Consider the following 66109-nt stretch of genomic DNA (forward strand, 5'->3'; position numbering starts at 1 on the left):
TTTTTTGTGCATGTTGTTCTGTTTTTAGGATCCTTTACTAAAACGACCTAACCCTGCTCCTGTATCTGTACCCTATTTGAGCCCCTTGGTACTGCATAARGAGCTTGAATCACTGTTGGAGAATGAGGGAGAGCAAGTAGTTCATACATCCAAATTCATCAATCAGCACCCCATAATCTTCTGGAACCTAGTYTGGTACTTCCGAAGGTTGGATCTGCCTAGCAACCTACCTGGACTCATTTTAACATCTGAACACTGCAATGATGGAGTGCAGGTAAATGGCTTCCTCATGTTAGAACAGCAGGTATTGCTGTGAGTTAAATTGGAGTTCAAATAAACTGGGTAGGTAGTTTCTGAATAGCTGAATATAAGTTCTTGGGCTTTTATAATACAAGTAGATGGGTTTGTTTTCTACAAGGATTCTTGAAGGGGGATGAATGAAAACAACGTTCAAATGCTAGTCAAGGTGGTCTCTCTTAAAAAGCCAGAGAGTAACATTAATTGAAGAATAGGAAGGAAGGTGGTAAATTTTTCTTGCCTGGTAATTCTTATTGTATTAATGATTCCAGAGGCACTTAATTTTATRAATTAACTGTTTATAACTGTTAGAACTGTTGTTTTGTCTGCATGTATTTTTAAGGGAAATAAAYAGTTCATATTTGTATGCATATGAAAATCTTTTTTGCTTTTTGGGATGGGCAACACAAAGACATGCATACCAGAATGTTCACCAGGTCAGGAAATACCGTGGTGGGGTATGGTATGATAAGTAGTATAGCTCAAGTAAGGTGTTTGGTGCACGAAAAATATTTCCAGATAGATATTCATAAATATTTTCTKCAGATGCCTGTAGAAAGCTAAATGGTCTTAATGCATTAGGATAAAAGAGAAAACGTAATKAAATATTGCTGTACTTGTGACTGCTCTGGTTGAGTGCAGTTTACTGTAAAAGATATCATCTGCTTCTGTTTGTTAGATTCAAGTTAAGTAAATCAGCTTCATCTGCAAAATTTGTAAAAGAGCAGGGTTTTTAAAGAATGTTTACACTACTAGTGTTTTCAAAACTGTTTCATTTCCCTCATGTTTTTTAGCTTCCTTTGACATCTCTTGCTCAGGAYAGCAAGCTAGTATACATCCATCTTCTATGGGACAATATCAACCTCCACCAAGAACCRGGGGAGCCCCTGTATATATCTTGGAGAAATCTCAGTAAGTAAAACAAATACTGCAGAAAACAGAGGCAGCAGAGATGTGGAAAGAAACCAYTGTTTCATAGTGGCTGAAGTGTATGAAGCCCATCAATTTGAAATTTTTTTTAATATGTGAAGCATGTGCAATCTCTTAGGTACTTCTCATAGTCTAGGTATCAATTAGTTGTGAAAATAAGTTTAATCTATTCATCATATGTTATACATTTATAGATAGGGTGGGAGAAATTGCTGATTTCTCTAGATATACTRTCTAGAGGTACTAAATGAGCCTCCCCTGATTTGAAGGTTTCACTGCGTTATCTGGGGAAAGCCATGCAGGCATGTACAAGAAAGCTGTATTACAAAAGAGTATCTTTTTTTTCTGTAGATTAATGAARCATTACAAGTGCCATTAATAGGTACATTTGTCACCCCTCTTGTCAAAAAGTAAGGTCTAAGAAAGCCTTTGCATAGCATGAAAACTGGCAGACTGGTTATAAGAAATTCAGGATTTCATTGCTTCTGATCATGAAAAAACCTTTGTTGACCTAAACTTTTGAGTCTATGTTTTAATTCTTAAAAACTGCACTAAAAGCAGTTAGTGCAGACTGTAATGTAGTGTGATAATTTTAGTTTTAAGGCATTAAAAACAAATTAAATTATTGAAAAATGTCCTAAAAATGAAGACACTGATCAGAAAATCRCAGTCAAGATTACAGAACATATGGTATTTCCCTCAGATTCTACAAAGCGTATTGATTTAACCACAGTAGATGAAAAGCATTCCTACATCATCTAACGATGTRTGAAGATGCACAAATATATATATAGATGTAAAAAGAGGAGCAAAAGGCCTGTTTTTTATGGAAGAAACAGGCAAGGGGCCTGGTTTAAAYGTGGCTTTGTTGATAGGCCATATAGCAGTGTCAGAAAATATTTTGAAAACACAAAATTGCATTTGTATAACATCATGTATGTCAAGTTTTTGAAAACATCATGTTGATGTGATGAAGATTACTAGACTTGGTCTGCAATTCATTTACACACCATGTGCTTACTGCCTAATCTGTAGACTTACATMTTTGCCAGTACACAGACATACTATTTCCTCATTAATCACTGTTTTCCGGAAAACACTAGTTMAGTGTTATTCTGAACATGGCATTTTAAGTAACAAATCATAATGGTAAATGTCTTGATCATTTTCTTTCCTGTTTGATTCAATGGTGCTTTAACTATTTCAATATGTATCCAAAAGCTACCAGTTAATTGTAGGTGGCTTTTTAGGRGGGTTTTGATAAGAAAAGTTTCTTTGTTAAGAAAAGTGATACTTCTGTTTCTTCTCCGTTGTGTAAAAATTATTCCYAAGTGAACTTAAAAGTTGTCACAGTTAGCTTAATTTTTAAATACAGCAAGAAATSTGAGCTAACCAACCATCACAGGCAACATCTGATTCTGGGTATTCTTCTCRTATTTCTCTGTCATGGGGGATCTCTTGCCCATGGATACTTGATACATCTTGTTTCTTTTGGGTAAAGTTACTTTAGAGTGAAGACTGTAAGCAGACAAAGTCTTTCCATTATAACAAATTCCTGTAGATTGAGTAGAGGTTCTCTATGTATCTCGCTTAATAGTCTATATGGTTGCACTTCCCAGATTCTTCTGAAAAAAGACCCTCCACACTGGAAGAAGATCAGGAGGCAACAAACACTTTGTTAGACAACATTAAACTAAGTATTCAACACAATGATGTYATTAAGCCCATCAACCTCCTCCTACAGAAAGTTAAGCCAGATGTGAAACGACAGAGGTAAAGAGATAGTATCTTCTTTGTTTTTCTCTGCACTAAAAATTAGATCAGACCATATACCTTTCTAGTGTTGATTTCATAACGACCTCTGGAGAAGATTTGGTTTCATTTATGTCCACCAAAACCATGCATATTTTTATGCCCATGCTTACAAACAGATGCACTCTGTATCCAGATGCATAGTTCATCCAGATCAAATGGATGAAATATGATTCTTTAGTAAAAATGGATGTTTTACAGATGARTAAGGAAAATGCTGGTATTAATTTAATAGCTTTTTATGTTGTTCCAGATCTAGCAAATTGATAAATGCAAGTGTACTGCATCCTGTTGCAGTGAGTGTGAAATATTSTCCCTAGTTATGTCTTTTGAATCTCTAGCAGTAATTGGAGTGCTATCTATGTGGTATGCATAGTGGATGCAGCATGATCCACAAAGAGAGAAAGACATGTAAATAATTGTTGTAGGGTATATTTTGTAACCTGCACTGCAGTTCAAGCAAAGCTTTGTACAAAAGCACAGGCTCTGAAGTAAATTGTAGCAGAAAAAAGATATCTTTGAAGTCTGTTATGCTAAGTCATCTTTATTCTGTGTTTTGTAGTTACTAAAAAGAAACACAAACTGATCTGCCTAGAGAAGCATCTTCATGAGTTCCACAARGGAAACAAATAATATCTGATTATTTAGTGGTATCCATTTCTGTGATAGAAATGGCATTCTGAAACAAAAAATTATGAGTGATCTGAAAAAAAGCCATACCCACACAATGCTTCATGGTCAGGCCAGAATGAATTAATAATAAATAAGAAAGTGGTGTTTAATTTCATATTTCTTGTTTGTTTAGCATTTCTATAGCAGAGGAATTTTTCATAGAAAATGTAACTGCTAGGATCTGGCAATAATACAGCTTTCTTCATTAAGTAAAAGTATTCATGCATCAGAAAACCTTAAGCTAGTAGTCTTGTAGATTGATCACTTTCTTCACAAGCAAGGTTAACAGAACAGTTGCAGAAACTACACAATGGAAGTCTTCAATATTGACTTTGTAAACAGAATAGTCGGTGCTTTCATTAACTGACCCTTCAAAATATTCCCCTAGGAGTTTTTACAGGGAAATTCTTTTCCTGTCTCTGGTGTCTCTTGGAAGAGAAAATATTGACATTGGTAAGTAAAAAATACTGTGAAATGCGTAGTGCCTGTGGATATTTTTTATGAAAGCTAGTGTACAAAACTGACTTTTCATCTGTGAGTTTGTAAGATTCAGTTGTGTTGTAGTGAAAAGTACTGGGCTGTCAGTTTTTAGATGTTGCTTTTATGTAAATGCAATTCAGATGGGACCATTAATTTACACTTTGTTTGAAATAATGGGTTACTTTTAAACAAAGACTGTTGAAGAGCTTGAAGCTTTCATTCCTCATGTCTGAAAGCTTGTTTCTAGTCTTGTCTTTCTCCAACCCACATACTAGACCTTTGTTATCCAAACACCTGGTTTCCTACCCTCTCCTCTTCTCTCCTATCCTGGCTTCTATTTGATACTATGCAATCAAAGTGACTTCCTCATGKAATAGGGGAAATACATTAGGAGCATAAGGCAAATGGAACTGTGAAAGAAGCAATGTGTGTCTGCTGTGATGGGTTGTGGTGTCACACCATCTTATGGAGATGTTTTTCAGGTCCTCTGAGAAGGTGTCTTTTGAAAAAAAAAATCTGCATCTAGTTAGTGAAGATAATTTTGTTACTACATAAAAATAATCAAAAGCATTTTATAGGAATAGTAGTGTGTATTGTACACTGTTTCTTAARTAACCTCGACTGTGCTTTTTCTATTTCAGAGGTCTTTGATAGTGAATACAGACTTGCACTTGAAAAACTACCAAGTGAAGTTCTTGAAAAGATGCAGAAAATAGATGCTCCACCAAGCAGCAGGGTTGAGTGTTGCAGGAAGTGCTTTGGAGCACCTCTAATATAAAAACAAGAAAGGTGCACACTAAACTTTTGAGAGACAGAAGCAGAGGTGAACAAACCAGAAGCATGGCAATATATACACTTTTGAATCCCAAAAAGTGTTAATTGGGCAATTTGTCAAAGCAATTTCACTGAGCTGCAATGTATATTCTTCTCTTTCATCTCATAGGCACATTGTAAAGTATGTCAAAATGTTTTAAAGTTATGACTTCATTTCAGTGTTTGATCTGCTTTGTCCCCATATATATTCTTTAATTGGTTCAAAAAGGTGATGGCTAAACAGCAGTCTACAGTTGGAGACTTTCTTGAGGGCCAACATTATTTGTGTATTTKAATTAAATACTTTTCCAGTACTCAGATTCTTCACTGCTTCTTTAAAATAGTCTTTACCTAGAGAGGGATCCTTCGATTGGTGTGTGGCATGGTTGTATGAATGTAAATATTTGAAACCTTGGATTGGAAGCTGCAATGCAGTTGCTTTCATTGGATCATAGTACCTAAAATTGATACCCTTCTCCTGACTCTTGTCCCCKTCAGTATTCTGATTTATCTTTTTCTGACATTTTCATAATGTGTGTCTATGGGTGAGAGAAAACAGAAACTGACGCTGAACTTCCTTGTATTCTCTATCTGATAAATTGTAAGATCCTGTGAAAGTACAGGCTGCTTTCTGCAAAGGAGGATAGGCTTCTACACTAAGCAGCTCAGAATCGGATGGCTTTCTAAAAATTAGGTAGGAAGTTCAAATGGCATTAGAATACGCAAAAGGATTGTCAACAGATACTGCCTGAAAAAAATTATGCTTTATACCATTTGTACGTGTGCTTAAAACGTGTCTTCCTTGAATTCTTTATCACCCTCTCCCTTGGTTTCATACTAGCCTGTGGATTAATTGTTTTGCACTGATAGTCCAGATTCAATATTTCAATTAAAATGTATTTATAAATGTGGTCTTCAAGGTGTATATTAGCAGGAATGAAGTGCTTATATGTATGATCTGAAAAGAGGTATCCATCTTTAAGATTGTGTGCAGTAGATAAGACACTTCCTCACCTCACATTTTTAATTGACTACAGTAGTCATGTCATATTCTTGGCAAGGAGAGCCTGGACACTGGTCACCAGTTAAAATGTTTCTGTTACTTGAAGAATATGATAAGATTTATTCCAGGTTTTTGCTGAAATTTARTGGTGTGGCTTTCACAATGGAATAATTCCTAGAGACAAAAAGATATTTGTAGCATGTAAAAGGAGCATAGCTTAAAATATTACTTGCATCTGGGTATGAATGTATTTACTTGATAYTACTCTTAAAAATTTTCATTCTTCAAAATTATGAGGGATGAAGATCTGTCTGGAACAACTTTAACATGAAACAATAAAACCAACTTTCTGTTTTCATGAGGCGAAAACAAAGGATTTGCACTATTTTTTGACAAAATACATTTGCATCATACACTGATGCCTAGTATTTTATTTAAAAGTGCTGATTCTAAGTTAATATGGGGATATTACCTGGACAGATTCTCTCCTGATAAAACTATTGTGCTTTCTCAACAGCTAAAAGCAAGAAAGCACACAATGACTTTTTTTAAAATTCTGTATTCTTTGGGTTTATGCATAGTTGCTTGCAGATGTCTGACCTACATCACAATTAAAGAACAGTCCTTGATTCTTTCATCTTTTCCTCTCCAGTTACATAATTGACATTGTTCAATCTTTCTGAAGTTAAAACTTGTCTAAAGCATTGGTCCAAACAATTTAATATTTCTACAAATCAAAGCCAGCAAATTCTCCTGTGCAACTCTATATGTTAATTTTCAACAGACAGCTACACAAAGACATTTTTGAGTGTTAAGTGGAGAAACTTGTGATTATGTGATGCAACTTGCAAGGAATCAAGTCTTAGTTACCCTTAAATTCTTCCAGCTCACTAAATTACAAGRAAAATCTGTGTAGTGAGTGCTGTTTTAGGTATGTGACATCCAAATAGCTTAAAACATAGTAAATAATATTCTTATGAACTAATTTCTGTAAATACATCATCTTCATTTCCAAACAACTTTCTCATCTGTATTAGTGTTGTAAAKACAGCAAAGCAGATTGTGTCACAATGCCTAGTACTAAATGTTAAAATATTCCTACGTATTTACACTAAACAAACAAAAAAATCCAAACAAAACTAAAGCCAGAAAAGAAAAAGATAGCTGCAGGACTGAACTTGCTTTAATTTATTCTTGCCTATTGGCATTTTTATACACTACAAATTAACCTCTGTTCCTTGTGCAGTAGAAGTCCTGCATGTAGCTACTTGAAATCTTGAATCTGCATATTGGAATTGATTCCTTAATATAGAATTTAAAAAAAGGAAGACATTATCCTTTTTAATAGGGATTTTTTAATGCTAACTTTTTAGTAGCTAACTAATCAGTTGGTTCTTTAATGTAATCCTTAGCTCAGATGAAAAGGGAGATCTCTGAAAACAATTTGTTTTCATCTGAAAAGATGCTTTTATTGGGGAAAAGAAAGTAAAACTTTCAAAAATCTGGCCAAAAATAAATAGGGAAAGGTTTCAAAAGCTTTTTTGTGAGTGCATCGCAAACACTTTGTTCTGAAAATTGGATACTAAAGGCACGCTTCTCTGCAATTTACTTGACAGGATAAACTTCTTGGGCTACATGAGGATGACTTAGTTACCTACAAATGCTTCTAATTTCCTTGACATCCAACTCCTAGGAATACAAATTTATCTGAATCCATAACACATTACTGATCTGGGCAGTGTTGTGAAGGAGGGATGTGGATAAGCTTGATTTTCCTGTCAGTGTACACAGAAGAAGTAGCATTTTGCTCTCTTGCAAAATTCCTGCCTCCACATACTCTTTCTAGTAGCTCAATAGCCAGTGTTCAGGAGGAGATGGCTCCTCTGGCTGTGTTTTGTAATTCACTCTTACAACCTGAGCAGAACATTTGCAGATCAGCATTAACTTCAAAACATGCAATGTGTGTGCAGAGTGAGGGTGTAAAACAACCTGATAAAAACAGTGGATGTACACCTACGAACTTAGAAAGTTTGTATTGGAAGAACAATTATCAAGGAGAAACTTCCTTGAATTGTTGTCCTAAGGATGTTGAACTGCAGCCAGTTTTGCAAAGAAGATATTATCTTGCACCTTTCACCCAGCTACAAATTAGTTACATATATTTGTATGAAAATAGCTGTTTTTTTGTAGAATTAAAACAACAAATGAGATCTTAAATGTTTAAAATAATGATTCTTAAGTTATAAAGCTTTTCTTTATGAATTTTATTCTGGCACATCACCAAAATCTAACAACTCTGAAACCCTTTAGGCCTAGGAGACTGATGTGGCTGCAGTGTTGACTGCATATTATTAGGAGCATGTGTATGTTACTTAAGTCATGTCCTGTCTTCACATTTTATATAACTCAAGTTTAGACAATACAGTTAAAATGGAAAACATTTTATTTAGTATATGTGTTTTGAACTAAATTAATTTTGCAAGTAACTTATTCTTGTTCCTGGTGGAATTTCACATTGGTTAAGCTCAAGCTATATTGCACTTGTGAATGAGAAATTTTATTCTATTTTAACTGTGAATTAATGGCTTTTTGTATTGCTGCAGCTGAAAGAATATACCTTTCATTGAGTTTACTGCTTTCCTTGAATAACTGCAACATAGGGGATATTTTTCAACATGTATATTAAATTAGATCATAGAAATTATATTTTTAAATGAATTCTTAAAGGAACTGAAGAATCCGCTCAGTAGTTTTCTCTTTTTAAAACTTAATCCAACAGTTATTTCAATGCAGATAACTTCTATTTCATTAACAGTAMGCAGGTCATCTTATTCATATGACTACATTTTAAACAAAAGGGTTCTCTTTTCCTTTCAACTAATAAAAATCTTAAAAATGCATTCTGTATATCAGCTTTCATTACAGATATTTTTAAAAACAAGCACCGTTTTAAGTGTTGAAATGGAAGGGTTGGATTGGGCTCTGGTTCTGTAGTCTCCTGTGCTGTATATTGTGATGCRTTCATGAGAGAATTGGATGGTGTTTTTGTTTGTTCTTTCAGTCTGCATCAACCGATGGTGCAAATAAAAGGGATTGTTTGGTGTTGTTTAGAAGCACATTAAACTCCTGTTAGGAGCTTAAAATAAACTGTAATGTAACAAGGATGAAATTATGTAGTGTGAATAAATTATGAATTTATTAAATGAGCTGGAAAGCTTCATGCAATAAAATTTGCACTGGTTTAAAGACTGTTTTGAACTGTTGAAAAAATGGCATCCATTTACTGTGCTTTGATTAACAGTTGTTTCTCTGTAATGTTTTTGTACATTTGACAAAAAATTGAGTTTAAAAGGGCACTCTCTATATTCTGAAATCTGTATAGATATTCTAGACTAAGAAACAATTTTTAATGCTGTTCCCAAAATAAAATATATATGCATCCTGTGTAAAAATTTCCATTGTTCAGCTTTTCTCACCATTTAYATGACTGACAGAATTTAATCTTAAGTGTAAGCCTATAGTTGGGCAAAAGACTTTTGACTGCCTTTTTGGGTAATTTTTTCTCAATCCCTCAGTGGTTTCTGCATGGTGGGAAAGAGCAGAGGCAGGGGGAGGGGGWAATAAAAGATGGKATTCAGTGCTGGAGATGTGGCTCCTAGAGAGGATGGCTCTGTGGCCATCCTCAGCAAGCACTGGGCATCCATAGGGGGAAGAGCAGTTGAAAAAGGGGCTGAGGGAGACAGAATCCATGAGGCTCTTGTTTGTWGGAAAGGCATGGCCCCCGGCTTCCTGAGGACAGAGCTGCTGCTCTCTACGGCATATTGATGGCTTTACTTGGAAGAATGCTTTCCAGGAGTTCTATTTTCCCAATGGCTTTGTAATGGGGGCACAGAGTGATGCTTTTCAGTTAATGCATCCTTGCTTGAGAAAACAGCAGTGGCCCTCTTTCCTTGTAACATACTTGCAGGTTTATATGTAGTTTCCAGGATTTAGGTGGGGTAGTTTTTTGGTTTTGTTTTCATTTTTGGGTTTTCTTTTGCCTTTTAATGGAGCAGGGATACGAGTGAAGCTGAGATGAAATATGAGTAGTAGAAATTGCCAGTTACTTCCAAGTGCCTCAGGCTTTTACCTTCACAGCTGAGTATCTTTCAAAACCCCTCATGYATGGCTTCATTAATCTGACAATAACAGTAAAACTACCAGACCTTAAAGACCTGTCTTGGTTRTGAGACTGATATGCATAGCACACATTGGTTTCTTGTGAAGAAGATTCATAATAAACCCATCTTTCCCTATTTTTAGATAGGGAGCTGAGGAACATCTTCTGGAATTAAATGTYTGTAAGCATCACACTGACTTTCCTTGTTTTTCTATGACTGCTTTTGTCACTGCTGTCTTTTCAACAAAGCTGCTTGCTAAGAATGTTACCCTGTCTGTGTGTTTTCTACCCTTTCTGTGGCCTGTTGAGGGAGGAGGCAGAAAGAGGGAGAATGTTGCCCAAGGAACAAAAGCTTCCAGTTGAGGAATCCCAAAAGAAGAATGAACACAGGGTTTGGGTTTGCAGCTGTAGAGAGGAGGAGATGGCCGCTTCCTGTGCCAGAATCTGGAGGGAAATTTGAGGGAAGGTGCTTGCTTAAGGRAGCTCTGATCATGTGTTTAGAGCTTCTTTGAGTGGTAGCTCCTACTTGTTAGAGATAGTTCCCCCCATCTCTGCAGAGATAAACTTCCRTTGTCTACAAGGAAAAGTAGAGTCACTCACTTGCCAAGCTGGAGAACTGATGGGGTCCACAAGTAATCCAAAAGGTCCTGCCTCTGTGTAGGAATAATTGCACATGCCAGTGCAGGCTGAAGAGCAGCTGGGCAGGAAAGACCTCATGTTCCTGGTGGGCACCAAACTGGCCTTGGGACAGCAGAGTGTGCCCTCACAGCAACTCAAGCCAGTTGTCTGGAGRTGAGCTAGGCTGAGCTCATGCATGGATGGTGACCTCTCCTCAGTGCTGGTGAGACATGTCTGGTCCTATGGCTAAACGTCAGCTGACTGGTACAAGAGACACTTCAGCATCCTGGAATGATGCCAGGGAAGGCCACAAAGGTGATGAAGATCTTGTAGCATCTGTCACACAAGTGCAGGTTAGCAAAGATGGCACAGTCCAGGCTGGAGAAAACTAAGGGGCAGGGAGGGGGAGAATCTAATCCACGTGTCTCCATACCTGACGGGATGGGAAGTAGAGAAGACAGACTTAGTTGAGTGGTGCCAGAATAGGCAATGGGAAAAAACTTAAACACTGAGAGGATTTTCCTGTAGTTCAACTGTGAGGGTGATGGAACACTGGAACACATTGCCTGGGAATTTGTGAAGACTCTCCTTTAAAAAATACTCAGACTTGAGACCTGGTACTACCCTGCTTCAGCAGGTGTTTCCATTACAGTTTTCCAGGGTTGCCTGGAGGAGTCTCAGTGTTCTAGGGGATGGCARCTGGAAACTGCTGGGAGGAACAGAGACCCACTTTACCTAATTTTGAGTGTAGTTTATAGGGACATTCTGACATTTTAGTCTAGGTTTCCTCAAGATGCTTTCCTTTGGCATATTTTCTTCATTTCTTTTGTGTATCACACTCTCTAAATTCAGACCTTGCCTGCTAAAATTGATTATGACAGTATTATGTGTATTCTGTTTCCTTTGGTTGCGAGGAGTTGAAATGGCAACCTGTCAGGTTGTGGCCAGGGTCCCTATTACTTGCCCTGAAGCTTCAGGTGTCTCTGAGTTTGCAGCCAAGCTTCAGACTTGCAGAAAAACTTCACCCTAGAGAGCAGAAATCYTGCTAAAACTGCTGAAACATTCAAGAAAATGCTGCTGTTCCCAGGTAGTGCTTGGCATTGCATTTAGTATCCCASGTTTTGAACTGCTGTAAGGTGTTAAGGGACTTCAGCTGCTGGCCATGTGGTTTTATTGCAGTTCCTACTGCAAATAAAGCCAAAAGTGCACASGGTCAGAGACACTTAAAGCCATTGTGAAAGCAGGTGACTGGGAAAACTCAGTATGATTTCATGAAAGGCAAGTCAAGGGTAAATTGGTAACTGCTACAGAAAAAGAGCATGTCAAAACAGACCAGTATTATTTAGCTGCACCTTGGCAAAGCATTTGACCCTGTCTCCCCCAGCCTCCTCCTGGACAAAGGTCAACTAGAGACTGGATGGGTGGTCTGTGAAAGGGGCAGGAATCATCTCACAGGTGATCAATATGTTTTATTGAGGCTGGCAGTCTGTCACAAATGTGGTTCCCCCAGGATCAGTGCTGGGCTYCATGTTGTAACATGTCCATGAATGATCTTGACGATGGCACTGAAAGCACCCTCACAACTTTGCATGTTGAGGTGGACACATYRGCAGGGAGAGCCACTTTTCTCAGACCTGGACAGGCTGGACCAGGTATCTTTCAAGGTCTCTTCAAGCCAGGACTGTTCTTTTGAGTCTACAAGTCMTGATATGCCTGTTTTGCACTTAATGGCCTAAGACTGCAGAAGAAATCAGCAGATGAACCAGAAAGGCAGCTCCAGCAAATAAGTGAGGGAAAACAGTTTTGTTACTGGTGATAAGGATGTGTATTTCCTGGTTCTGGCAAAGTCACATATCCTCAAAGCTTGATAAAAACAACTAGCACCCCACTGACTTTTTTCACGTTAATACAACTGGGTGTTAGTTGCACTGCTTCAAAGACTTACTAGAAGCCTACACAGCAGTATAGCATAGGCCCTATAGAACAGCCTATACTACTCTTAGTAGCCTATTCAGAACAATYGTTCTCATCCAGGACACCTTCACCACAGTACTTGGTCACCCTAACCAGAATAACCTCTAACTGTGTGCAAGWACATTTCACAAGGATTAAGAGGCTAGACTGTATTATTTTGCTTCTGCGGACTGTGAAATTCTTGGCATTGTGAATTTAGTGTTACTCTCATACCTACATCTTCTCTGTAATTTTAGCAGCTGAGACTAAAGTGGATTAAAATGGGACTTCTTTGTTTCGTGAAGCTCAGGTTTAACAGAGCCTATGGATCTACACTAAAATGGTACTCTCTTAAAATTGGTACCATTTATTGGCATTATATACCATTAYGAGCACTCTTTCCCTCTTGGGATTAGTTAAAATTGATTTGTCACTCAAAAATAGTCTTGGTTAGGCTGTGAAAGATCGTTTTGAGTAACTGCTCTGGCCAAGTCTCTTGGTGCAAGGCTTCCACTGCAAACAACTGCTTCATGGCAAATTCTATCCTTGTCAGAGACTGTTATCCCTTCACCCTAAACACAAACCCTAAGTTTAATGGTAGCAGATGTGATCCTTCTGTGCCCATACTGTACTGTCAGCAGGTTTCRTCTTGCAACTCGTTTTTTGTATAGTTCAGATTTTTCACTTGCATAAAAAGGCAGGTGGGGCCCTGACTTAGAAGAGCCTTGCCATACACACAAGAATAAAAACTTTCCCAACTTTTAAGGTTGTGATGAAGCCTAATGTACTAGAAACAGAAGCACCTRTTTCCACAAAAACAGAAGTGGATCCCAATTACTAAAGAACTAAGCAATGTATTTAGTTGCAGACCGTTCTAACATCCAACACATGTAACTTTGAGCCACATTCCCCCTACTGAGCACAGACTGATTAAAGCTAGTTGTTTCTCAAGCCRATTTTCAAGCCAAACCTTTGAGGTGCCTTACTCATGCTCAATACCAATTTCAAGAGCAGAATGCTCCAATACTGAGAGAATCAGAGTATCTTGAGTTTGCAGTAATCCATAAGGATCAACACCAGTGCTCCTCACAGCACTCCCTACCAGTAAAACATTGGACAAAGAACATCATCCTGATGTTCCTGAACCCCGGCAGGCTCSGGGCTGTGTCAACTTCCCTGGGGAGCCTGTTCCAGTGAGTGTCTGAACTGCACTTAATTCTGCCAAGAATCAGCTGAAGGTTTAGTTTTACCAATGCTCAGTGTCAAAAGCAAGTAACACAATCTTCTCCTATGTAAACACTATCCTGCACTTCAGATTTAAAAAAAACCCATCAAAATACAAACAAGCCACTGAATGCTACTAAGTGAGTTGCGTTCTGCCCACTGCATTGCTCAACCATTGCACRCTGCAGATAAACCCTGCTCATAGCAACAATCAATAGTTTATAATAAAATGGAACTTCTCAATAAAGACATGGTAGGTACTAAAAATTCTCAAGAGACCTCCATCAAGATCCTGCTTGGTCTACATAACTCACTTGCTCTGAACTGTAAGAGACTGCCAATAACAACATACACTACAAGTCCCATACTGGAAGTTCACCATAAAAGGAGTTTATTGGTAATTAAATGTAGAATGTCTTTTAGAATCAAGTACAACATCTTTATTTCTGACTTGATTCAGACTTGGATGTAGAAGCTCTCAAAGAAGAAAGCCGGCGCCTCTTGGCAATCTGCTCCTGGCGTTTCTCCTTGGCCTCCTGAAAGACATGGAGTATGGAGATGTTAGGTATTACCAGCACTTGAAACATACATATAGTAACTAGGAAAAACACAACTTGAAGGAATGAATTCTGTAAGCCAATAAAGAAAAGTAATTCCCCTTCTTTGGGTCAGAAGAATTCTACATGTATCCAAACCAGCACAAATCAATGTCTTTCCACAGTATGCACCCAAAACTTCAGTAAAGAAACTGATGTAGATAGAGTTTACAGCATACTAAAGGTGCATGTGTTCTCAGTTCCTATCTGGAAGTCATGAAACCAACCCACTAAGTACTGTGCCACATATTCCAACTGTACTGCTAACAGTACTGCTTCAGCAGTCATTGCAATTTCTGAAGGGTCACAGTTTTAGGATGAAGAACAAATGTATACAAACAAGTATCTCCTTGCCATTTTATCCAAAACCAACATCAACTTCTTAACCCTATTCTTTCACATAATCACTAAAATGCTTAGCCATCTTGAGTTAAACCACATGTTCAAAAAACCCCAACTGGCCAGCCATGTTTATACTCACATTTGGGCACTCATATTCAATATGAGCTAGCACAGAGAACTGTAAACGTWCTGTCCAGTTTATCAGATCCTTGGATTTTGGGAGATGACCTATATTCCACATTGCTCAGCTAAAATGGCAAACATACCTTCATCCTCTTGGCCAAGAGCTTCGCATACTCTGCAGCTTCCTCCTTGTTCTTTTGAGTGCGCTGCTTCTTTAGGGCAATACGCCTGCGCTTATGCTGCAGCACACGAGGAGTCACCAGTCGCTGGATCTTGGGAGCCTTCGTTCTGGGTTTCTTGCCTAAAAATTATTACATATCAGCACAAATGGCAGAGAACTTCTGAAAAAGCCATAGGCCTCATCTAACAAACTTTGGAGTAGGTTTCATCTAGTGTTATGTAAACATTATTTAGTATACTGGGCATTACAGCRACTATACAGAGTTCAACATTTTGACATATTTTGAAGGAAAATTATCATTACCCACAGCATTAACAATATATGGTCTTAAGGCTCACGATTTGTTGTCAGCAATGAAGTGTAAATTCCTAGCTTCCCAGCAGGCCTCTCTCTACTAACTCCCCCTAGACTTGTGTTTCTTTAATCATACGGGTATTCATTACCCAGGTTCCAGATCAAACCACTGTATCTAACTACAGCTGTGCACATGTTTGACACAAGTCTATCCCAGAAAACAGATCTACAGTCCACAATGAGCAAACAAAACACTCYACTAACATCTATGAAATTTTACAAAGCAATCCTAACAGACTCTAGCAGTCACACGCAACAGTCTGATGTCCATCAGAATMATATTCTTCAATGGAAAAAAAATTTATGTGTTTTTTCCCCAACAAAATTTCACAGTACCCAAGTTTTATCATTCTAAAAATCCACTWTTTTCCACCAATCAAATGCAAAAAGAGAGAGGTAGTAAGCAAAGCAGTGCCCTTCCAATAAAAGCTCATTTCAGACTGCCATAAGCAAAAGGAAAAAACCTTAGCATTTTCTCTTTACACTGCCTTCCCCACCCTGCCACATCATAAAAAAGGAAGCTTTGTTTCAACATTCCACCTCGTATTTAACTTTTGACTTATTATCAACTACTTTTGGRTTATTCTTATAGTAATATTTACCTCAGATTTTATCAAACATATAAGAAAAAACTGTGATAGAACAGACAGGAAAGAGGAGTGAGAGAAATGCTGCTACYTATATTCCAAAAGTTACAGCTGACAAAACCTAAGTATAGTGAGGGTCAGCTTCTGAATGTATGACTGTGCTTCATTCACTGCAGTAGGCATGACACTTTATCAGCAACTACAGGAACCCCAAGAGCTGTGCTATATGAGTTCTTACCCTCTTTGTTCAGAGGCTTCCTCACAACGTACTGGCGCACATCATCTTCCTTAGAGAGGTTGAACAGCTTGCGGATCCTGCTGGCTCTCTTGGGACCGAGACGACGGGGCACAGTGGTGTCCGTCAGCCCAGGAATCTCCTTCTCACCTTTGGGAATGTAAGTTTAAACAAGTCAACYACTACATCTACTGGGCACCACCTACAGAGCAAAACACTGTTTAAAACATGTAAGAATTCAAGATAAAAATAGATAATTTTTGGGTTCAGCTGTCAATAGCACCACCCCAGCTACTTGGTTGGCCTAACATGATCAGATTGTTTGAAGCAGTTAAGTATTTTAATGACCATTTTTAGCATTACAAGAACRCAATGCTCAGAAAGAATCTTAAGGCATGTTGCACACTCAGAAACTGGGACTCCATTTCCATTCCATGCAACTTACTAACCACTATCAAGCAGGGTCCTTCCAGGTGCCTACTTCTACCTACTGCCTGTCTCATCCAGACTCTTACCCTTTTTCACAATAACCAAATTCAGGACACTCAAGTTGGCATCAACAATGCAGCCGCGGACGGACTTGCGTTTTCTTTCTCCAGTCCTTCTGGGACGGTAACAGGAGTGGCCCTTGCTGAGCAGAAGGCGAACACGTCCATGAGTCAGGACACCTTGCTTCATGGGGAAGCCCTGCTTGTCGTTGCCACCGCTTATCCGGACAACATAGCCCTGTGAAAACAAAACCACTTCTGAATTACTCATGTCTCTACTACCTCAAAAAATAGTAGATACCAGAGCACATTGCTTGGAACAAAGGAAGTAAGTACTATGTCTACGATTTAGCAAGTCACTGTTACTGCCGGTGCAAACAACTTTAACCAACACCTTCAGAACAATTCAGAAATTTTATTKAAGAAATTTAAAAATACCCCTGCATACCAGAATATGCATTTAGTGTGATTCATATCCCTTTGAAGTTTTGTTGTAAAGTTACACCATGTAAAATCTTCACCCATTATTGCTTTTTTGCAATCATAAACCTAACTGAAGCCTGTTACCACAAACTGGAAATCTGCACAGAACACCAGAGTCTCTAGAGCAGGTACACATAGGTACAAACTGCACGGTTCTATCACCTTCCTTGTAGAGGYAGCAGCAGAGAACATCAACTTCTTCAAATTTAACTGCACTGTCCATGTTAACACTATCTGAAGCCCATCCACCAGGCACAACATGTTTTTTTCCCAGGCATTAGCTGCAGTTTAAACATAACAGACAGTTTTGAGCAGACCTGCAGTTTTATACTGCAGATTTAACTCACCCTGAATACCAAGACAGCACTCAAATGAACAATAAGCTACTCTGAAGGGGAGCAAAAAAAACTCTTAACAAGGCTTTCAAAGCCAAAACTTCCCCACACAAATAAATTCAAGTGCCAAGAGGCTAGCCTAACCAGTATGTTCAGTACATGTATAGCAAGAGAAACTTACAACATAATTTCCAAATGCACACCATACTAGCACTACAGCATGTATTTTAAGCTCCTTAAATACAACTCTGATATCCTTCTGCACTACTTACCTTCCACTCCTCTCCAAGGGAATCGGCCAGCACCTCCGTGGCCATTCGTTTTTCATAGAATGTCCTTAGCTTACGCTCATCGTCGACCTCAATTAGCTTTTGACAGCCAGTARSWGRAAARGARAWGTWAAGMWARMAAAAAAAAAAAAAAAAAAAGAAACAAAAATAAGAGATCGGTTTGTTACTTCTGCTGAAACATTTTACAAAAAAMCAGGATTTACCTGATGATCTGAACTCAGCATTTCAAAACTAAAATCTTTTATCTGCTTACACGAATGCTTATCAGCTAAAGCCTGTTACYATCCTACTCGGGGAGTCAAGGCTGGGAGTTGTGTACAGCCACACTGGGCTGTACAACTCGTTCAGTCGCACAGAAAACTGACTTCAACAGCCGGAGACTGATCACAGACGGCGAGCAGCAGAAACCTGTGCCCTCCTCYTCCTGCAAGCCCCTCACAGCACACGCCGCACTACAGAGATGCGCACATCACTGCAGGAGAACAGCACCKGCCGTAGAGGATCACTTGTGTCTTCTAGGGGCCGCTGCAGAACGCAGCGCTGCGGGCGCGCCTCCCGGCGCTGTCTCAGGAGCCGAGCACACGGCGCCCCTGTGCTGGCCTTACTAGAGAAAGCTGCACAAGCCTCTCCCTCGCAAAAGCCCTTCCGAGCCAAGCGGCCGCTCCGGAAGGCATGCGTTCTGCGGCCCTGCAACAGCAGAGCCCCGTCCGAGGGAGCAGGGCCCGCCAGCAATCCACTCCCATCGGCCCACCAGCTGCTCTCCAACCCCAAAGCCAGCGACCATCGGCCACCAGCGGCAGCTCTGCGGGCAGCGCCGTGGCCATTTACGGCGGGGGAGCCCAAGCCCCGCTCCCAGCGCGACCCCGGCCCAGCGTGGCCTCACCTTCATCTTGCTCTCCTCTCAACGCCGCGGGAAAAGGCCGCACTTCCGGCCACACTTGTTACATACACCCCGCAATTCTCGCGAGAGCAGCGCAGCCTGTGCCCACGTGACCGGGACTGCCCAATAGCGATACAGGCTCCCCTGGGCGTGGCCCGGCCAGACTCCGCCCAGCATGGCCCGGCCCCTCCGCCTGCCGGGGCTGCGCCGCTGTCTGGGGCCGGCTCGGGCACCAAACTGGCTCCCAGCGGTTCCGCTCGCCAGCGAGAAAATGTGCCTCCGGAACGGCAGCGGAACCGCACTCGGGAGCTCGCCCACCCCGGGGCTGGGARCACCGGCACCTGGAAAAAGAAGCGGCATTAATACGCGCCGCATCGGCTTTCAGGGGAGGGCGCCTTGTTTGCACGGCATGAGCGGCTTCCCGGTTCTTTGCCAGCGCTGTGTGTCCAGCACTTTCTGTGCACAGGCGCACGGCCTTGCGGGGAGCGGCCGCTCCTTCCACTCGGCTGGAGCTGACACAGTGTGTCCTGTGTCCAGTTCTGGCCTCCGCAGCACAAGAGAGACAAGGAGTTACTGGAGAGAACCCAGTGAAGGGCCACCGGGATGATCGGGKTCTGGAGCATCTCTCTCATGAAGAGAGACTGTGGGAGCTGCGTGTGTTTAGTGTGGAGAAGGCTGAGAGGGGTTATCTTCAATACATATAAATAGTTCAGAGTGGGTGCCAAGAGGATGGCGCCAGAGTAATGTCAGTGGTTCCCGGTGGCACAGCGTTAATGACTCTAGACTAAAACAGAGGAATTTTCACCTCAGTATAAGAAAGAATTTCTTTACACTGAGGGGCAGAGCACTAGAACAGGCTGCCCGGAGAGGTGGTGGAGTCTCCCTCCGGAGACATTCAAAAGCCACCTGGCCGCGTTCCTGTGCCACCTTCTCTCGGTGACCCTRCCCGGACAGGGGGGTTGGACTGGATGATCACCAGAGGTCTATTCCAAACTTAAAGAGTTCTGTGATTCTGTCTGAGATATTTCTAAGCGTACAAGGGAGGCAGGTGTGCTGCCCGCGCGTTTGGAGGAGCTGCCTTCTCAAAGCCTCCGGGGAGCGGGTAAGCGGCGCTTCCAGCTGCCGGCAATCTTGGCGGCAGGCGCAGGAGCCCCAAGCGGGGCGGGCCCCAAGACCTGTGTCCGGAGGGCTGGACCGGAGCCGCCCCGCCCCTTGAGCGGACCGCGGAGCAGGGGCGGGGGCGGTGTCGGTGTCGCGGTCACCGCCYCGCAGCGCCGCCGGGCCGGGATGGGCGCGATGCTGTGGTGGGACCCGCTGCGGGCCGGCAGCTCGGAGGTAGACTGGTGCGAGGACAACTACACCATCGTTCCCGCCATCGCCGAGTTCTACAATACGGTTGGTGGCGGTGCCCGGGGGGCGGCGGGTGGGTGAGGGTGCGGCGGCGGGCAGGTCCCGCTGCAGCCCGGGGGGCCCCTGCTGCCTGCCAGCTCCGTCTCCTGTGGGGTTTTCATGGSATTATACCATTCCTTTCTATGCTTGGCGACTTCTTTTCCTTCTTCAGTCGCTCGCATGCCTAAAATTTACGTAGTTATACCTAGTTATTTAGGTATAAAATGAGGAAATTTACTAGTCATACTACTACTGGTAAGTAGTGTGCAACAGGCCCCCTCCTCGTCTTTGTCGAGCCTTGTGGTGGCCAAGCACCAAAGTTTTGGTTCTAGATTGCCCTGGTCTGGTACCCGTTTGCACAGGTGTCAGCACCTTCATGGGCGTGCAAGGCAGTGACGGGTCAAGATAAAATACTGTGTGATTGGAGGCAAAACTGGATTTCTCCCAAATATGTTTAGATCCAGCAAGGCAAAGCTTTCACGGGTGGTTTGCAGGATGAAGTCAAGAGTGTATTTTTGAAGACGAAGAAATGTCTTTTTAAGAAAATAACTGAAGAATGGAAGGAGAGGGAATAATGTAATTGTTGCTTCCCTGCAGTTAGTCATGGTTTACCCCCAAGTCCTCTCGTACTTTTCCAATACCTTTCAGCAGATGCAGAGAACTTAAAAAAGCACTGCTACAGCAGCAGAGCCAGACCACCCTGTACCATTCATCTTGGAAAGGGAGCAATGCTCATGACATCCTGCTGATGTAAAGAATGGAAGTGACAGATCCATTMGAGTAAGATTATCGGGTTTTCAGGTAGTTTGCTTTTCCATGAAAAGTACATATCCGGCGGAAACCTGCAAATGCCAGGTCTGCTTTCTGTTCTACAGGAGGTGGTGCGTGCACAAATGAGAGGCTAGAGCTTCTACTTTGTCTCTTTTATACTTTAAAATGGGCAGGTTTTTTCTCCCGAAGTCTGTTATTGACTGAACTCTGCACTTACTTTTGCCTTTCAAGCCACGTTTCTTTGACTGCCAACATATAGTGGAATAAAGAAGWAGATATCTGGCTTCCCACACTGGAGTTTGTATAATGAGAGGTTCTGCACATATAGAGCAAGTAATTCTGTGATGCGCTGTATACATTGACAACTTATTTATTTCTTGTACTTCGCTGCCAAAGTCCTAAAGATGGTGGTTGTGCATTGGAGGTCTGTGCCATTGGAGAATTTTGAGGGTGTGTAAGGGAAACTGTTGGCTTTTTTTGTGTGTCTGATGTCACTGTGCAAGAACCAAAAACAAAGGGAGGAAAAGGTCAGGATAAACAAGTTGTTGAAGACAGCAGATGTGTTTTGGAGCCAGCTATGCAGGGGGATGGGTATCCTTCTACTGTGTGTGCTGGTTCAGTCTGGGGTGCAGTGAATTTTCCGCATAGGCRCTCATATTGTCATCGAAACTGCAGCAAAAAGAAAACCCTCTAACTCTATATTTGGAGTGATAAAGAGTCAGGCATTACTTYATTTACTGGCCAGGATGTAGTTCTGGCCAGGATGTGCCACAGAAATCATTCAATCCACACATAGCCCGGGTGTGCAGAGAAAATCATTCTAGGACACATGAATTTTACAAGATTTCCCCTTTATACAGTCAAAACCCATAGAACTCTATTAGTTTAATGTTCATTGGTCCGATGTTGCACAGTTCTCTGTATTTGGGTTCCTATTGGATCTGGATTTCTTCACCTCTGATAATCAGGTGCTCCTTATCTTTTTTTTTTATCCTAGACCAGGTGTTCTGACCACACCAGGGGTGATGTTCCATTGATAAGTTTTTGATGGCTATTGATTTCTTGATGGTTCTTGATGGCTCTCGATCCTTATTTTCCATGCCACTCCCAGGTCTGATGAGATGTTAACTTCATAGACCTTACCTGGTGGTGTGATGCTCTGGAAAGAAACCTTCCCCCAGGGCAAAGGCAAACAGGATCTCTGACTGAAACAAATTTTTAAACKGGTATAATTTCCAACAATATGGGTTGTTGTTTTGTGCTTGGTAACACTAGGATGTTTTCATTACTTCTGAGCAGGGCTTAACTCAGGTCAAGGCCTATTCTCCTCCTCACCTCACCCAACCAGCAAAGTGGGCTGCGATACAGAAGGCTTTTGGAGGGTATACAGCTGGGATTTCCCTGGCCATGTAGTGTCATGATCAGCATATAGAGCTGGAGGAAGGAGAAGGAAGTGGTTGGGACATGTGGGGTGATGGCATTTGTCTCCCCAAGTCACTGTTACTTGTTATGGGGCCCTGCTTTCCTGGTGATGGCAGAACACCTGCCTGCCCATGGGAAGTGCTGAATAAATTCCTTATTTCACTTATATGCACAGCTTTTGTTTTTCCTATTTAATTGTTACCTCAATCCACAMGTTTTCTCACATATTCCCTTCATTTTCTCCTGCATCCCTCAACCTGCTGTGAAGGGAGTGAGTGAGCAGCTGGGCAGTGCTTAGTTGCTGGTTGGGATTAAACCACAACACTGTACTGAGCTGATTAGCAGTGGTACAGAAGCTTGCAAAATGGTAGAAGCTRCACTTGTGTCCAGATGAGTAACTGAGGCTTCAAACAGGTGTACTGCCACAAAGTAAAGTTTGTCCCAAAGCCTGCCGTGTTCTGGCAGCTGTGTACAAATCAGCAAACTGTACACTGAAAGGGAAGGAAAAGCAGGCCTTGTTGAGGGTAGTCATGTTTAGTCTCTCTTCAGTAATACCAAGTAATTATTAGGGTTCAATTTCTGAAAATTAAAGCTCTGAAATTTCAAGCTCTGAAAATTAATACAGTGAGTTGCASTAGAGTGATGGGGTTGCGCAGCTGTGTCCTCAAAATAAACAGATGCACACTGGACAGTTGAGAAGTTTTTGCCCTACTCTGAAAAGTACCTTAGGTGGCATCTAAATTTTATGCTTCTAAGGAGGGTTCATTCTGACTGACTCAAACTTTTTTGAAGTTCCRGGAAACACCCTTCAGCAGACCTGAATCTGGCATCTGGGTCATTAATCTTTAGATTAAAACCTTTCTAATCCGCATTTTAAACTGTCATGGCAGGAGATCAGYGTTGTGGTGAGGTCTCACGCAATATTCATGTAAGCACAAAAGTGGAACAGCTTATCAAAAATGTGTTTTAGAAAAAAATATTTATTTTTCTRGTGGGACTTAAACAAAAGCACTCAAAAGGATTAAATCAGTAGAAGAAATCTGGTCAGAGATTTTGTACAAATTGATCAACCCAGTTTTTAAAAACTGCACAAGGTATGATTATGTGATTTTGTGTAGCTAAAGTGATATAGGTCTTGCACTTTTTCAAAAGGAGGCCACAAAACACTGTAGTTTAAGCTGAAGGAATAGTTATAGGAGAAGTATATTTTTTTCTTTTTGTTTTTCTCCTTCTGAAAGGAATAATATGTTCTAATGCAGTGTAACCCTATTCCAGAACAGTAAAAAATGCCTCCACATGACCAAAATAATGAACTCATGAAGATGTATTCACAAAAAAAGATAATGTTTTAAACATCTGAAAACAGTATCTTTTTTGTCCTGTTAATACTTTGTAGTTCCATGTGTTGCATTTAGTTGTGCTTGTAATTTCCATTTACAAAGGGAATTGCTAGGGTTTTATTCCTCTTCTTCTGTTCCCTAGTAGCATGGAAATAAAAGYTTTTAAAAGTTATGAGGTAATCTTAAGAGTGTGAGAGAATGATTGTACTCTCTGTAGCATCTTTTTTTACAACACAGCATTTTTACTGTTTGTGAATGGCATGCTCAGGAACTAGGATGTAGTTGCTGGGAAAACTAGCCCATTTTTGCTTTCTGCTCAGGAAGATATTGAGCAGTAACTTCTTGTGGTGGTTGAATGCTGCAGCTGCTCTCTGGGAGATGAAACAAATGTTGAAGTATACATGAGCTTTGGTAGGACTGTGGGAAGCATACTGTGTCAAGACAATGGCCAGGTGTAAGTGAAGTTGCACGATCATGAACTGAGCAAACCCGTGACATTCTCTCTGTCCTATAGGCTGATGTCCTGAATTCCTATAATATAATTAACTAGTTGAAAATTAAAACTAAAGGTCTAGAATTGCATGAAGCCAAAATTATTGAACAATTGGACAATTATTGAAATGCTGTTGAAAATTATTGGACAATTATTGAAATGCTGTTTGCCTGTTTTTCATTTAATTTAACTGTAACTTTTAATCATTGCCTTTGCAGATCCCAATGCAAATTTTCTGTGCTATTGATGTAAATTTTTACACTTACTGTAACTGTAAAAATATTTGAATTGTACATTATCAAATCATGGAGGCCATTTTGTATTAATATAAAAAATGCTCATACAACATACTTTCTGAAGCAATACTGTAGTATTTAAATTTTCAGTACTGAAATGATTTCAGCTTCTGAGATGTTAGGAAATCCTCCTGATGGCCACTACAAAGAGTACAAATCATGCTCAGGCTCCAGTTTGCAAGGTTTTCTTGCATTTGCAGGCAGGACCTTAGCATGAATGGGAGTTCAGTGCTAGAGGAGCACTACCACATCACAGGACTGCTCCTTTGTTGGTTAATCACTAGTATAAATCTTAATTGCTACAGCTGTGGTAAGGTCTTGTGCTTCCTTTGTCTCTTTTTCCTAGGTGAAATAAGGACTTTCTAGCCAAATATTTATAGACTGTAGTTGCCTGTTGTGATTTTCTTCGTTGGTCAGTTTCAGCTGTATAGATGGAAAGGTTTGCTTCCAAATCACTTAGTTTATAACCACCTATTTTCACCCCTTGACACTTCCCTTTGGCCTAACTGTCTAAAAGCCTAAAATGCATAGAGCACGTCTAGGCCCCCAGTGGACTTGTTCATATTCCATCATCTCTGCTGTCAGTGTGYCTGTTTCCTACCTGCTTTGGAGTGAGGGAAGTCTTCCCTCACTACATGTGTATGTATCAGCACACCATGCACTGCAATCCTGGTCCATCACTGTATTCCCAATGTTGCGGACAGGCTCTGCTGGATGGTGATGGGTGGGATTTTTGTGAATGAAGGTTGCTCAGGTGAACCTGTTTTGTGGAATGTGTAGGTTGGTTTACATGAGTTAAACTACTTGATCTACCACTTATAATCTATTTCCAGACTGTGTTGGGTGGTGGACAACTGTAGCTGAATGAAAAAAATTGTATATAGTTCTTGAATTATTTCTACACTAGATTTTCATTATTGTTAGTAAAAGTTTGAAGAGATGATCTGTCCCAAAGGAATGCTTTTGACCCAGAGTTGTTTTCTGCATCAGCTGCTTCTGGGGGTGTTTTTCTCTTGTGCTTAGGCAAAGCAGGCAAACATAAGAAAGCTGAGGCTGGGTACTCCTCCTGTCCTTTGGCCTGCTGTGAAGCAGCAAAAGTGTGTTTTCATAACTGCTCAGTTACAGTGCCATGACTGGCCCTCAGCACTGGCAGCTCCTAGGAGGAACCAAGTGACCGCTACTACAGTGACAGCTCCTGCTAATTGCAAGTGTTTTCAGTTTTTAGAGAATCCTGCTTTAGGCTTTTGGTTAGCAAGAGAAAACATAAAACATGTTTTCATTCGAATCATACATATTAAATGAAAAAAAAAACCCTAGCAGTGGTCTGAATGATCAGACATTCCACCTTCCTATAATTATTTTTCAGTCATATTCAGTTGTGTCTGTAGTGGAGAACTGAGGGAAAGAATTAAAGCGTGAAAGGACTTGAAGCTCCAGATTCTCTTTACCCTGTACAAAAAGGGTTGTAACTCTTATAGCTTAGCATTGTATTTCAGACCTTCCAGATAACAGCTATTGCTCAGCTGACTTTCACAAAAAAAACTTGTCCTTCTCTGTTTAGGGCCAGTACTTCTAGTGGTTTTTCAATACTAGGCTTGATAGCCATTGAGAAGACAGTCCCTGGTCCTCAGTAGCTTGGTCTTGTAGACTTGCTGAATTGCCACAGTCTTGAATATTTGTAGATTCCAAATAAAACTCTTTTGGGAATTGACTTGAACTGTGATTTAAAGATGACTAGCCACATTTTACATTGCCTAAAGTTTTTATGCTGTTACTAATTTAATGATGTGAAGCAAAAGGAATTGATGCTTTTGCAAAAACAGCTCAGTGTAGGCCGAAACAGGGACCCATAATTGGTTGAGCTGGGGCTTCACTGAATGACAAAATGTTATTATAGATGTATTAGAAAGCCTATAGATACTTAAGATTTGTTTATTTTCTGTCTTTGTGAGACTGTTGTTTCTTTTTTTCCTAGATAAGCAACGTCTTGTTTTTCGTTTTACCACCCATATGTATGTGCTTGTTCCGTCAATATGCAATCTGCTTCAACAGTGGAATATATTTAATATGGATTCTGCTAGTCGTGGTTGGTAAGTTGGTTAGTATGTGTTTGCCAACTGTATGAACTGAGAGAGGAAATTAGTTTTTCCYTCTTCCACCTGACTGTTTTGCAAAACAAAGCAGTCTTGACATCTGTGGAAGAGTTTGCTTAGACTTGCTTAAAGCAGAAGCAACCGTAGTTTCTGAAAGGATAATGCCTTTTGCATACTGGTTGGTGGGAAGTTTGATCATTGTTCTATTCTCTTCCAATTCTCCCTTTGCATACTTTGTTTTTTTTTATATTTGGGCTTACTCTACAGCAGTGCTGACCCTCTTTCCTCAGCTTAAATGAGAGTTGAAGTGTCAGTGCAACTGTAGTAAGAGAGTAATAGGTTTTTTGTTGTACTGAGAAAGCCCAAAGATGGAGRTATGAGATTCTGAAGCCTGTTCATTCCTGAAGACACTTCAAGGGATAATCAGAGCCCCCTGGGGCAGTGTGACACTTTGTACCTGTAAACCTGTATCACGGAGTAGTCACCAGATTCTGCTTTTTATCTTTTTTTTTCCCCGTTCTTGTGCTACTGAGAAAATTCAGAAGCAACTTTTGGCTTTTATTTCTTAAYTGATTTTGCTTTATACTTTTCCACCTGGTGTTTCTTCATATATATATCTTTTCTAGTAGGGGCTGAAATTTTTAGCTGCTATTTGTGTAATGTGTTTTTCTTCATGATTAATGAAGGGCTGATGACTTAGATTGCCTCTTAGTAAACCTGATGTTTGCTTTCTGGTTTTCTCTTTTTATAACCTTTTCTAGACCGAATGGTAGCCACCATTTCCTAGAATCCCTAAACATGAGCAGTGTGTTTCAGACTATGATGGTACTGCAGCTATTCATAATGTCTTTTGATTAATTCTTCCAGGAATTGGATCTGTTTATTTCCACGCCACCCTCAGCTTCTTGGGCCAGATGCTGGATGAGCTCGCTATTCTCTGGGTTCTCATGTGTGCTCTTGCTATGTGGTTCCCTAGGAGATACCTGCCTAGAGTATTTCGAAATGACAGGTARTCATACATGTACACTTTTGTGTTTTTTGAAACTTCCTATGCTAACTCTTAAACCTGCACATAATGGCACCAAGTCATCAACCTTACCACTATCACTGCTATTTTTTGTCCCTCCATTCTCTTGGAAGAGAAGTCCAYGTTGTTCAGAATTGCTGAATCTGCAGTTGCTGATGGTAGGGTTTGTGCCTTGTAACTTCAGGTGATTAGATGAGGTGACTTGCCTCTGTAAGTGTTGTTGATGATTCTAGGGAGACTTTTACAATGAATAGTTTATATAATTTACAGCTAATATGGGAGAAAACATCTTTCACTCTTTCTTTTGAATATCCTGAAATGCAAATACAGATGGACCTGTGGAAGTGAGCTGAATGTTCCTGTGAATTTTTTAGGCAGTGGTTAAGGATGGTGTTTAGGTATTTAAAGGTTAAATGTTTTTTTAGAAACTATTATTGTTGTAAAGGGATTTTTTTTTCTTCTTGCAGGTTCAAGAAGATACATCATAGCCAGTTTAAACCATTTGGTTGTGATTTGCTCCCCCATAAAAAATTGTGCTATAAACATTGTACATATTGTTCTTTTATGCAGTAAAGAAGTTGAGGTAATGAAGAGGCTTGAATTGCAGCATCAGTGTTGTTCTCCCTGGAGATTGCTAGGTCTGCTGCCTTTTACCCTCTTACACTCTTACTCTCTGCAGAGATTTTTTAAATTTGTTTGTTTGATTGTTGGGGTTTTTGATAGTTTTTTTTCTTGATGTGTGCCATATTAGAAGTTGCTGGTGTGTGGAGAGACATTTGGCAGCTAGACTGGCCGTTTCTCAAAATTGCTTGCCCTGGGTAGAGTGTGTCTTTAATTACTGCGTACAGCCTGTGTGCACAGCCCAGTTCTCTTCAAAATCTTCCAAAGCACCTTGGACTTGGATGCAGGACTCGAAAGAATACTAAGTTAAGTTTCATGATCACATTAAAATGGGAAGAGCTGTCAAATCCGTTGTGGGCAGAGAGGCCACCACAAATGAGACCGGTCACCAGCCGGGTGAAGTTCAACAAGGAAAACTGCCAGACTGAGCACCTGGGGTGGGGCAATCCTGGATGTAYGGACAGAYTGGGGAGTGAGGTGCTGGAGAGCAGMRCCATGGAAAGGGACCTGGGGGTCCTGGTCAGTGCCCAGTTGAMCATGAGCCAGCAGRGCCCTKGCAGCCAGGAGGGCCAAGCGTGTCCTGGGGGGCATCAGGCACAGCATCACAGCCGGGCAMGGGAGGGGATTGTCCCGCTCTGCTCTGACCTGGGGCRGCCTCACCTCCAGKGCTGGGGGCAGATTTGGGMAATGCAATAGAAAGAAAGGCATTAAACTATTAGAGAGCATCCAGAGGAGGGTAATGAAGATGGTGAAGTGTCTGGAGGGGAAGCTATGTAAGGAGTGGCTGACATCTCTTGGTTTGTTCAGTCTGGTGAAGAGCAGATTGAAGTGTTGTGGTCTTCAACACCCTAATGAAGGGAAGAGAAGGTGCAGGAGCCGCTCTCTTCCCTCTGGTAACCAGTGACAAGATGCATGGAAATGGCCTGCAGCTGAATCAGGGGAAATTTAGGTTGTATATGAGGCAAAGGTTCTTCACCCCAAGGATGGTTGAGCACTGGAACAGTCTCCCCAGGGAAGTGATCACAGCACCAGCCAGCCAGAGTTCAAGAAGTTTTTGGACACTGCTCTGAGGCACATGGATGGGACAATGCTCTGAGGCCTTGGGATGATGCTGCGCAGGGCGAGGAGTTGGATGTATTGATCCTTCTGGGTGCTTTCCAACTCACCATGTCCTCTGATTCTATGTGGTTTAATGGCATTGTTGTGTTGGTGTAAATTTAGTACTTCTGCATATTATGGTATAGTGCTGTTACAGAACACCATCAGCTTAACAAGCAAACAGGTTTTACTGGTGTCTTTTGGTTTATGGTGTGACTCTTCAATGTTCAGTTCAACTGAAGAATTCAGAGTCTGAATTTGTGTGTAATTTATGTAAACTCTTTAAATGAGTCTCCTGAGGTTACATTTCATCAGTGTCTTCTGATATGGCAGGCTAAGTTCATAGTATGGACCAAGATGTTAAACTATTGGTTTTTAAAGGAATAGTAACACTTTTGGGGTAAAATACTGTTCCATTTGAACTTTGTGTTGAAACAATAAGTAGTAATCTCTCAGGTTATAACTGATCCATAAAAATTCTGAGATGAGATTAAGGGTCCTATGGTATCCTTCCACTTCTCAGAGAATCTGTCAATGCGGTTACTTTTTAGGGAAGATTTTGATTCCTTTCGGAAGTGTACATACATACATGAGCAGCAAACCCTAATCTAGAGCAGATTTGGTTAATGCTTTTGTTTGTTTTTTTTTTTTGCTTTGCCTGACTAATCCTGTATCCTTAAGGCTATAGACTTTGCTTTCTTCATCCTCGTCACACTTCGAATTTTCAATGCTGACAATGTTATTATTGATCATGAGCAATTAGTGATATATTTATTCATTAACACGTTCATGTCAAATCAGAACTTCCTACTTAAGTAACTTGTTGCCTTCCAGCAACAGTTCCAGTTTCCAGAAGGAAAAACTTTAACGCAAAAAGCAAGATAAATGAGCCAAGGTGAAGGTGATCACATTTGTGGCCGTGSAATGGTCCTGTGCAAATATATTGAGGCCCTACTTCAGGCATAGAAAAACCATCCTTGGACAGCAAATATTTTTAAAAACTGTGTCCCAATAGTTGAAGGGCAATGTGATGATCCTCTGCTTGCCATAGACCAGTCACAAACTGGAAATGGGTTGTTTAAAGTTCAAACCTGAAGTTTAAACAACAGGTAACATATATTTAATTTAAAAGTTATCAGGCTGTCTACATAGAGTGCAATAGTGTTTTCATTTTTGCTAAGAATTTACCAAATCTTAATCTTATTATAAAAAGTCTGGGAATTTCTCACCTATTGTTGAATTTGATTAACATAAATGTTCTTACTTACTATGTAGTTTTCAGTATCTTTGAAGGCTCTAAAGAGATAAAGGAAAGTAAAGCAGCCTGTAATGTTGCTGTAGAAGCTGGGGCATTAACAATAACAAAATAACCTAAAAATCCATGTTAAATGCTTGAAGAATGATGAGACTGAACTCTCATCAGTTTTATTTTTTTTTTGAAGGAGTACAGTGCTGCACTCTGCTGTGCAGAGATGGACCTAAATTTTGTTACATTATTAAATCAATTTTAAGATCTCTGGTTTTAGTAATTAAAAGTTTTGAATTAAAAGTAGTTTTTCTGCCTGTATAAACTTTATTCAGGAGCCGATTTAAAGCTGCTGTGGGTGTCCTGTCTGGAGTTACCACCTGTCTGGCCTTCATTAAGCCTGCCATCAACAATATCTCGCTAATGACCCTKGGTGTTCCCTGCACCGCTTTACTCATTGCTGAGTTGAAGAGGTGAGTACAATTCTCCTGAATGCAGTGTTGCCTTCTCAGATCCTTAGGACACTGTGAAATTATACACTAGATCTGTCTTCAGTGCTTGTGGCAGCAGATAAGAAATGCTTCTTCCACATGCAAAAGCAAATCTAGTATAAACTAGATTTGGCAGTTCAGACATTTTTGACATGGATTTTTTTTTCCCTAGGCCATTACTCTAGGTCAGACATTTTCTGTGTTCTTGCTGCAACCTGATCAAACTCAGATTTGGTTATTTATTGTGGAATCAGGGCATGGTTTTACTTTATGAACAGCATTTCTTCTGTACAGTGTGCRTAAGGGTGAGGTGATGGCATGGGTGCAGTCTGGATACTAGCTGGGAATGTCATGCAAGGCCCAAGCATGTGTGGAAGATGTTTCAGCTCTCGAAGTTGAACTGACAGTCTTGTATCACTTTGTCTTCTGATATGACTAGTATGATGGAGTCAGGGTGACAAAGATAAGGTTAATCACTACATTTTGGAGAGCAGCTATCAGTCAGGGCTGTAGAAACCAGAATGCAAATAGAGAAGAATCTGAGACTGATTTCCACATTTTAGAGAGTTGTTCTGTTGTAGTGATACCAGCAGCTGCCCAGAGACATTTTTTTTTCATCTCTTCACCCAAAATAGCCAGAGGAGTGCTAGCATTTGAACTTGTCCTTTTTCACCTCTTCTCCAGTGTCTGAGGATTTTACAACTTAYGTTGGCTCTTATATGTTGCATATGTTCATCAGAAGAAGTGAGTCAGGACAAAATGTCTTCATTCTGAGTGCATCTGTTAGAGTGGAGATTTTTCTGTTTGCTACATTACGCTGGTCTGCCAGTGCTTCAGTATACAGTGGAAGCCTCTCCTAACAATGTTTTGTAAGTGTTGATGAGTCCTTTCTCATTAGACATCCTGCTATGTATTTCTGTGGTCAAAGACACTTGGGAAACAGCATACAACTTARTTGTGGACAAGATCAGTAGCAGAACAACATTGGTGGTGTCTCATTCTGATGACAGCGTGAAGGAACTACTGACAGGACAGAGGGACATATGGTTGTGGTGCTGCATAATCTCTGTGAATTGTCTGTCACTTCTATATCAGTTTTCCGGCGTGAGTGCCTGAGAAACTTAAAAGGTCAAGTTGTCAGTACCTCCTAAGTTTCAATATGTTGCTTCAAATTCAGGAATTGACATGCCAATAGGTGTTTGTTTTTTAAAATACTTTCTGAAAGTATTTTAGTAAGACATGACTAAAATATCTGCAAATTCCCTGTTGTTTTTTGTGTTTAGAGAGAGAATTAAGAACACAGACCTTCTTTTTCAATTGGTAATTGAAAAGGGAGCTGAAGTGACATTGGACCCTCTGTGGTTGTGCATTGGGGTGATTTAATACTTCTAATATTTTTTGATGAATTCTTAAGTGTAAAAGACAAATAAAAAGATTTTCTTTTAAGCTATGTTGATCCTTTGGAGTTTTAAGAGATACATTCTTGTAAACCAAGAAATAAGGAGTCATCTCATCCCCTTTTGCAGGGGAAAAATTAATCTAAACTCCCTGTCTTGTATTTTAGACCAGAATAGCCTGTTTTAGGCTGTGTCAATTTTGTACAGAATTCTGGGAAATCAGAACCACCATGTTTTCAAATGAAAATCTGCCTTGTATTTCATGAGATAATATTGTCACAAAGTTCACAAAAAGTTCATTACATTCTTAGATGTGGACCTGGTAGAGTAGAGTATATGGCTGGGAAGTACTGTGTGTAGGAGGTGGTCAAAAGAGCAAAAGGTAGTCAAGGATTGAAAACCAGAAATTGTTAAACTGTAATGTAATTTCTGTCACAACAAATCCCTTCCTGTTCTTAAAAAAAAACCAAAAAAACAAACAAACAANAAAAAAAACATAAAGAAAAAGCTCTCCTAGGGGATGGTATCAGTGGGAAGATATATATGTATCCTTTGATTTGCCTAGTCCAAGCCGTTGGGATTATAATGTCATCAAATTAGTAGTTATTTAGGAAATTACCATCAGGCATATAACTTTCTCCATGTCCAGATMCATGCTATAATATTGTTGCTCAGCTGACTTTTGAGCCTTTAGCAGTGAAGATTTACCCTAGTTTCTGGTCTGGCCATTAATATTCGATTCTTCTGCTAGAAATCTGGCTGGGGCAGGGTGGCGGGGGAGCTCTGCTTCATTGTTACAGGTTTCTTTATTCCCTTGACTAAAAGGTTAAACCAGTTAAAAGTTTAAAATATTCTGTAGGATAGAAAGGGAGATACCTGTGTAAAATTCARTCAGTCAACATCCAGCAGTTTGCACTGGTTTGAAGAAGAGCTGGTACGCTCTTTTGGGGGTTCCAGGATATTAGYAGATAATGCTCCTGGAAGCGTGTACCAGCCCAGTCCCTTAAACAAATAACTGGAGCTCACAAGTGTTTGCAGAAATGCTAATATTTAAATAACTGTTCTTTGTCAAAGAGAGAATATATGCTTTGTGTAGACAAAARTGGAAATAGAAACGCAAGATTTGTGGGGTCCATTTTCTGGGATAGGATAGAGTMGGATAGGATCAGGGCAGCATGAACGTGTCTTTTAGACCATCACTAACAAGTTCTGTTTCAGTTCTGATCAGAATCTCCTTATCGAGAAAGAAAAGAAAGGCTGCGTGCCCYGGTGGTATTTGCATTACATAAAAGCAGTGGCTTTGCAATCCCCTGCCTCCTCAGCAAGCATGTGCTCAGCCCGTTTGAAGCACAGTTACTGCAGAAACTTCAGACTCCATGATGGGTGATCTGAGAAAACCCAGGAATAATTAAAGAGGTCGGCAGGCTGTGCACGTCTGATTGTGATTGACTCTTCCTTCCTTAAAGTAGTCCTTTGCAGAACTCTATGRCATCTAGTCTTAAGTTTATAAAAGTAATTTGCAGTACCTGCTGGTGGTACTGAGCAAAGCTGTCATTACAATCTGTGCCATTTCTATGGCATATCTTGTTTTGGGTAAAGAAGCCTTCAGTTTTCCTTTGCACCTTGGATTCTTTGAACCCTGGAGGTTAATTGCTCTTTCCTCTTGGTATTCAGATTGTCAGGTCCTGACTAAAGGAGCTCTTAAGTTTGAGGCCAAACCTCTTATCTAATATGGGATGCTGTTGCACGTRTTTATATCCTTCAAACACATTCAGGAAAGCCTCCGTATTCTCAATACACACACCCTTTCCTCTGTCAGAACACACAAGTACCCATCTCAGTAGTCTGTTTATATCTGTCAGATAAAAAATTGATTCATATGTGTATCTGCTCAGCTACATGATTTAGTGATGTTAGGAACAGTTGTACCTCTCACTGAGGATTGTAAATGCCTTAGYATTAACAGGAGTCTTTATACAGTAACAAACGCAGTCAAATCTGAGCATTTGTAGCATGGCTGGTTGTTARTGAAAAGCATGTGAAACTAATTGACTGAGGTTGATTTTATAATGAAACTCTATTTCTATATTCCATCTGCTTTTATGCCTGAAATATGCTTATACCTTTAAATACAACCCAAATAAACCCCCCCAAAAACAACTGAAAAAGCAGCGCGGGCAGTTAAAAGCCGAGACTGCCGTGCGCCTAAGCCTTTTAAAAACTCAACTAAGCAAACTCACCTCACTGTGTGCAGAGCAGTTACATTGTTACTGCTTAACTAATTCAACTTTATTAACTAAACAAACAACTCTCCCTAAATTGCCACCCCTTCCACAGCTCCTGTAATTTACTTCTAAAACAATTCAACAAATTTTCAATCCAAAAACCAAAAAAACAAACACCATCAGCTGGGGGTTGGCAGGGACAAACCACAAACACCACTCCATCTCATCCCAAACTCCAAAAAAAAMCCAAACCAAYGAAAAACACACACCAAACCCTCAATCTCATCCACTATAAAAAAAACTACCACCAAATTCCCACTATTACCCAAACAACCACATAAACTTTTATTTCTTTTTCCCTAAAACAAAAACCACTCCATCTTTCCCCACACCACATACTAAACAACTGTAAAAAAAAGAGTAACATACATTCTTAAACTTTTAAAATCTAACAGTTACTTTTTTATCTATATTCTACAAACACCTTATTTTATTAATAAACTATTTTTCTCTTCACATTCACCCAAACATCTATTTCATATTAGTGAAAAAAAATTACCAAACTTCTTTTCACTTAAAAAAAAAAWTATCCCATAACATTTCTCTCTAAAAACATTATCTCAAACCAAAACAAATTTGGCACCAAAATGTGGGGCTTGAAAAGGTGAAGAGAAAAATAATAATAATTACATTCTAGTTTTGAATACTTAGTATTAGAGTACAGTTAAAAGTCACCATGCTGTTGGAAGTAATATTATTATTCTAGTCTCTAAAYTTGTTTGCCGGTCCACAGATAGGGMCAGTTTTGTCCCTTGCATAAAARTTTTACAGATCAAAAACACAAATCAGAATTGCTAGACTTATRAGTGTAGTAGTAATGATTTATAAARGTTTAAGAGAAGTATTAAAAGCTTTTGAAAATTAGTATGCTCTGTTGTTTCTCTCTACTAGTCTTAGTAACCTGTTTTGGAGTTTTGTTAGTATTTACAGCCAGTCTACTATGGGAAAAGTRAAGAATAATATTTCCCAACCTTTCATCTCCTTCTTCCCCTTCAAATCTAACACATCACCTTTTAAAAATGTTCAATTTCCCCTAGATACTAAAATTACAACTTTCCTAGTATTTAGTCTCTACATAAATTTCCTCTACATAATCTGTAACTTACCTAAAATAAAGACTGAAATTTCAAAAAAAGCTCCTCAAACACATCCCCCAAATGTAAAAAAATCTGAGTAGTGTAAAGTATAAAAGAACATAAASCAAATACTAAAAAAATTCTCCAAACCAATAACTTTTAACTTRCCTCCTAAAAAAATTCAAAACCCAACTGAAGGAAGAAAAAAATCTAAAAAAAAGTGCAATAAAAGCTCTAAAACAAAAACTTATTACAATATGCTAAATCCTAATACTTACCACACACTACTCAATACTACAAAACAAAAAACAAAACCAAAAAAAAAAAAAAAAAAAAAAAAATCAACAAACACCCCAATCACTCAAACTACAACTAAACCAAACAACAAACCTAAACCAATAACAAWTWAWTYYKKCCAAAAAAAAAACCTAGAAAACCAAATCCATTCACCCAATAAATAATAATAAACAACCAAAAACCTCACAACCAACAAAGAAATCTAAACCAAAAATCATTATTAAATCTCTTACTCCGAAAAACATTCATAATCTAAAAACAAATTACAAACAACAGTCTAATAAATCAATAGTAAACTAGCTAATCTGCATCTAAACCACTGGAAATAATAATATAATGCTAAATAATAATAAAACAATACAATTAAAATCCCTATCAAATAATAAGACTACTAACCAAAAAATAATAAAGAAACCTAAAACACTCATTCTCTAAACACAACTCATTCTCTAAACACAACTCCTAAAAAAAAATTCATATACCCAAAATATCTACCAATAACAACAAACCTTATAAAAAACCATAAAACAGAAAATTAAATAATTATAAAAACTAACAATATTAAAGATCATTTTCTAAAATAACCAAACAAAAATCCAAACATAATAAAATATACACAGCTAATATAACTAAAACTCATACAACTTAAACCACAAAAATATACCTCTACTTTAACAATAATAAAATACAATTAAAAAAATAAAACCATAGTTAGTATAAGAAAGAAACTTCATACATATACAAATACTATTCACAACCCAACACAAACAAAAATCTCAATATTAAAGACAAACCTCTCAAAACATACAGAAAAACCTCCCAAAATTTAAAAAAAAATCAACAACTCAAAAAAAAAWTTAAAAAACCTTCTCCAAATCACATCAATACAAACCAAAAACTCTATCACCAAAAACAAACATCCCTCAACCAAAAAAATACACTCCACAAACAAACCTCTAATTTTTCCTACTTAAACATAAAAAACCATAAAAAAAACCAAAAAAACCCCACCTCTATCCTAACAACACAAATACATAAATTAAAAAGTAAAAACACTCAAAAAAACTCTACCAAAAAAACCCCTCCAATTTCCCATAACAAAACTATCCAACATAACAAAAAACAAAATAACATATCCAATCCCCTAAAAAAAACCTCTCCAATATATATCCAGAAAAAAGCCCCAACCAATATTAAAAAGCCCTACCTCTAATCAAATAAAAAAAAAAAACCCGTACCTTTTAAATTATATAAATTCATTAACCTAACACAACAAAACCACAAAAATACAAAACCTTAACTAACACTAATACACAATACACACTAATTYCATCACAGCATATAAAAACAAAATCTACTTCTATTACCAACATAACAAAAAAAATCACAAAACCTAACTCTAATAAAAACTAGAAAGAATAAACCTAACTAAAAAAAAATCCTATTGTAACCAATCAAAAAACCCAYACATCCTAAAATTAACCTTTTCCAAAAATAAATATTTCAAAAACAAAAAAAATTCAAATAAACCTTTAAAATAACTACTATAAAAACAAACAACATCAAACAATTAAACACCTTACCTAARCTATCCAAAAATCCTTCTGCAATTAAACTCCTAAAAATAAAAAAAACAACACATTCCAATCACTACCTCAACAATATACCACAAACAATGCAAAACAAACCAAAATACTATAATTCCTATCCATAAAATAATCCAAAAACTAAAATACCAAAAAATAATTAATAAAACCCACTCACCCTTCTACAACCCCATCTAACCTGTACACAAATCTAAAAAAAAAATTTAAACTATCATAACTTAAGTAAAATAACTCCACCACTAAACATTACAATACCAAACATACTAAAGCTCCAATACAAACTAAAGTCCAAAACAACAGAATAGTATACCACCACTAACATTGCCAACTCATTTTTCTCCATTCCTCTAACAACCAAATACAAACCACAATTTACTTTCACCTAAAAAAATACAGTACACCTAAAACCAACTACCCCAAAAATAAAAAGACAGCCCTACCATTTACCATAAACTAATCCAAACCACACTAAAGAAAAACAAACTCCGAAATTTCTTCAATATATTAATAACATCATTATATAAAAAAAACACAACAAAAATATTTTAAAAAAAATCCAAATTCTCCTAAAAACCAACTTTACCATAAAAAAACTGCTCAAAAAATCCAAGTTCTAAAAATACAATAACAAAATAAACAACATCAAATCCCCACCAAAATCATCAATAAAATGACATCAGTATCTCCACCAACCAACAAAAAACCCACAAACTTTCCTAAACACCATAAACTTTAAAAAAATACACATCCCCAAATACAACCAAATCATAAACCCTCTCTACCTAATAACTCACAAAAAAAACTAATTTCCATTAAAACCCTAAATAACAACAAACCTTCAACCAAATCAAACAAAAAAATATAATATAATATAATAATATAATAACCATTAACTAATCAAAACAAAACCAAAAACGAAAATCATACTCTACAGCCAAAAACAGCAATCTATCCTAAAACAAAAAATATCTAATAAAACTCAAAACCAACCACTAAAATTCAAAAACCAAAACTACGAAAAATCTAAAACCAATTACACACCAACAAAAATAAAATCTTAACAACCTATAAAAAAAATCCAAACCACTTCAAAAATAATTAAAACTAAAACACAACTCCTCCTAGCACCCCAACTACTAAAATAAATATTTAAAACTAAAATCCCCTCTACCCAACATACCACTAATACTACCTAAAMCAAATAAATTTCTCTCATTACTGGACACACTCACGTAAAAAATTCAACTAAAATCACCCTAAAATCCTAAAAATAATTACAAATTAACCTAAAAATGAAAACTTTAATCTTACTAACAAAAAAAACCCATAAACAAATAACACATAATTAAAAAAGCCCATTATACAACCAACTACCAACAAAAAATAAACACTACACTCTCGTCACTAACAATTCCTATCACATTATAAAAATAAATCAAAAATAAAAAAACAAACATGTAAAACCCCACACAACAAATTACACAAACCACAAAAAAAATCAATTCACTAAACTGAAAACCATCTAACTAAACCTAAACATTACCAAAAAAAAAGACCAAAACTCTCCCTTTACGCCAATTCATAAATAATAACCAACACTTTATAAAAATAACTAAACAAATGAAAACAAACCAATTAACTACATTAAAAAACCCTAATCTAAACTACTAAAAAATAAAAAAAAACCATTATAACCCAAATGAAAAAAAATTGCCTATAAAAATCCACCATATAAATACCCATATCCCCAAAAAACAAACTAATAAAAAACACCAAAAAGCAACAAATAAATCAAACTACAAAAATAAAAATATCCCGAATTAACTTAAACTAACAACATAAAAAAAATATTCATAACTCAATAAACCCATAATACCTCAAAACACCAAAACAAAAATGCCACATATAAACACAAAACCAAAAAAWTAAATCTAACCATAAACAATATCTCCCAAATTATCCACAACTATAAAACATGCACTACCATCAAACAAACCAAATAAATAAAACCCCTATAATATAAAAAAATAAAACAAAAATATAATAAAACCTAACAAATTAATTACATCATATTACCCCATATTGCCCATCATAGCAAACACTACATACTCATAATAWTAAAAAYCACCACTAAATAATTAAAAACCTACCCTATAACTCTCACCACTACCCATAACACAATCCTAAACCTCAAAAYACAAATCTTTTAAAAGCAAATACCTCCCAAAAAATTAAATCCAACAACAAAACTCATTTCAAAAGCAGCCTTATAAACACCTAAACTAAAAAACATAACATTAAGGAAATATACCATATCCCTTACCATATACCTACTACTAACAAAATAAAACAGTTCAACACTCCCTAAAACCCACCTTAAAAACACTAAACAAAAAAACTTTCAAAAACTAAAAACATCTAACRAAGACTACCTAAATAATAAACCCTACCCAATCTAAACCCCTACATACAATAAACAAAAAMAAAATCCCAACAATATATCTCAAAAATCTGTTTAAAAAAAACTAAATTAATTCTACCTCAAACAAAAACAAACCCATCCATAAAATTATCTTTACTCAAAAACCAAATTACATATAATAAATAATATAAAAAACCAAAAAAACTCATTATGTACCTCAAAAAAATTTAATTTTACATAAAAACCACTTATAATATTAAAATACCTATAATTTCTACTTACTAAATATCACTATCACTATTTGATATAAATATATGTATATATGTATCTTTAAAATTAAAATATATTAATTTAAACATTAAACCAACAAATATAAAAAATAAAATAAGTTAACTTTATAATACTACTCTATTCCTATATTCCRTCTACTTATATACCCAAAATATACTTATACCTCTAAATACAACCCAAAAAACAAACAAAAAAAACCCTAAAAAAACAACAAAATTAAAACCCAAAACTACCACATGCACTAAACTTTTTAAAAGCTCAACTAACCAAACTCACCCCACTACATACAAAACAATTAMATTATTACTACTTAACTAACTCAAATTTATTAATTTAAATGAACAACTCTCCCTAAACTACCACCCCTTCCACAACTCCTATAATTTTTCTTCTAAAACAATTCAAGAAAACTTCAATCCAAAAACCAAAAAACAATTACCATCAACTAAAACTCAACAAAAACAAGCCACAAACACCACTCCATCTCATCCCAAACTCCAAAAAAAAATCAAACTAACAAAAAAACCACACCAAACCCTCTATTTCATCCACAATAAAAAAAAAATTACCACCAAATTCCCACTATTACCCAAACAACCACATAAACCTTTATTTCATTTTTCCCTAAARCAACCACACCATCTTTCCCCACACCACATACTGAACAACTGTAAAAAAAAACCATACATTCCTAAACTTTTAAAATCTAACAGTTACTTTTTTATCTATATTCTATAAATAACTTTTTTATTATTAAACTATTTTTCTCTTCACATTCACCCAAACATCTATTTCATCTTAATAAAAAGAATTATCAAACTTTTTATCACTTCAAAAAAACATCCCATMAAATTTCTCTCTAAAAACATTATCTCAAACCAAAAAACTAATCACTAGTTGTCAACAGTAYCCATCCCTAGGGATAGGAATAGCTTGTTGTTTGCCCACCATTAGCACATTTATATTTAAGACAATGCCAAAAACACAGCTTCTCGTAAAAAGGTTTGTTTTGTTACCTTACTACTGCCTTACATCAGAGCCAGATTTACTGCAAATGAAGTTCATCTGTTAAGGACATTTGTGGAGGCGTCATTTYTAATGATTTGAGTCTGGCATTGTTTTATAACAATTTATTTATGTTTTTCTCTTTAGGTGTGAAAACCTGCGTGTATACAAACTAGGTCTCTTTTCAGGTCTTTGGTGGATGCTAGCACTTTTCTGCTGGATAAGTGACAAAGCATTTTGTGAGATCTGGTCCTCATTTAACTTCCCCTACTTGCATTGTGTATGGTAAGTACTGTGTATTAAGTCCAGTGTTTGATTCAAATGTGATCCATTCCCATGCATTACCCTTCTATCCTGCCTGTTTCTGGTTAGTTCTAGACAGAATAAATGGTAAGGTTTTACTAGCCTGGAGCAAGTCTCAAGCTTTTCAAGGTGGCAGGTTTAGTAGTCTCTTTGGACTGGTCTGATTCTTTAGGCACTAGGTTCATTAATTGTAACTCAATTCCTTGCCATACTGGTTRCTAAATACCATAGCTGTGAACTCTGAAAACTTAAACTGCTATTGATAACAATGGTAATCCCCATGATGAATGAGGATTAGTGATTAATTAATGATGGTGAAGTGGAAGAGCAGTGAAAGGCTCTGATGCCTTTTCTTTTACCACCCAGCAAAYTGTGGTTACTTATTTGAGGTGCCATATCTCAGCATTTCTTCACAAATCTGTCAGGTGCAGAAAAGCCAAAATCTGGAGCCTGTTTAGACCAGGGATAAACTATAATTACATAGTCTTCCCTGTTCTCTATATTCTTTGCCTCCAAACAAAGGACAGACAGCAGTCCTGTGGGATGCTTGTGAGAAGACAGCAAAAAGGACAGACTGATTTTAAATTACGGTGATAGAGTTGATTGCTTTACTGAATTTCTGTTACTGATTTATTTTTTCTATTTTTTTTTCCTTTCTTGGTGTGTGGGTGTTTATTCTCAGGCACATTTTGATTTGTCTTGCGGCATATCTGGGATGTGTCTGCTTTGCTTACTTTGATGCTGCCTCTGAGATCCCTGAGCAGGGTCCTGTCATAAAGTTCTGGCCCAGTGAAAGGTGGGCATTCATTGGAGTTCCCTATGTCACCCTCCTCTGCGCACACAAGAAAACATCTGTGAAGATTACATGAAGCCATGGAATGGGGATGGATTTTCAATTTATACTYCAGCACGGACAATATTTATATAATGACAAATTTCTAGTATTGTATTTTCTCTTCTTTCTAAGATGGGCAGCACTTCAGGTGTCATAGGAAGAAGAGGGATATGTGTTCTTTCCTCTCTGAAGAGGAGAGAGGGAGGGGAGCATGGGGACACTTGAACACTAAAGTAACAAATGGCTTCTCTGTTTTTTGCACTATGTTCTTGATGTAGCATTTCTCTCGATAAAAGCTCCTTTCAAACACCAGGGTAAAGAATTGATCTTTTTTTGCAGTAGATCATCTCTGGTGCTTGAKTCACCTCTTTTGTAACTTTCTTTGCAAAGAAGCCAGTCCAAGATGCTTACATGCCATCTTGTGTCCTTCTTAGATCTGATTTTAGTGTGCGTGTGGCATATGGCCACAAGAGTGTGCTCAAAGCCCATGGTTCTCACAGCCTGATGAGGCATCCAGGCTGTGCATTGCTTTGGATATCACAGAATACATGGTTGCTTCCCCAAGTACAGCAGGAGACCAGTGTTTTCAGCTGGGTAACTGTGTAAGTGCAATTAGGCAGTATAAATGTGGAGGGATATGATAGAAGTCCCTAAAACTAGGTAGRAGTTCAAGGATTTTGTTGTATTTCCACTGTCCTGTGAATACTTGTATGCTGCATATTTCTTCTTACAGAAATGTCACAGAAATTCCTCTCTACCTCTTCAGACAAGTTTGGTCTTGAATTTGACATCTAAACACTCACAGAAGTGTGAACTAGAACTTCAGTAAGATCTCAGGTCAGCATGGATTCACAGTGTGATTAAACTATAAAAACTCATAGATGCCTAGCTGCACATCTAATTTGAGAGCTGACTTCTCACCAATGCATTGCAAAGTGATATAAAAAAAAAGTCCAGTGCTTCACTGATTATACTTAGGAAGAAAGTAGGTAACTACTTAAAAGCRAGCTGAAGACCTAGATTTCAGTGAGCAATGAGATGTGATATTGAGTCTTATATTCTTGCAAAAGATTCAGATTTTCTGTTTGTTTTCAGTCCATTTTATAAAGATAAGGGATGTCTAGGTCCATTTAGTGCTAAGATTATTGGTATTGAGATTCAGGAAAGGCATAGTTCTTGCAAGCAATTAATCCTAARCCCATTTAAAAATAAATGGTGCAGGCATGTTTTTCAAATACTAGGAATTGTAGCTGCTAATAGGTGCAGTTTTGGAGAAAAAGAGGTCTACTCACATTCCTTCAGAACTGTAATTTCAGAACTCTAAGCWGGTTAAAGCTTTGAATGTTTTCTTTTATTAATAAGTGTTATTTCCTTTTTTAGTATTAGACCATGAAATATGATTTCATACTTGTTATTTATCAATGCAAAAATGTACTCTATACTGTATCATCTTTATGAAAGTGGCTTTTAGCAAGAACTTTGAGGTGAATTAATTTTCAAGCATTTTAAAACCTTTAAAACTTYTATGTTCAAATTTATGCTTAGAAAGCAAGAAGTAAAGTGTATGCTGTTACTCTTGAAACAAATTGTTAGTGGGAGATACGATTTCTTCATGAGACTTCAAAGTGAGTAARTAGAATGCTATGAGATGACTGCCAAATCATAAAAGGCAGCAAAATCTTTCCAATGGAGCAGTGCATATTTATACCACTTGCTAGTAGAATTGAAACATCTTTTGACACACCATGATACAGTTTTTGTATGAAATCTGTTTGTAAAAAWTTATGTAGTAATGTTTGTTACTCTYTGTTTTGTCCTTTCCCTTCCTCYCTCCCTGATTACAAAATGCTCATCTTCAAACACTTCTCAGGTATTGAAAGTTATATAAATACATCTTTATACAGATAGGATTGCTGGCTGGAACCCAGCTAAGTTTTCTGATGCCTAATATGGCCCTAATTTGAGTAAGACTTTTTGAAARCTTTTGCTAAATTATTATGTTATGGTAAGTAAGTTATTTTCAGTATTGCTTGGGAACCTAATGACCGCAGACATAATGTACTATTCAAAATGACTGGAGACTTTCTACTTAATATTTCTCCTGAAAGCAACCTCTGACTCAAAGGGCTCTAGTCAGTCTGGTGTCAGTTGCTCTCAGTTGCTCTACAGAGTCTGGCTCCTCACAARGAAGTAATTTTAGAATTTAAAAAATCTCAGTTGGGCTTTCAGCTATTGAAGAAGTAAATGAATGCAGATACAGGCCAAGAATAATCTCCTGTATTTTTATTATTTAATCTTTAGCATTTTTACTCTTCATAGGAGATTTTGTGAACAAAGGTTTTTTGAACAGAGATTTTTGTGAACTATGTGTTATTCAAAGCTTCACTGTTGAACTGGTTGGAGTATTCCACTGTASCGGCAGCTCACCACTTTTAGATGTAGCTACTGCACTTTACAATTAAATTAGTACTAAGTTATATGTTCTGAAAATAGCTACAYTTATTTAAAAAAATAAAAACCATGCATTTTTCACAAGACTCACAGCTTTACAGATTGCACCTCCACAATAGTATTAGTACCTAAAGAAGTATGTGATTGGCATACAGAAGGGTTTGTGCACTGGGTCATTCAGATGAAAAGAGTATGYACAAGAAGCTGTATTACATTGCAGTATAAAGTAATTTATGTACACCTGCAGATTTTAAAGTCCCAGAATGCTCTCTTTGCCTGCTGGCAGGAAGTAAGTTAATTCCTAGTGTTTAGGTTCAGTTAGTATTTCAGAGTATTTGGTGAGATGCAATGCTGTGTTGAGCATATTGCAAACATTGGCATGTGATATCCCTCATTACTTTAAACCTCAGGTTTTTTAGGAAAGAATTAGTTTTCGGTGGTAGCAAACATTTGTCCAATTCACTGCCATTAAAAACTCAACAAGTACTACACAAGCACATAAGGAGTGGTTGGGTTTTTTTCCCATCTCCATTGAATTCTGTATACTAAATATTTGTGGAAAACATGTAGTATTTTGCAGCATTAAACTGTATTTGGATTAAATATTGTTTGCTTTTTTGTATATCATGTTCGTGGAGAAGAATGCAGCTGCCAGTATAATGCCATGAAGTATAGTAAGGATATTTTCTCCCTTACAGATATATAAGTAATTCTGACTTTCTAAGGAGGAGGGAGACTGCATTAGATGGAAGACCATTTATTAGTGAGATAGTGATTACTTTGCATATCAAACTGATGTTTGCAACTAGAACAAATATTTGTAAACAGCAAGCCCATGAATCAACAAAGACGAGTAGCAAGAAATGGCTAAAAATGGGTGGCCYGTATTTCTACAAATAGACAAAACTGGGTCAGAGTATATCTGGGAGAAAAAAGTGGGAATCTTCAGTGTCTGTTATCTAAGACTGCGCTTCTGATTTTGGGGASTGAGATTGTATTTATATAGTAGCTTTGCACCTGCTCCTCCCCTCCTACTACCCTTTTACCATAGTTCCTCTCACTTCATCTAAAAGACCATTTTAAAGACATTCATGGATCCTCATAAACAATTATAATCAAGCTTGAAATAGCTTTTGCATGAAAGCGTAGCTATAATTCAAGGATGTTACTCGGACTTAATGTCTGTAGCTGCTAAAAATTCAAGAACAGCTGGTGGGTTGGCTCATGTATTGTGTCACTCAGTCTGCTCTTATCTGGAATTTATGGGCATGGTTTCCCATGGAAACAAGAGGAGCTTCGTTGTTCCACTACATTTCTCTGAGAGCTTCAGAGCTCCAGGCTTAATTTGTCCAAATCTGACAGAGGCAAGCGCCTTGGAGGTAATTTTCTGCAAGCTGTGCAAAAGATGGGTGGAAAAGCCAGCCTCTGACACAAGCTGTTAAAATAACAGAGAACTTATCCAGGAAGGAAATCAAAGCAGTGCTCAGGTTCTGGATTAGCTTTCACTGTAGTTTGTACCAGCTACCGCATCAGGAGCCACTTGCACACAGAAGGAATTTCACATGCTTCTGTTCCAAAGACAGAGGAAGTACTCTCTTGTGTAACACAGAGAAATCAAAGCTTTTTTCCAACCTTACAAGGCAGAAACTCCCCCGAGAGGTTGGTTGGAAATCTTGTATTGCTATACTCCGGGCTGTCAGTTAAACACAGTGCGAGCTGAGAAAGACTACAGTTTGAAGGAGATGACTTCCATKCCACAGACTCAGGAACCATAAAAGCCTGTTTGTAAACTTCCAGCATGTAGTGCGGTGAGTAGGATTTTGGTTAAAAACAAATTGTGTCTACCTAATTTAGTTTTCTTCTACAACAGAGTATTTGCTGGTTCTGTGGCTACAGAAGAAACTGTTCTATTAGTTTTTGTCACATAAGAAATCTAGCATGGTCTGACAGGACATTATTATTAAAGTGCTAGAAAATCTCTGATTCCCCTGGCAGGGAAGTACCAATTTTACRTAACAGCATAATTTTGGGCATTACTAGAAGTTAGTTTTCATTGAAATCTGTGTGGACTCTCAAGGTAGAAGGAATCGAGGAACACGAAGGTCTAGCCATGATCATGCTTAGAGGAAATATGCTGTGGCACTTACTATTTACAAAGCCCAGCCTGTTTAGAGAGCACAGAATCACATGATATTCTCACYAGGAAGGGACCCGGAAGTATCAGTGAGTCCAATTGTTAAGAAAATGKCCTGTATGTGGATCAGACCCTTGACCCTGGCGTTATCAGCACTATGCTCTAAACAACTGAGCTGATTTTTAAAATTGGAAAGGCTCMCACAGCACTACAAATGCTGGCATCAGATGGGACTCACCTTTCTCAGTGAGAAAGGCGTTTCTTTGCTTGGGGACTAGTGGGGCTTACTGGCAGAACTTTAAATTAGATGTGATGGGGGCACGGGACAATATCAAGCTTGTCCCTGRCAAGCTGTGGGATGAGAGGCAAAGGTTAGAGGAACAGGGTACTGACAAGGGCCCTCAGACACTGAACTGTGCTGAACTGCACATCTGCAGTCATACAGAGATGAGCCAGAAACTCCTGAGGTAAGAGAAACCAACGGAGAAACACCATAGAAGTATCTCAGAAGAATTAAGGGGTGCTGCTCTAGAAAGACTGCACTGCTGACAGCGCAGCTGAGGTGCCTTTGCAGCAATGCACACAGCRTGGGCAGTAAACAGGARYTGGAAGCCCTGTTCTGCTGGAAARTTGTGACCTTGTTGTCATGGCTAAAACTGGTCAGGCAAATCCCGTGACTGGAGTGCCACTGTTAGTGGCTACMGGCTCAGAAGGTACAGGGGAGAAGAACGGGTGGAGGGGTTCCCTCTGTGTCAGGAAGTGAATGGAGTGGGAAGAGTTGTCTCTGAAGAAGAGCCATGGGCAAGTAAAAGCCTGTGGGCAAGAATCAGAGGGAACAAAGAGACCCTTGTGGGTGGTGGTTACTGCAGCTCCCTGATCAACTGGTGAAGCCTTCTTGCTCTGGCTGCAGGAGGCATCACACTCAGGGGCTCTTGTCCTGCTGGATATACACAGAGCCACCCTGAGCTCTGCTGGGAGAACAGCACAGAGAGTTGTAGGAGATCCAGGAGACTGCTGGAATGCCTGGAGGATAAATCCCTGATCCAGGTAAAAGCCCTAGCAGAGGGGATGTGATACTGATCTGATGGTGGCCAGCATAAATAAACATAACAAGGACATTGGGGTTGGAGGCAGTACAGGCTTCAGTGATCCTGCCTTGGTGGAATTTGCAGTCCTGAGAAGTTAGGACCCTGAACTTTAGGAAAGGAAATTTCCAGCTCGTCAGGGAGATAGTCTGGGGTCATATGGGAGACTGCCCTCAGGGACAAGGGAGTGGAACAGAGCTGACATTCTCAGAGTAGTCTTCTGTAGCATACAAGAGTCAGCGATCCTCAGGAGCAAGAAATTGGGCAAGGAAGACAGAGACAGCATGGCTGATAGGGAACTATTGATYAAACTAARGGGAAAGAAGCAAATGCAGACAGTGGAAACAAGGACTCATGACCTGGGAAGGGTATAGGGATAAAGTTCAGTTTTGTAGGGATGGGGTGAGAAAGGCCAAAGTGAAATCCACTAAACCTAAAAAGGAACACAAAGAATCACAAAGGCCTACAGGTGTGTTAAGCCAAAAAGGAACTTCAATGTTGTATTCCTCCAAAAGCAAGACTCAAAAACCAGTAATAATGGGTGAGATGTGTAAATGAGCTGATGAGATGCATCCCAGAGTCCTGAGGAAATTCACTGATGTAGTTGCCAAGACACTCTTCCTGATATTTATGATGTTATGGTGGTCAGGTGATGTCTCAGTGGAGTGGAAAAAGCCATCTTCAAAAAGCTCAGAAATGARGAACTACCACCCTGTCAGTCTCCCCTCTGTGCCTGKCAAGATGTGGAACAGATCCTCCCAGAAGCTSTGCTGAGCACAGGGAGGACAGGGAGGTGACTTGAGACACCAGCACAGCTTCACCAAGGGCAAATCCTGCCTGACCCAGCCCAGTGGCTTTCTGTGRTGGAKTGATGGCATCAGTGGACAAGGGAAGAGCTGCTGGTGTCATTATCTGGACTTCTGTAAAGCCTTTGACCCAGTGTGCCACAACATCCTTCTCTCTGAGCTGAAGAGCAGCAGATTGAATGGGTGGACTGATAGGTGGATAAGGAATTGGTTGGATGGTTGCAAAGAGTGGTGGTCAACAACTTAGAGTCCGATGGGCATCAGTGATWAGTGGTGAACCTCAGAAGTCTGTATTGGTACCAGTGATATTTAGTATCTTCATTAATTAGAGAGATGAAGTGATTAAGTGCATCCTTAGCAAATTTGCAGACAGCACCAGGCTAATTGATGGAATTGCCACACCTGTAAAATAAAATGTCATCCACAGGAACTTGRATAAGATCAAGAACTGTGACCATGGGAGTTCCATGAAATTTAATAAGGTCAGGTATAAAGTGCTGCACTTGGATTGGGGCAAAGCCCAGTTCTAACACAGGCTGGGGCATGGACAGATGGAGAGCAGCCCTGGGGAGAGGGACTTGGGGTGCTGTGGGTGGGACCCTGGACATGACCCAGCAAATTTGCTTTCTCAGCTCTGAAAGCCAAGCATGTCTGAGCTGCATCCAGAGCAGCGTGGGCAGCAGGGCCAGGGAGGGGATTGTGCCCCTCTGCTCTGCTCTGCTCTGCTGAGACTGTGCTGTTGCTGTCAGCTCTAATCACAGAGAAGCAAAGAGCGCTCTCTSTGAATAAACCAGAAAGAACCCTGAGGTTCGAAAATTCCCCCAAATGAGATTAAAACAAAACAAGGTTACATGTTGATACCAGAAAGTTGCTATATTTTATTTCACAGTAAGAGGCAAAGAGAAAGAGAAAATAAAATAGAGAAAGAGGTGGAGGGGACAGGAAGAGTGTCAGAGACAGGTTAAGTAGAAACATATAATCACTCCGTGGGTCCCAATGGTGTCTCATTGATCCTCTCCATCTGCTCTTAGTTATGAAGGTCTCCCACTGAAAGGCATAGAATCCAATGGATTAATATACATTTGGGCCAGGTGGGAATGCCCAGGTACCTCCCCTGAGGGGGGTCAAGTTTGGCATCATTGCTTTCAAGAGTTTGGGTCAGTTGCATCATTTTGCATCGCGTGCAATCCTCTTGCGGGCAACCCTTTGGGGGGGGCCTTGAGGGACTTTGACACCTCCTCAGCTGCCTTCACATAAATGTCAGTACTTGTGGCTTTCTTGGGGTGGCGGCCCCACAGCTGAGCTGGTCTGTGCAGTGGAGGATGGGCTTTCACTGCCTCTGACCAGAGGTTTTTGCCTACACCTGAAACTCTCCTCTTGCCTGCTATGTTGAGAAGTATTGTGGTTMTGTCTCTATTATCATTATCTCAAATACCTTTATGTCAGGTTTCCTACCTCAGTGCCAAAGTATAGCACCCTTATTTTGTTACAAGTTCTCTTAAGTCAGTTAACTCTGTAAAACTTGTTTTTTGTGTGTCTCAGTATACATGAAACATTCTTGGAATTACAAAGTGATTGCTTAATAAATACATAAGAAGGAAATTATCAACAACCCACAAAAACAAGAGCAAAATTCTAAGGAGTTGTTTTGATCCTCACGTTCTGTATAATCTTGGTATCAGTGGGGAGCATGGAGAGTTAAAAAAAATATAAAAATCTGGAAGTTGTCTGAATGACTTTCATGGAACTGAATGAAAGGTAAAACATACTTTTATCAAGAAAGAATGGTGCAAYACAGTCACAGCATGAACAATTCAAGTATTGGAAAACACATCATTAGCAACCACATAGGTACAAAATGAAAGCAAAAGCAATTGGATAAAAAAGTATACATTCCATGTAAAAAGATAAAAGTTATTCTAAAACACTAGATATATTCAATATTTACATAATTTGCTGTGGGACTTCACTCTGTAATGTATAATTTGTGGCCACATTGTGTCGGGTGCTCTTTCTTCTTGCAAAAGGAAGTTACAAGCCCTTGCAGATGCTAGGGTACAGTGATGAGTGACATGATCTGGAAAAAACAGTTTTCTGAGAGAAAGAAAAAAATAGAGTGCATATTTAAACAATGAACCAGAGGGGAAAATCTGCATAAGTCTGGATATTGTGTTTTATTGAAGTGATACCCATTATTGACATTAATGATTACTTGGAGAAATTACTTAACAGCTGGGATGAAAAATAAGTGCCTTACTAGACATGTGTGGTGAAAGGTGCAGTGATGGAGGTGACTCTCAGTTCAGGGAAGATGTTCTGCTGAAAAGAGCAAACTKCTAAGGTGCCCATGAGAGAAGTGGGAAGGAAACTGTGAATGATGGCCTTGCTGGTACATTGGAGGGGAAAAGTCACAAGGTGGCAGCTGCTTAGGGAGACACTATGAAGGGAAAAACCTCAAACAAAAAGTGGCCATTGTAAGAGGACTGCAGAGAAGGGAAGATGACCTACTTTTTTTGTAGAAACCCATACAGCACTGCAGCRTGATTTTCCACATGGACACATTCTGGACTGATGCGCTTCTTGTAAGTCTGTCTACAGGACTGTGGTCTGCTTCTCTGCTGCCACTRTACCACATGAGGATTGCAGTGTCCTAGGAAAACAGATAACTCAAGGTTTCARTATTGTACTGTCACAGCTGCATATCCACAGGGATGTGATACRGTCTGTCTTGCTGACCACAGTGTCAGGACCACTTTGGTTAATTGCTAATCTTCTTTGCTAAAAGGCGAGAAGTTGATCGATATGGCAAAACCCATCTATGAATTCTGCTGTCAGGAAATTATAGCAAAAGAGGGCTGGAAAGCTTCTCAGGAAGTCATGGAAATCAACAGCAGTTCAAAAGAAGCCCTTCAAAAAAGTCCCAGTGAGATTTTTGCCTTGTCTGTTGTTAAAAAGTTCCAGTGCTGCAGTATCCACATCCTCCCTTCGTTCCAGTCACACAAGCAGAAAGGACCAGTGGACARACTGCAAGCCTTTTACTACCAGCGCAGTTGTGCAGTGTGAGGAAGAAGGATATTATAGGGGAAGACTCCCTGCTGGTCCTGCACTCATGTCTGGCTGAGCCAGGGCTTTTACAGTGCAGAAGCCCCTTGGATAAAATGCCTGCCAATTTCCCACCTTTGTGAACATCAGTGAAAGCCAAAGGGTGAGAAGATGCTAATTTAGGCTTGCTTTCTGAATTTAGCCATAAAAGAAACCCCAAAACCAACCCAACACAAAATACAGACCACAAAGCAAAAAAAAACCAACATGGCAGATGTCAGGCAATATATCAGTGATGCCTGTTATATCTTCCTGTAGAAACAGGTAGCTTTAATCACAACAATGACTTTTACTAGTCCACTTCTGTAATCTGAATAAGTCCTGATTGAGAAAAAGGGARTACATAATTTTGACTACCTTTGAAGTACCATTGTGGTACCACTTGGAATAAATAAAGAAGTGGTGATGTAAAGAATAATGTAATTTGAAAGTTGCACTGAAGCAACCTGGTTCTAGAGCCTGTTGTTGGTTTTATAAATGGATGGTCTATACTGGTTACTGTACAGATATTAGGGCCACTGGAAGAATGAAATGTTAACCCTGTGAGCAGGACCATAACCTGTCYTGCACTGCTCTTTCCCCTCATTACATGCACTGGATTTAACACTTCTGACCTTTTCTAGGGATATTTAGCTTTGCTACTTGTGATGCTGTAATACCATGTCTCAAATTCTCCGTCTCCAGATGCCCTAGCTTGTGGTTTTCCTAATGTTCATGAAGCTGCAGTGTTGTGAAGAGCTGCTGAATTGGTTTTTGTGTCTGTTTCAAGGTGCTCTCCTACCTTTGAAAATTAATGTAAGTCCTTCCTCTGGCAGCACATAATCAGGTTCCAGTGCTTTTAAAAACTTACCACARCAGGACTGTTCTGGCATAATAGTGTGTGTGTGTTAGTGTGAATCCCGTGAAATGCTGCAGTCTTGCTGATATGCTGCCATCCAGCTCTGGCTCACTGCTCACAGGTGACTAGGGAAATTCCTGTTAAAGTCAGTGACACYCTTCTGTATCTTTAGACATCCGAGGACCAGCTATGAAGTCAAGCCAGTCAGGCTGTATTCAGATTACTGTGAGCTTTTGCTCAAAATCAGGAAGAAGTTTGTGTCAAAAACTGTATTATTTTAAACTTAGGCAATAAGACTTCTTTCTGGTATTACCTTAATTTTCATTCCTTGCTTTAAGAGCTACACCTTTGAGTCTAAAGTCAACAGTTCATGTTGCTTCTGTGGAATGAGATATTACAATCCACAAGTAACTGAGGCCTACTATCAAGATGTCAGAGTGACCTGCCCTTAATCCATCCAGGAGAATGAATGAAGAAGCCAGAGCCTCTTTTGCATCGGTCTCCTGGTCTCTGAACTGTAGCATGACATCAATTCACCGAGAGTACATTTCTTTTCATGCTGTAGTGCTGTGCCCTTGCCAAACTGAGATGTATTCATAAAGGGTCTTTTTGAAAGACTAAAATTCTTGCCCTGGGTTTCCACCACAGGGGTCTATTCAGTTGACATCATGAAGAGCAAACTGGGTAAGTGACTCATGTCTTCTCCACAGGCACAAGGGAAGGGAAGAGGGTTAATGACACTGCAGCACCTCACAGAGCATGACATGAGGCATCCAGCMAGGCGAGGCTACATCTGCTATCTGCCTAACAAATACTTGCTTCTTGCTTCACGCTCCRTGTTCATTTTGTGTCACTCCTTGGACTGTGATGGACAGTACYGTGTCTTACCACTGAGGGAAAGGGATAAATAGCCCGGGGAGGGAAAGCCAGTTCACCGGAAAAGAGCTGCAGTGAGCATTGCCAGTAACAATTTTAGCTTGACTGCAGAAAGGGAGAAGTGCTGCAAGGCGTCAAATCCATAGGAAAGGAAAATAACTCATGGTCTTGTAACTAATGTTSGTGAGCACTTTCATGGTTTTTTGCAGTCACAGACCATGTGGCACAGCAGCCTTTTCCTTTGACCTCGCTGCTTGGTGCTTTTTCTTCAAATCTTCTACTGCTAGTTGTCTATTTAGCTTGTTAACCTGATGTGTGTGCTCACAATTCAATGTCTTCTTAGTTCTCTTTTTTTTCCCTTTTCTCTTATTCACTGCAGCAAATAAAACTGCCGTGTCCTGGCTTTCAAACTCATACCTCTGCTAGAATGAGTTATTAAATATTTAATTCTCTGTCTGTGCAACCACTGCTACTGATTACAGCTCTGGAAACAAATAGAGACATCAGAGCTAACCTGCTGCTGCTGCTGGCAGTTCGTAGCTGCAGTGTCCAGCAGCATAGAAATGCCTAAACACATAACATACATTGGACCCGAGCATACAAAAGAAATTTTAATGTAAGCCATAATATAAAGACCTTTCCACAAGCGATGCTCTGCCCAAAGTGAAAGGTGTTACATCACTTGCAAGGGGGAAGACCAGCTACTGCTTAAAGACTATGTTATCTTAATGCTGCACATTGCTGTAAATTATATGAAATGCCAGTCTCCACTGAACTAGGATGAATGCCTGACCTCCAATATMCCTTTTAACTTTGAATATCAGAATTTAATTGTGAAGTGTGAGAGTTTGTTCCTTTTTACAAGTGCTAAACCTTTTGATTAAGTATTTTTATACTTGGAAAACTGAAAAATAAAGATCTTTCTGTTCTCCGACTGCAGCATGCTCTTTTACAGCTAACACTTATTTGCAATATGAAGAATAATAAAGAAAACTTAAAAATGCATGTTTTATCCTGGTCAGCATTTGGATGCAAGCATTAGTGGTTGCTGTAAGGCTTTATGACTTTTTCTAATAAAGCTGATAAGCTGATARTTCTTACTATTTTAATTAGCCACAGCTTATTTACAGTAGAAAAGAGTTTAATCTGTTATTACTATTTCCTTTTGGGAAGGTTAGATGTGGCATTAGTAATACAAGTCACTCTGTGGTCTCACTGATTACTGCAGCAATCAAAGGTGTAGCATAGGCAGGACATTGACAAATGTAACACAGAGTGAAAGACAGACCAGGGAAAATCACACAAGCCTTTTCCCCTGCTGGGTCTGACTGGCATTTGCAGCAGATAAAAGTATTACTTCATAGAAAAGGCCCTGCATGTGGTACTTGTGGTGTTATTTCTTAAACCTAAACARCATTTAGGAAGTAATTGCAACCTTGGGAATTTCAGCCCATTTAGTATCTCAGCTGGAATCAGAAATGGAAAGGGCAGAACTGCAGTATGAGCTGTCATTTTTTTATATCATTTAACTAGAATGTGTGGGTGATAGCATCTTGATAGTGTGAAAAAGTACATAGAAAAAAATGCCTTGACTGTGGAAACAGCTTTGAAATCACTGACAGGTTTGCAGCTGAGTGACAGCTTAGGTGCTCCATGAGACCTCATGTCAGGCTCTTTTGATGAGAAACCAACTCTTTGTTCCTCCATTCATAATGGAAGGGATTGACCCTTAAACTGTTCCTAGCAACAACTACACTGTCAGGAAAAAGTGGGCATTCTAACAGCAAAAAACTTCGAAATACTCTGCAGTGATCTCATTTTTATATTCTGTTTCCATTGCTTCTCCCTTCCCTGGTCCCAAATGTTCATTTTAGRAAAATGATGATTCATACAGTAAAAAACTGTAAATGTAAAGCATGTACTCTACAGGTAAGGTAAATGTACATTAMATTTACATAGGTAAATGTAAGCATGTATGGCATTATTTGTGACTGCATAAATCTGCATCTGACAAGATTGTACAGTCCTGGACCATGCTTTTATAAGAAAAATGTGTGAGACAGTCTATAGACACCATAGTATCTGAGTACCAAAATGCATGCTAGCTTATACAGAAGTCTTATTGATAGCATGCAGGATAGTTTCTCTGTGAGATTTACATCTGTCACTGTTTTCCTAACCAGATCCCTGTCTTTTCAGCCAACTTTCTATATTCCTCACAGGCCACCTTTCCTTGCGTCCACCCTCTGTAAACTACCTGTTTGTGTTTAAGTTCATCCAGAACTCCTTATTTTTCCCTGCAGACTTATCAGCATTCTTCCCTGATTTCCTGTCAGTGGGGATGCATTGCTTGTGAGCCTGGAGGAGATAATCTTTGAATATCATTCAGATCTCTTTGACTCCTCTTCCCTACAGGGCTTTATTTATTCATGGCACTCTACCAAGGACATCCATGAAGATGTATGACATCCATCTGATGCTCTCCTGACATCCAGTGTAGTAAGCTTGCTCTGTGCCCTCCTCCCTACCCCAAGGATCTCAAACTCCACCTCTTCAGGGTAACCCAGGCTGCCCTTGACCTTCACATTCCTATCCAGCCCCTCCTCAGTGCTGAGAGTAAGGTTCAGCATGCATCTCTCCTTGTTGTCTGCTCTGTCACTTRGAGAAGGAAGTTGTCATCAAGGCATTCCAGTAACCTGAGTTGCTTATGCTTTGCTGTGCTGTTCTTCCAACAGATGTCAGGGTGCTGAAGTTCCCCAAGAGGACCAGGGTTTGGGAATGTGACGCTGCTCCTGTCTTTCTTAGAGGGTGTCATTGGCTCAGTCTTTCTGAKCAGGTGGCCTATAGCAGACTTCCTCTATAAAGTCACCTGTCTCTGCCCTGCTTTTAATCTTGACCCATAAGCCTTAAGTCAGCTGCTCATCCAGCTCCCAGTGGAGCTCCATGCATGCTGGGTGGTCACTACATAGAGGGCAAGACTGCTTCCCTGCCTCCCCTGTCCATCCTTCCTAAAGAACCTGTTCGTTCCATTCCAGTGCTCCAGTCCTAGGAATCATGTCACCATGTTTGYGTGATGCCAATAAAGTCATTGCCTTGCAGGTGGGCACATGTCTCTGGTTCCTCCTGTTTATTCTGCATGTCACCTGCATTAGCACAGAGATATTTAAATTGGGCCCTCAGTGAGGCTGATTTTTTTGTCTGGAGTGGCAGGAATTCCATGGGGCTGTCCTTCAGCTGCTCTCCTGCTTACCTCTGTATCCTATCAGGGTTCTGGGCATGTCTTKCTGGCTCTGGCATCTACTTACCCCATTGCAATGGAGCATGATATGTAGGTTGGGTTTTTCTCATTGTTCAAAAATTAATATTGTTCTTCCACTCAGGAGACTGTTATCCCTGCTGGGGAACRATCACCTAGGATAACAAGCATTCCTCCTGCCCTTGCTGCTTGCCTGTGGCTGGCTCTGCCACTGGGCTGGTGCCTACCTCAGCCCCAGYCTGGGAGCTCTGGGCAGGAGCTTGTAGCAGGACATCTGTGTCTTTAGTACCATGCCCTCCAACATTCCAGGGTTTTGCTGACTCTAACCAACACTTGCATGACTGCTGATACAGAAAAGGCTTTTGTTACTTTAAAAGCCAGSCAGGCAGGCAGGAAAATCAGACACAGGGAGCTCCACCAGCTCAAGAAATTGAACTTGGAATAGTTCACTGCCTTACAAATTGAAAGAATTCATTTTGAGGTATTTATAATGTCTCTGGAACTCCCTCCTGTGAATTCTCTGTTTAAAAGTGCAGGAGGTCATTCACTTTTTTTTTTTTTAAACAGAGGCACTTGATAGCAACTATTTGCTCTGCACTAAGGTAGCTGCTTCCATGTAACTCATGGGAAGTGGATGGCTTTTGGGATCTTCACTTTCATCTTAAATCTGAGTGAAACTAGCCAATGAATAAAATACAAGAATCTGTCATGACTGGAAGAGGCACAAGGGCAGGCATCCTGTCATGTTTTCTAAGAAAATAATATCAAACTTTTAAAGGACAGAGGGACAACTGAGATATTGGGAAAGCTGTTTCTATTGATCCCTTGTTRTTTTGACTGCAGCAGACTTCATACCTTGTGCATATTTCTTTATTATGCTTTGGAGGACAGGTAATTGTCTAAAATCAGCAATTACCATTCCACAGGATGCATTTTATCTCTTTTTCCCCTACAGCAATATAATGAATTTGAACTTATGTACTGCCTCCCTAGCCCTTTTGTTAATGAAGAAGTACTGCACAAATTGTACCATCTGTGTGTAGTCTTAATCTTTCGTCAGCACTAATGGATTTATCTTGCTTTTAGTTCTCTTTATGCAATCTCTGAAAGTGACAGTCCAACAAGGCACAAAGTTACCTCTTTAGGCTTGCTCTTGGTGCATGTGCTTCATCTCCCACTGTGAAGCCCAAGGAGATTTTGCTATCACTCAGGGCAAGGCCACTCCTGTAGAGACAGTTTATGCTGTGAAATAAGTRTAAACCTGGTTTGGCTGTTAGCGCAGGCTGCACTACAAAATTAAGGGGATGCAGAATCTAGCAGGAGCAATGCAGACCAGTCAAAAGAAATAAAGAACTATAGATTTGACAGAAAAGGGGACTGTGTCGTGCAGAAAACACTTTTCCTTTTGTATTCTCCCTCTGACCTCTTCTATTTGCAGCTACATGATGATCATCACTCAAGCAGCACAGCTGTGCTRTCCATGGCTTTGATCTGAGGGCTTTGGAGTGCTCTGTCATTGGAGTCTCCTGCCTGAACTTTCCCCCATTTTCCTCCTGACAAAGGCAATGAAGTTGAAGTGAACAGATTGTTCTTCACAGCTACTCAAGGAGCTTTCCCCCCTCCTTTCTGTGAATCCTATGATTCCCAGTATTGCCCTTGAACTAGATAACATCCCACAGTTAGGAGAACTCACAAGGATTCTTTGGCTTCAAGGTCTGAACACTATTTATTCACAACAGAAATAACCTTCCTTCAGACAGTCATGTCAAACCACTGGCAGCTACGGAAATGTTTCAGGTAGGTGTCTCAGGAAGGACAGGTCATCATTCCGCGTGGATTGACACACTGCTGTGGACAGAAAGCTAAAATGCATGCTAGAGCATGTCGTATCAGATTTAAAGAAAAGACAGTAGCAGAAATGCTATCAGTCATCACTGAAACTGCAGAGAAAACAGAAACTCTTTAACATCTTTTCAGTGTTAGGGAATCAAGGCATTGCTTTATTGTGGCCAGGATGTGCAATAGAAACAATATCACCCACACATGCCCAGGTTATGTGCTGAAAATCATTTCATCACACACACTTCTTTACCGGACATTCCACAAGCTTATACACAGAAAACCCAAAGAAATTCTGGTACATTGGTCTTAAATTACACAATTCTTAGTATTTGATCTCCTGTTGGTTATTGATCCCTTCCCCTTCGGTGTTAATTTGGTCCTCATTCACTGATTCTCTTACCAATCTTTTCCCAGACCAGGTGTCTCTGAACTCTCCCAGGGGTGATATTTGGGATAATGTTCATTAATGTTTATCTCCTGTGTATCTTCTGGTTACTCCCAATGTATAGATGTTAAAATTCATCTGGCCTTTCCCTGTGAACAGTCTTTTGTAGAGAAACATCTCAAATTCTCTGAAGTTCTCTAAAGGCTCTGGAGAATTTCTGKTTTTCCTGCAGTTTTGATGACAGTATCTGCACATTAGCATGCAAAGGCAAACTTCCTATCAACAAATTTGTGCCCTGATGTTGTCTCCCAATTCCACAGAAGCTCCAGTTTAAATAAACTCACTTGATTTCTTCTAGTTGTTGTTAGACTCTCTCGTGCTAAATAAAAGCATTATCTTCTCAGACTAACTCTGTCCCCCAAAAATGAGAAATTGAAAAAGTATAGCTTAGAGTAGAAGAATTATTTTTCCTATATGAATTTGTCTTTCCTGAGTTTTACTTCTTTCAAATTAGCTGCATATTAAGTGAGGTTAAAACCAGGCACAGTGTAGGAGAGGTAGGTTCATTGAGCCTCCTTCCTTTGCTGTTTCTATCTCTGTGTAGCTTGACAAGTTTCTCAAAAACATCAAATTTTCACTCTGCTGCTGACTCATTGGTGGTCCACAGATCAGAATCGGCAAAGACTTCAGATGGAACCAGCCTGGACAAGTTGTTTCCTGCAGCCTGCTGGCAGGCTGCGTGTTGCACAGTGAGTTTGTGTAGCTCTGAATGCTGAGCAGATGTGTGCTTTTGCCCAGAGCCCTCCTGCAGGTGCAGAGACCTTCACCATCCTTCCTCAGGAAATGACAGGATTCACTCCATTGCTTGGCATGGCAACCGGAGCACAGAGTGAACGGAAGAAAATCTGTTGAATTCTCAGTCTGGAAGGAAAACATGATCTGCAGCGCTTCACAGGCAGATGGTGGGGCTGAGGAAATTCACCCCATGTTAGTTTTAAATGAGAAGACACTGCCTGCTTGGGTCATGATGAAAGACAAAGTTCCATCCAAGCCTAGCAGCTCTTTATCATACCTTGGGTTGGTGTGGGAGCCTAGAGAAACCTGGAGCTTCGTTTAGGCACACGTGTTCTGTGTTGGCAAATGTGGCAAGTATTTACTGGAATCTTTTATGATTTCTATCAGAGCTCTTATTCTTCAGCAGTSAGAATCAAAACCAGCCCAGAGGAGGCTTTTGTTGCAAAGAGGGCCAGCAGGGGTTTGACTGGGGAGCAGAACAGCTTCCGTAGTGCTAAGTATATATTTGGAACAAGGACACGACGAGATGTACTGCCCTGCTTAACGTCCTTGCCTGGCTGTGCCTGGCTCTCTCCTGCGTTAAGGGTTTTATTATATCTCCTTGTTGTCAGCAGAGATAATTGCCTGCAAATGTCCGCAAGCACACCTGCTACCAGACATTTTGGTATTAAGGTAATTCCAAGAAAATGAAAGCTTCAGCAACCATGCCAGCACCAGTTATTAATCCAGATAAGCCACCTTCCATGCACTAAGGACATGACCTGTTTGTGTTTCAGTCCACCCACCTCCCTTGACATTCTGCAAGATTAATGCCTCTCTGGGAGATCACTGTGCCCACCTCTTCCTGATGCCATTTATGGCAGACCTGGTGACTAGCAGATTTTAATGTATTTGGCCCTCCCCAGCAGTGTCTGCTCACAAGGCCRGCATGCTGAGGTCTATGACTTGAGCAGCTCTAGACAAGCTGGTACAGATGCCAAAGCCGCTTTTTGCCAGTAGATTATTCCTACATCCTTCTGCAGGGCAGGAGTGTTGGAGCTCCACGGGGCAGGTGAGGCAGTGGGTGCACATACACAGCGTCACCTTTCTGTTGGTATCCACAGAGTCCCCGTGACACTGCTGAGGTGGTGACACTGCTTGTGCCAGCTGCTCTCTGCTCCTTCTGTGGTGCCTGGTGGTGCCTGCAGAGCTGACCTTGTCCCTGTGTGTTCAGCTGCCAAGTGATACCACAGACAGCTAGAAGTGGTGGCAGCTGTGGTGGCAGCTGGGACAAACCAGCCTTGCCCGGAGGATGGCAGTGCTGGCTGCTCCTCAAGGACCATCGTGTGGGCATTAGTCCCTTACACTGCTTTCTTCTATATTCTCTCAGGGATGGGATGGGTTACCGAAAGCTCAGATGGCTTATAGAGATACTAATTACCATGAGAAAAGCTGAAAATCCCAGGAATACATAAAACAAAGCCTCAAAGAGAGAACCTGAGTTGCATCATGGCTGTTTTATGCCAGGACTGTGCATTTATTGTAGGCAGGGTCCTTTCTGCTGCCTAACCATTTTGAGGGGTAAAAAAGGCCTGAGACCTTCACACTCTGAGCATCACCTGACTCCACTTGTCGGGGCAGCACTTTTGACAGCAATTATTTTTGATGCTGGGCAGTGTGAGAAACTAAGAGGACAGGAGTGTACAGGGGGCCAGGCCAGTAAAAACAGGCCTGAGGGCAGGGAAGATTTGGCTCCAGCATGCTTGTCCTAGCTTTTCTCAACAACACACTGAAATATTTTTAATAGGTTTTCAGCAGCACTGGTGATGGTGGTGAGGAAAAGCTGCCCAGGAAGCGCCTTTTTGTAAAAATTGCATATTAACATTCATGAACCTTAAACCATTTTCTGTTTTCAGTCACTTTCAGGTAAAAGCTCTTCTGAAAAATTGTTGTTCGGAGTGGAGGGTAAACTGAATTTTAGGGAATAATTCTTCCAACATTCAAACTAATTTTTTCTTGAATAGCCTTGCATTTTGAGAGATTAAATGAAAAGCTGTAGAGCTAGTTTTGGCTAGCAATATGTCCCACTTGCAGAGGATCAGACTACACTCTCTTAGTCCTGAAAATCCAGATACCAAATTGGCAAGAGCTGGTCATTGCTGTGAGACGTGATTTCTGACCAGCAATATGGCATGGTATCAAGACAGGCAGGCAGGCAGGCAGGCAGGCAGTACATGATGACAAGAGTAGGTCTAGATCTTCACAGGGAATTTGGTAATTCTGGGAATAGTTTGCCTTCTCCTTCATTCTAGGTAGTAACAAAGAATAGGGAATAAGTGGGGCTGAGGTGGGGGCAGTGGGAGCAGTTTTTTCACTTTTACCACACAGTGCACTAAACCATTCACAGAATCCCTGAACTTGTAAGGCTGACTGGCACATCATCTAGTCCCACCTCCTTGGTTACAGTGTCCCCTAGAGAATGTTAGTCAGGGTTGTATTCCTTMATTTTGCAACAAAATTAAACTGGGTTGCAGAGGGAAGGAGGGGAAAACAGGCTCTTTCTTATGTGTACTTTTAGACATAAATTTTAACTGATAATCTTTGTGTCAGTTTCTCTCATAGTCTTCCCCTTCTGCCCTGCCCTCTGGAATACAGCATCAAAYGCAAGGTCCAATGAAGTGGCATGTTTTCCCATGGCAGACAGTACCCACAAATACACCCTCCCACCTGGTTCCTCCTCTGCCTCTTCTGCTTCAGACAGCAAGCCCAAGTCAGACCTGCACTTCAGCTCTGACACAGCCCCACTGCAGGCATMCTCCAAAATATCAGAACCACACATTTATAGCAGTAGTGATTTGGAAAGCTGTTGTGAAAGCTGGTATTTAGTTGTTATTGCTGGACAGGCAAAGAGTATTTGTAAGTAATCCAAAGGTTTGTGGGACACCTCTTGTTCATTCAAAGTCTCATTCATTGTAAAACTGTTGCTCATACATCTATTTGGTGTGCTTTAAACTTACAGGATGCTGGTAACTTCTCTGCCTATCCTCATATTTAGCTAATGAGAAATGAGTCAGTTTGGGCTTGATGCCTCAGAGGCAATACTGTACATTACCAGTTCACTAGTTTACTAATTCCAAGTACCTCATCATCCTGCCAAAATAAACGTCCTTGTCCACACAGCATAGTACATGTTGTTCAAACTGTGAAAACTGTTTATTTGCGTAAATAAGAAATGAAGGAAGGACAATACATTTCTTTGGGGCTATGATCTGTAGTCCAGCTCTCTGTACTCTTTGCAAGTTTCTGGCACAAATATTTATTTCTCTGAGATACATGTTTTGACAGAAAAGGAATTCCTTGTTTTAAAGGGACATTCTGAAATCTTTCCAGGGAAGGAAAGTTTTAACTCAGTTTTAACATGCATATTGCTTTTCTTCTTATCAGTGAACACTACAAATGCAACTACTTGGAAAGAAGTATTAGTGAATGTTTTTTTAGACACTACAGTTAAGGCAACTTTGTTGCCCCAGGCAGGATTRTGGTGAATATATATGTTTTTCTTTTCTCCCTGCTCACACCARTCATATACATCAAGGCTTGCTGCGGTACTGAATGATTGAAAATCCTCTAYTTTTTTTCAGAAGTCCCTGAAGTTGAGGATGGGATAAAATGTTAGCTGACATTAGGGTAAGAAAACACCCACAGAGCAAAGCTATGAACACTTCTTTGTGTGTTTGTATGCATGCTCACTTCTCAGATAAAGCCTAAATGTCTTTTTACATACCCTCTATCTCCAACCTAAATTTCAAAACATCCCACATGTGCCTCTGTGACTTGGAGCTTCACCAACTTTAGTTTTTGTAAGATGTGTTTGACCTTGTTGTTTTTCCCATTTGGCCGGCATGGATGTCTCAGGACAATCACCATTCTCAGTTCCTAGACTATTTGCAAATTTCTTTCATTTCCAATCTAAAATTTTAAGGCTCTAGCATGGTTAAAGATGAAAAATCTCTCTCCTGAGCTCACATTTTCAGTGTTGACACAATGCCTCATAAAAAATACCTTACTTCCCTGTGGAGGATGACTTCCTGGGGCTATATGGGAGAAATATTAAGTAACAATGTCCATGTGCAACCTTTTATAACTTTTGAAGATGGGAAGTTTGGTTGWTCGTGGGAAAATTTTAGCATCATTGACTTTCTTTTGCTGATTTATTGAAGATCATTCTTTTATTTAAATGTATCAYTCATCCAAAGGCAGACTAAAGAAAAAGCCTGGCTGGCACGGACAACAGGCTGTGCAGTCTGAAGATTAAAAAGATGTCAAAGTAAAGAATGGCATTCAAAACATCTTGTGAACAAATGTGTAAMAAAGTAAAGAAATGTAAGGAAACATGATCCTGAATGGAACCACAGGGCTCCAGACATACCCAACTCCAGGAAGTTTGGATTCACATTGGGCTGCAGATGAAAAATCCGTATCTAACAAAATTTTAAGCTCACTGAAAGACAGGCAATTTCCTTACTCTGTGTATACACAGAAGATAGCACTGGGACATAGCAAGAAGCTATTGGTGCAGCCTGAACACTGATAATGATGAGCAGCATTGCAGATCATCACTGAATCCAGAGAAAGTAGTTAAAACACTATTTTCAGAGCCACAGCAAGTCCAAGACCATTAAGACAAAAGACACAGAGCAAATTGACACTCTTCAGTCTTTTTATTAGTATTTATTGTTGTTATGGTTATTCACACTTAGACAACTCAATTACATAAAGTGATTTATATGAAGAACTCTGTATTGATAAGGTGAGAACGTGTACACGCCACAGTAAAACATTCTGTAGATACAGTGAAGTAGGACCTTGATAGAAGGGATTATTTCCAAGAGCCTATATACAAATAAAGATAACTTTCATACTATATACAAACTTATATTCACAGAAAATATACTGATTCAGAAATACAAGAGTTTCTTCTAGTGAATAATGATCAATACACATAAACACATGAGAAAAAGTGGAATTTTCAGGGGGTCACCTGGACTTGCAAAATAAAAAATACACAGCAATGTATTTTCACTTTTAAAGTTTGAAATGAGCAAAGATGAGGGAYTTCAGATTTTTCTTACAATAGGCTGAAAATGAGAAGTGACAGAATATGAAAACTACAAAGTGAAACAAACACGCTAAAAAAGCTTTATTACAAAAATAGCATCTGATTGTCAGTTATAACACACTACTATTTTCACATGACAATACTATGTCCTGATCTTGCCATCTTAAGTGACAGAAATAATTTTAATTCATGTAAGTCAACTCTCCAGAGTCAGGATTGCAAAATTAAAATTGCAACAGAGATCTTTATAATGGAAATGAACACAAAACCAAGTGAAAGCCTTTGGTATTACTTAATTTWGATAAGGGATTAAAATAAATTATTGATTTCCATTGGATAACCTGACCCTGAAAACTTTTTGAAAAAGTGATAGAAGCAACTCATAAACTTACTAAAACATAAGGAGCTTCCTTTACTATAATCTCAGTGGGAGAAAACATCAGAGTAGCAGAATGATTTAATTGCTTCCTTGCGCCTGACTCTGCAAGCATTGTGTTCCTTCTCCTGGGGTGAACAAGGGTAGCAGGATTGAGTTCCTGCTGCAAAGGTAGTGTGCAGCATTTTGTACAGCCCCACAGGAAAACTCAAGAGTATGAGGAGCAAACTCCCCCTGACTTACTCACAGCATCACTAAGGCAAAACCAGATCCTGCTTTACTGTACATTTATTTGTCAGTATTTTACATTATACTTTAAACAGAGACATGGAATTGATTCTTTGCTTTTAAATAAATAATCCCCTTATTCAGAAACCCCATACTAGTCTTCTGGGTTTTGTTTTT

At 39.4% G+C, this 66109-nt stretch overlaps 3 protein-coding genes across 5 annotated transcripts in view; 2 read left to right on the forward strand and 1 right to left on the reverse strand.

The window, feature by feature from the left end:
* The window catches only part of DENND4C (DENN domain containing 4C), a 70264-nt gene extending 60793 nt beyond the window's left edge, over positions 1 to 9471 (forward strand). For all 3 annotated transcript variants that reach the window (XM_057373474.1, XM_057373473.1, XM_057373472.1), the window contains 5 exons: positions 29 to 274; positions 1092 to 1209; positions 2847 to 3000; positions 4100 to 4164; positions 4833 to 9471. In XM_057373474.1, coding sequence (XP_057229457.1) covers positions 29 to 274; positions 1092 to 1209; positions 2847 to 3000; positions 4100 to 4164; positions 4833 to 4969 — 720 coding nt within the window. In that variant the 3' untranslated portion in view covers positions 4970 to 9471. The remainder of the gene's footprint in view (positions 1 to 28; positions 275 to 1091; positions 1210 to 2846; positions 3001 to 4099; positions 4165 to 4832) is intronic.
* A 4858-nt stretch (positions 9472 to 14329) lies between these two features.
* RPS6 (ribosomal protein S6) lies at positions 14330 to 18077 on the reverse strand (the record flags this gene model as incomplete). The annotated part of the gene is made up of 5 exons (XM_057373455.1): positions 14330 to 14497; positions 15166 to 15323; positions 16383 to 16529; positions 16895 to 17105; positions 17958 to 18077. Coding segments are annotated over 5 exons (732 nt in total), but the record flags the coding sequence as incomplete, so codon positions are not given.
* A 1504-nt stretch (positions 18078 to 19581) lies between these two features.
* Positions 19582 to 42901, forward strand: ACER2 (alkaline ceramidase 2). Its single transcript, XM_057373460.1, has 6 exons — positions 19582 to 20250; positions 26542 to 26656; positions 27527 to 27668; positions 30987 to 31124; positions 41670 to 41807; positions 42508 to 42901. The coding sequence occupies exons 1-6, from the start codon at positions 20143 to 20145 to the stop codon at positions 42692 to 42694; spliced, it is 828 nt and encodes a 275-aa protein (XP_057229443.1). The 5' UTR covers positions 19582 to 20142; the 3' UTR covers positions 42695 to 42901.
* The last annotated feature ends 23208 nt before the right edge of the window (positions 42902 to 66109 follow it).

This window comes from Malurus melanocephalus, unplaced genomic scaffold, assembly GCF_030028575.1.
Source record: "Malurus melanocephalus ecotype Western Australia unplaced genomic scaffold, MMel_1.1 scaffold_198, whole genome shotgun sequence".
Classification (NCBI taxonomy): Eukaryota; Metazoa; Chordata; class Aves; order Passeriformes; family Maluridae; genus Malurus; species Malurus melanocephalus.